This window comes from Polyodon spathula, chromosome 11, assembly GCF_017654505.1.
Source record: "Polyodon spathula isolate WHYD16114869_AA chromosome 11, ASM1765450v1, whole genome shotgun sequence".
Taxonomy (NCBI): domain Eukaryota; kingdom Metazoa; phylum Chordata; class Actinopteri; order Acipenseriformes; family Polyodontidae; genus Polyodon; species Polyodon spathula.
In genome coordinates, this window is record NC_054544.1 from 10,210,613 (window position 1) to 10,282,701 (window position 72,089).

General features: G+C 35.3%; 3 protein-coding genes across 3 annotated transcripts in view; 2 read left to right on the plus strand and 1 right to left on the minus strand.

Annotated features, from left to right (window-relative positions):
- Window positions 1–618: 618 nt before the first annotated feature.
- On the minus strand, window positions 619–1,962 carry LOC121323587 (protein reprimo A-like). Its single transcript, XM_041264728.1, has one exon. It carries the CDS (start codon window positions 1,714–1,716, stop codon window positions 1,390–1,392), a length of 327 nt encoding a protein of 108 aa, XP_041120662.1. The 5' UTR covers window positions 1,717–1,962; the 3' UTR covers window positions 619–1,389.
- A 4,776-nt stretch (window positions 1,963–6,738) lies between these two features.
- LOC121322793 (polypeptide N-acetylgalactosaminyltransferase 13) lies at window positions 6,739–41,202 on the plus strand. The gene is made up of 12 exons (XM_041263093.1): window positions 6,739–6,908; window positions 10,833–11,105; window positions 17,536–17,704; window positions 20,870–21,036; window positions 21,558–21,765; window positions 22,178–22,348; window positions 23,143–23,260; window positions 24,515–24,695; window positions 27,512–27,651; window positions 30,227–30,325; window positions 32,043–32,177; window positions 40,574–41,202. Exons 2-12 carry the CDS (start codon window positions 10,964–10,966, stop codon window positions 40,712–40,714), a joined length of 1,671 nt encoding a protein of 556 aa, XP_041119027.1. The 5' UTR covers window positions 6,739–6,908; window positions 10,833–10,963; the 3' UTR covers window positions 40,715–41,202.
- An 18,920-nt stretch (window positions 41,203–60,122) lies between these two features.
- The window catches only part of LOC121322749 (G protein-activated inward rectifier potassium channel 1-like), a 38,861-nt gene continuing 26,894 nt past the window's right edge, over window positions 60,123–72,089 (plus strand). The window contains exons 1-2 of the mRNA XM_041263011.1: window positions 60,123–61,613; window positions 63,185–63,401. Of these exons, the coding sequence (XP_041118945.1) occupies window positions 60,942–61,613; window positions 63,185–63,401 (889 nt within the window). The 5' untranslated portion in view covers window positions 60,123–60,941. The remainder of the gene's footprint in view (window positions 61,614–63,184; window positions 63,402–72,089) is intronic.

A 72,089-nucleotide genomic window follows, 5' to 3' on the forward strand; every position in this document is an offset into this window, starting at 1 on the left:
GTGGAAACCAATACATACCATGTTAGATATTATCAAAACAACTACTAAATAGCAGAATAAACCATTAGTGTAAACTTTAGAATTAAGTTGCTTACATTGCAATAGCCTGACTTCAGCCTATAGTGACGCAACAGTGTTAAAACATTAATGCAACGGTCATTTCATAAGTTGTTATGTTTAATTTTAAACAGGTTAAACATCTGTTTTTGTTTCTCTAAACTAATAAATTTGTCCTGTATTGTAGCAAATACCATCCAATTGATAGTTTTTTTAAAAACAAAGCATGTTTATTTCTATTCATTATTATTATTATTATATTATTATTATTATTATTATTATTATTATTATTATTATTATTATTATTATAGTTGCTTTCTAGTAAATGTGTTTTATTTAATTTGTAAGGTGTACTTGAATCTTAAAGCCTATACATAGGTTTAAAATATGTTTCTAAATGTATTACTACTTGCATGATGTTTTCTATTTTATTAAAGCAAATGTTAACATGATGATTTTAAATTTCAAATACTAATTATTTTCAAATTATTTTGTTTACTACTGTTTTATATACTAGAGTGCTGTAGAACAATTACTGTACTAAAAACCAGCAACCAAAAAGACATTTCTGAATATAGTCTAGGGACATTTGATTAAAATAGACCAGTAACATAAACTTTTTTTTTTTTTTTTTTTTTGTTACATATTAATACAATAGTTAGTGCAAGAATAAACAAAGTGACATAAGCTCAGAATAATACATAATACATGGCGATCTGCCACCACAAAATAGTGAAATATTAAAATTGAACATTTTATACAATGGTAACCATAACAATGCAATGGAAACATTCACTTATTTTATGAAAAAGGAGAAAGCAAACATTTGTAGTCAAATTACACAATCCATTGCAGCTCTTCGTTTAATGTAATAAATAAAACATATGATTAAGATTAATTTAATTAGAAAGATAAATAAATAAATAAATAAATAAATAAATGCGTTCTTCCTTGCAATCTTCTACTCAAGTGTGTGTCCTTTGCGGTTTTTGTTGTTGTTGTTGTTGTTGTTGTTTTCTTTTTTTTTTCTTAAATCTACATTATTTATAATGTGCTTTGGCCACAGGAAAACATAATTGCCATAGCCTGTCCCGGCATCAAATTGATTTCTAACATCAAAGTTCTGAACAGCACTTCAGAATTTGCTTTATGACGTGACTCTCAGCTGATATTTAAAATAAAGATGTGGCTATTTGTCCAAGTGTGTTGCTTTTCTACAATCACCAGTATGATCTTCCGGATTAAGTCACGGGAAATTTGCAGCAAATGCATTTTTAACAGCCTCAAAAACTGACATCTGCTTTCGTCCAGAATTCTCCTCAAATCAGTTTGCTAGTAAGGATCAACGTCGCCTGCTTCCACTTCCTTAGAAGATCTTCTGTCCTTCACTAAAAAGTTGATCATCCCTTCCGACTTAATTAGTAGGTTGCAGCCCAGAAAGAAGATGCCAAAGACGACAGTAAGTGAGAGAACACACATGACCGCAATCTGGACAACTCTCATGATGTACAGGCTCCTCTCGTCTGGCGTTGTATTAACCACAAAACCATCATCTGTCACGACTGACGTGAAGTTACAACATTTGAGAATACCTTCCAGGGTGTCAGTGGTGTTCGAATAAAGCCCGGGATCTGTCTGGTTCACAAACGTAGAATTCATCTCCACTAACTTTCAGTGTTGCGCTGATGGAAGAACAAGCAGTCATGAGCTTGGTGCAGAAGGTTCAGAAAATCAACTTTCTTCAACCGCCAATGTTGGAGTGTCTGGGTAAGCAATGTAAAAGTGGCATATATCAAAGTTGAAGATAGGATAAAGCTGTGGATCTCATCGGGTTTGCTGTGTCCTCTTTTACTTGTAACATCCTACTCCTAACAATCGAGCGACAGTAATATTGCAGGGTATGCGTGGAAGCCTGTGGTTATTATACCTGTCTGGATTAAACCATTTCCACAAAGAGGAGACGAAATTCGTTTTTGAAACCGTGTTCATGGAAAGAGCGCCCCTGCGTACATAGACGTGAATGTTAAATGCAAAACTCGCCTTTCGAAGCAAACTGAGGTCATTCATTCATTTGAGCACATGGCCATTCTTAGAAAAGAGGGTTCTATGGGCTTTCTTTAACCATATCGTAGAACACTCAGTTGTTCATTATATCAGACTAATAACTTATGGAAATGTATCATATAACGAATGAACTTTTTTAGCAATAAAAGTGTTCATAAAAATAAATACATAAATAAATCCCCAAAAGAATATAACACACTGCAAAAAAAAAAAAAAAAAAAAAAAAAAAGAAAGAAAGAAAAAAGATGCTGACTACTATCCCTGTTATGTGTAAACACAATTTGTGTTACACACATTGTATTCTTCTAAATACAAACATATATATATAGAAAGAGCATCGTTTACACATTGTTGCCAGGACCCTAAACAAGATGCTACACTGACACCAAGTGGACAATGTTTACTATGCAAATTTGTGGTTTGCATTACAGCTTTTTTGTTTAGCCCTCTCTGTAGTTATTACTTATCTAGTAAACAGGTAATTACAGTATAGTATGTTGTAAGAGCCTATACAAGAAGATATTTATCACTTTATTAAATATGTCATTTTTTTAACTCATTCAATCATTACATTACATAAGTAATCAACTGAACAAAAAAAAACAGTAAATAGTAAATAATATAAATAATTATTTTATTTTTGTTTCCATTAAATGAAGGCATATAAATGATACCGTGGTGAAAGGTACAGATACAAATACAATTAATCACTATATAAATACAAAGTGTTCATACTGCTTGCTTTCAGAATATGGTAACAGATTAGATTATTCAGAACACGTCTTTGTGGTGTCAATTTACAACACAGATGTTCCACAGATTGCACATTCACAAACGTGTTAATGCAATTTAAAAAAAAAAAAAATCTGTCACTTTTTTGTTTCTGTCCCCATTGACATAAAATCACAGAAATAATTCAGTGTCTCTAGGATCTGATTCCATGTGAAAATGTTCTGATGCTAGTTCTATTCCTCACCTTTCAATATCAATTTTAAAATGCAATAAATATATTTTAAAAACATGTTTTTGTGATCTTCTTGTAGCTATCTTTAGCAAGCTACTCGAGCCACTATCTGGCAGATCTTCTGCAAGCTCCCTGAAAATGTTCTGTTTCAGTCTGAACATGCCTGTCGTATTTCAAGGTTTGCTAGACTTGCATCTACATTTTTGTAATGCTCTTAATAATAAAAAAGGCAACTTTGCAGAAATCCGTAATGTTCAATATTTACAGTATGCAGAAGACCAGCGGTCTTTTTTACGTTCTATTAAAATACAGAACTACTGCAGCGTCGCACGCTACAAAATTGTTTTATGCTAAATGTTGTCAAAACAGCGTGTTCATTTTAACATACCAAATACAGTGCTTACCTTTAATTCCGATTTCCTCACTTGTATTTTCCAATAATTTATTTGTAAATCAACTTTTTTTTATGTTATTGTTTGTTTTCCTTCAGGATATTGTCTGTGACACTGTTTTTGCAGCTTGCTTGTCACACGTGAGGGAAACCCGTTACAACAGGAGCACTGACAGGAGATTTGGGGGTGGTGTTGGAAGGGGACTTATGTTTGCAAATGCTGGACTATAAAACAGAGTGGTTTTAGCAGCTCCTGACGACACGCAACGGGATCCTACCACTCTGTGAAGTAGTAGAGCAGGGCTTCTCAAACTCGGTCCTGGGGACCCCCTGTGGCTGCTGGTTTTCATTCCAACCGAGCTCTCAATTACTTAACTAGACCCTTAACTGAACTGATAATTTGCTTAATTAGACCTTTTTACTTGAACAGTTGTGTATTTCAAGTTAGCTATAACATTTGATCAGTAACTTGAAGTGCAACTGTTTAAGAGCTGAAAACATGTAAAAAGTTCTAATTTAGCAAATGATTAGTGCAATTAAGGGTGTAATTAAGTAATTGAGAGCTCGGTTGGAATGAAAACCAGCAGCCACAGGGGATCCCCAGGACCGAGTGGGAAGCCCTGCAATAGAGAATAGTGCCTGAGATTTGTTTGTTTGACTGTTTTACACAAGCGTTTTCTGTTTACCCTTTTATTTTGTGCCTGAGTCCGACTCTGTTAACTATTTAACGTGGGTCCCGTCTCCAGTCTTGCAATGGCTGCTTTGATACACTATTATTCAGTAACTGTTTTGCAAAAAACAAACAAAAAAAAAAAGTACCGTTTTCAATCAGTATACAAAGGAACCGCCACTCACAACTGACCAATGACATGCTTGCTGTCTGCCAAAGCGCGCATTTCAAATTTCTGTTTGTGATTGGGCTATTTACTGTCATTCGTGAAAGGTACAACCTTGAACTCTTCTGATTGGACAATGCACACAGCTTTTACACTTTGGGCCCCACCAGTTTATAAGCCACGAGTCGCCACTGGTTGATGTCTCCTGCAGCTATTCAAAACAAGCGCGAAGATCTCAAGTTCAGCACCGCAAAGCCAAACCCACAGTTTTTACAATAACAGTCAAAATGACAGCAGCAGTAGTTCTAGGTATAACGTATTATAGCTCCAAAAGTTTCACCAACAATGGGTTGGTCTACTGATATATATATATATATATATATATATATATATATATATATATATATATAGATATAGAGAGAGAGAGAGAGAGAGAGAGAGAGAGAGAGAGAGAGAGAGAGAGAGAGAGAGAGAGAGAGAGAGAGAGAGAGTTTAAAAAGCACAGGGGTCTAGCTGCCAAATCAGTGGAGAAAAATGCATTTTAAAAAAAAAAAAAACGTGATGAGCCAAAAAGATCGCTCTGGTAGTTCTACTGTTAACAAGTATACTGTTAGTGCAAACAAATACATTACAAAGCCACTGCATGTATTTCCATATTAATATGAAGTTACAGCAAGGCATTGTTTCTTCTCTTCAGTAGTTGATGCTAATGCAACTCAATATATTTTCAACTCTATTGAACTTGTATTTAAGCTTCACAAACTATTATACTTTCAAGCGATTACACAAAGTTTAATTCTGTCAAGAAATATAAAAGTAAAAACACAAATCTATGAAAAATAAAAAAATAAAAAATAAATATTTGTACCTGCATATTAGTGCAATCTACTGGAGCATTCATTTATAAAACGCAATACCATTTCGTTTTATTATGAATATAATTCCAGTATTCTATAATTATATTCTAAGGTTTATAGTTAGTTGCTCTCCATCCTACCTGTGATACATTAAAATTAACATGACCTTCTATCTCTGTCTCTACGTTCAAGCTTGGCTGGCTACATTAAAAGAGCAGGGTGAATGGTGTATTGTCTGTTTACCCGATTCCCCATTATTACGGGTGGAAGTTCTTAATTCTATAGCATTGGGGGGTTATGATCCATAATTGTAGATACTGTTATACTTAACAGTTTCATACTTCAAGTTGCAATTCACAAGGAAACCTTGGTATGTTATTCTTGCTTTGATAGTGAAGACTGTTATAACACGGGCTGTATCTCTAGAATATAAGGTGCAGTTGGAATATCTCCAAACCAAATCATTTTTAATATGGTTCATATTCAATTGAAATGATTTCAGAAATAAATAATTTGCCACAATCGTTTTTGTTGTTATTGTTGTAAACTACTTTGTAAAATAATGGTATTTCATTTTGTTTAACTGTACCTTCACTAACATTGTTCATGGTAAATATTTCTGAATGAAGTCAAGCTAGCACTGCATAGCAGCATCTAACCAGTAAACCATTGCTACTGTTTAATTTATCCAGGAAGATGATTTAATTATGTGACCTACAATTAATTTTATGTTGAAAGATCCTCTCTCCATGTGGTTCATTATGGTATATTTCTTTTCTTGGGGACAGTATATATGCTGCTTTCATTAAGGTGTATGCTAATAACAGTTATAAAAAAAAAGAGTACAATTGCACAATTCATTTTTTGGTGTCAAATAGCATTTAATAGCTTTAGTTTTGTGTACTTAGGTCACTATCAATTACATTATTACTTATACGGGGTATTAAAATACATCCATAAATCTTTCTTTTTTCTTCTTTTTTTGTGAGCTCCATTTAATAGCATGCATCAAGAATTTACTTCTGCACCTGTACTGGGGTACACTACACCAAATAATTAAATTCAGTGATTTTAAACGGATTAGTGATTTTACTAAGTAAAACAAACAAACAAAAAGTCCCATGTGGATATGTATGTGCAAATAAAAAAAAACAACAACAAATAAAAATAACTGGTCATATTTGTATCCCATAAACTTCAATTACCAGAGTGCTTTGCAATTCAACAAGGCGGGTTCTTAATGATTGACATTTACTGCAGCCAATTATAGGCAGTCTTTTCTTTCAGCCTTGCATTTTCAGGGTTGTCCGTGCCAGAGCGTAGCTTTGCGTTTTCCTGTTATCTTTTGGCTTTGGTCAAGTGAAGTCTCTGGAAGTGGTCTTGATTACAGTGTATGTGTTTCCCATGTGCATTAAATTATTTAAATAAATAATTTGCATGTTTTGATTATTGTGCTGTCAGTGGTAGCTACAAAGGCATGGCGGAAAAGACGCAGAGTTTAAAGGCTGCGTCTTGCAAGAAGTGTCAAGCTCTCCTGGAGGAACGTCATTTTTGCTTCCTAACGAGACCATGACTGTCTGTCCGCTGTGTTAGCATCTGAATACAATTTTAAAAAAAATATTTGCATTTAATACTTTTTTTTGTATTGTACCGTGATTTTGCTGGTGAATAATGTGTAAAGATATGCAACACGTTGTTTGCTGCCAAGACTATGTACTGCATCATTATTTTTTTTTCCAGTAAGTATTACATACTCTATATTATTATATAAAGTAAGGCTATGATACAGCTCATTTATCTTTGCCATTAAGAGCAGGAACTCTGTACCTTTAAACAGGTTACCCTAGTATTTCTGTGAGTGCAACTGTGTTGCATTTGATGAAGGTAAGATGTTTGATTTTACAGAGTGTGATGTTACATATTTTGTTACAATAGTAATCTTAAATTAATATGGCAAAGATAACGTGGTTGTTGGTTTAGTAAACTTATCGGGTGCAATGCATATGATCATGACAAAGGAAACTATTAAGTTACAGCAAAATTTGACACAATTATGATTTTAGCGAATCCAAAAATGTCATTTTCGCTGGCTTGCTGCATTTGCACTTTGGCTGAGTGTCTTTTGAATACAATATGCTTTCGCTCATTTTTTTATTACATTTTATCATTGATGTTTTCTTTAACTGTCATTGGTCTGGCATTAAAATAACAAGTAGATATGGCGTCACATAAAATGTAGCAGTATAATTATTCGTGTGTCGTCTAGTCTCGATTGCAGATTCTCATTGCTGGCCAGACAGACACTCTGAACTGCTGTGCTTACGGAGACAGGTTATGGAACCATTTCCAAAGTAATCGATGAAATATAAAAAGCAAAACCATTTCAATATAAATAAAAATCTACAGTCTTAGATCAGTACAATTTTTCAGTGTGGTGGTGGTGGTGGTGGTGGTGGGGGGGGGGGGGGGGGTATGTAGCAGAACGTAGCCCGTACATCGGGCATGTGGTCCTGGTGTCCCGATACACCGTATTTAATACGATATGTTACTTAATGTGAACATGTATTTATATTATATAGTTTTCCCAATGAAGAGAGTCATTATATTTTATGGATTCATTATAATCTCTACGTTATGTTGCCTTAAATTGCTGTTTGGAAATTATGTTTTCTGTATTTGTGTTAAACCTCCTGTTAATAAAGCTACTTATTGAAACATTGTCAGATAGTACCGCGATTGTTATTTTTTTATGTATTATATTGTGGTATTATGTGGGGGGGGGGGGGGGGGGGGGGGTACAGTTGAAATTGAACAAAAATGCCCTTTGGGTACACTAAATATGAAACTTTAAACCTTTTTTTTTTTTATCCAGACTTTCAGTTTTGATACCATTTAGGGTAGGGGTCTCCAATCCTGGTTCTGGAGGGCCGGTGTCCCTCCTGGTTTTTGTTCCAACTTAATTGGTCCAATTAAGTAATTTAGGGTAAAGTTGGAAAAAAAAAACACGACCTTCTAGGTCCTGGATTGGAGACCTCTGATTTTAGGGAAATTCTGAAGCAGATCAATGAGTTGTCAGTAACAAGGGGTGCAAATACACCCGAGCATGTTTAAATTGAACGTATCTTATAACTCTTTGAAGATTGCAGGATAGCATTACATATATATGATTAAATGTTAATTGATTACCAGTATTTTGGTAGCAAAATATGGCCTTGTCCGACTCAGAGAAATGATCAATCCTTGTTTAAAGTGTGCAAGGCATATTCTTTCTGCCTCTCGAGGGTTGCAGAAATTATACATTTTTCACATACCATAATCAAGTCAATATTTGTCACATTGACATAAGTGGTTTTATTTACAAGGATTAATCATAGGACAGAAATAGGGTCAGCTGCACCTATTGCATAAGATCACCAAAGTAGCATTGAACAATTCTGCCCAATTCTTTGTAAGTTTTTTACTGCCATACAACCATTTATCTGAAATCCCAATTGCACTGCTTAACAGACAAGAAACCAAAACTATCCAACTAATAAATCTGTCTTTTAAAGGTAGACTGTTTGTTTGCATTGCCTGCAGCTAGGTTTGTAGCACTGAAACCTTTTTGCAAATTTGTTGCAGAGCATGAAACAGATGGAATAAAAAGGCATAGGAATTTGATTTGAGAATTAGAATGGAATTTACAGCTGCAGTCTCTAATCATTTACTGTCTTACAGTAATGTATCTTTTACATCATTTCAGTGTGTTCTGTTGGTGATTATTTACTTCATTCACAATCCTGTTCTCGATACCTGACAATCATGTTTTATTTAGGTGCAGTGCTCTGTCACAGGTTACAAAGCTAATGCAAGTGTGTAATGTGGCCAGGTGGTGATTGAATAATGAATTGTCAATCAGCCCTGGCCACAAGGTATAACAGGAGACAGGGTGGTTGGTTGGAGAGTGTGGTACATTTATGTTGAACCAGTTATAGTTTATATTTTACAGCCCTCAAGCCAGTCTTTTGTTTTGTAGATTTTTTGAAAAAATCTTTAGTTCCTGAAAACCAAACTATGTACATGTTTTTATGTACGAAACCCCTGAAAACTGCACTAGGCAGGGAGAACAAGCTTAAATAATGTATGATCAACCAACGTTGACAACATGTGACTCTCGTTCACTTTATGGTGATTGGGCTTTATTTTAGGTAGCGTGAAAAGAGTATTTGTTTGGTATTGTAAGAACATAAGTAGCAAGTTAAGAATGGTTGTCTCCTCGAGATAGAAATCAAATTAATAAAAAGAACGACTGAGTTATATTACCAGTGCTCAAGATCAATGCCAGTAGTACTGTCATAATGTACACGTGTATATATTTAATACAACAGTGAAACAAAGGATTACAGACATTAATGCAGAAATATACAGGAATCCATCATTAGTTACATAGCAAACAGCAGAAATGCTTTAAAAGTGTGACAAACGGATACCATTCCAACAAAGAATACTGTTCAAGAGAATGATTTGCATTAACCAATACAAACTAACAACTAATGGTTTGAATACAAATAGTCATGTTCCAAGTGTTAAGGTATTATTGTCCTTGTGTATGTGCTTTCTGGAGCTTGAAGGGCACCGTTCATAGCAATCCAGAGCCTTCGAGCTATCTGTTTTGTGGCAGGGGGTTCTTATGGAATCACAGGGCAACTTTAAGCAATCTGATCCTGCTTTGATTCCCATTAGCACCTTGAAATGTGATAAGGGGTAACCTAGATCAAGCGTGACATCTTCTCTGATAGGGTTCTACCTCTGGAGGGGTCTTGTGGTTGTACGGTAACCAGGCAGTGCACTGCAGGGGCAGATAAGGAAGCAAGGATGTCAGAAAAACCCTGAGGTTGTTAGGAAAAGTGTTGTAGTATTGGAGACAACACACATTGTATTGTACCTGGTGGTTATATTTTAAAGGGCTCAGTTCTTACAGTAGGGGGCAACTATGTGCCTGCCAAGTTTCCCAGGTTTTAAAAGCATGGGAATACTATTACTGTTAAGCGGTGAAAAAAGTGGTTGTCATAATTCTGTGTATAATATAAGGAATAAGGAATGTACACCCAACAGCATATAACAAGGCTGTGATTCCATCAAGCATTTCTTATAACATATAAACCACAAGAACATTTGCAAAATTTGAGAGATTTTAATAATAATAATTTATTACGTATATAAAAAAAAAAGAAACTTATTTTCTGATGCTGTTCATGGAGTTACTGTAGCACTGTACCTGGTTTCTTCTCAATTCTGAAATTTCAAGTAACAAATGCATTTTTTTAAATGAACAGATTCATGAAAGAACAATTCCAGATTGTACTTTAAAAAATATAATTATTATTATTTAGATCACGGTGTGCTATAAAGCTGCATCACAGCACAACTGACCAGAAATGTTAAAATATGATTTCTCTATAGTGTGCAACTGACAGTGTCAGCTGTTATCACTGTAGAGTATGTACCACATGTTCTCTTGTTTTACAACTAAAACACTTGTTCTGCAATGCATGATACATTTTATAATTGAGAAGTATTGGACTGTAGTAGTTCACATTTTGTTGTTAATTATGGTGGAGAGGGGGTTGATTATTAGTTGAATTATGAGTCTTTTGTTTCTACAATTGTCCTTTTGTTTTCAGACTGATGAAGCTTGTCCAACATCCATGCTCCTGTGTTGCCTTCTCTCATCACGGTATGGTTTCTCCATCCTAAAAAAGGAGGTTGCTGATGTGGATTGATTCCATAGCAAGTGTATACATCAACTAAAGACATGAGAAAATTTGTCTACTGCAAAGTGGTCCTGGCCACATCTTTGGTTTGGGTGCTTGTAGATGTTTTTTTACTCCTGTACTTCAGTGAGTGTAACAAGTGTGACGACAAGAAAGACCAATCACTGCTGCCTGCTTTGAGAGGTAAGTAGTTCCCACTTCAGTTTCAGACCCTTATTCAGTTACTTGTCTCACAGCTGTGCACTTTACAGCTCATCGATGTGATGAAACGTATAAGGAGTCCACAGTCCATGAAATAGGCATACCATCCCTTTAAGCTAATTCATCTTCTAGGGCAAACATTGCCTTTTATGTTGCTTTAAGGGGTTTCAGTGCAAGATGGATTTGGATTTTAAAAGGATGCATATTGTAGTACAGCAAGTGACTGTTACTTGCAAAGTGCAATTATTTAAAATATAACCTTGCGCATCACCTTTCCCACAAAGCCATAGATTTAAAATATAACCTTGCGCATCACCTTTCCCACAAAGCCATAGATTTAAAATATAACCTTGCGCATCACCTTTCCCACAAAGCCATAGATTTAAAATATAACCTTGCACATCACCTTTCCCACAAAACCATAGATTTAAAATATAACCTTGCGCATCACCTTTCCCACAAAGCCATAGATTTAAAATATAACCTTGCGCATCACCTTTCCCACAAAGCCATAGATTTAAAATATAACCTTGCGCATCACCTTTCCCACAAAGCCATAGATTTTGCAGGTGTCTGATGTTTAAATGGATGAACACCTTACTCTGGATTGCTTTTCCCTAGTTTGTGTTCACTGACAAGGTTATGAGATACCGCTTAAATAAAAGCACCCCTGCATATTTAACAAATATCTTAAATGTGATTACTCAAAGTCTGTTTAAATCTAAAATCCTGCAAATTCGGCCACTTTTGTTGTTGTTTTTGTAAGTATTGTAACATCTTAGCTGTTAATTTATCATTTAAAGCCTGTTTTTTTTTTTTCTTAGCATTACTTGTCATCTTTATTGAGTCCAGTGCCATGTGGCAGTTAAGCGAGTTTGCAAGGTTATGAAAGGATAGAAATCTCGAGTGAAAAAATTGGAGGTGTTGTTTTGCAAATGCTGTTCTTTGTAGTCCTACATTATTTTATTATGTGAATGTCCTGTCATTTCAATTGAACTAAGGGCTATACTGTGTGCTTGGTTACTGCTATAGCACTATATTCAGAATCTAAATGTGTTTGTGTAAGCTTTTGGGAATTAGTTTCTGTCAAATGAGGTCTAAGTACTAATTCTCGCCTCAGAAGCATGGGATTAGGGATTTGGCAGTCTGTCATTTATTCCTTAAGTCTTTCACTCTGTGACCGAAGGATACTGGAATTAAAAGATATATATATATATATATATATATATATATATATATATATATATATATATATATATATATATATATATATATATTGCAAAACTCTAAAAATGCTAATTCAGAAGTATTCATACCCTGACAAGGAAAATGAAATTAATAGCTAGTTGAAGCACCTTTAGCAATAATAACCTCTTTTAAACAATTAGGATATTTGTCAATGAGCTTTTGGTATGATTCTTAGTGATTTTTTTTTACTATTCTTCAATGCAAAATTGTTCCAGTTCATTCAAACTCCGAGGATTTATTTTCTGCACAGCCTTCTTCAACTCACACCAAAGATTCTCAATCGGATTTAGGCTTTGACTAAGCCATTTCAGAACCTTGATTTTATTCTACTTTAACCATTCTGAAGTAGATTTTGATGTGTGCTTTGGATCGTTGCCAAGTTGGAACATCCAGTTGCACTTTTTAAAGAAAATTTTGTAGTGGAGTGTTTAAGACATCTGTTTCTTGTAATTTTTATTATTATTATTATCCACAAAAGCAAAACTTTTGCTACAAAAGATTTTTCCTAAAATTATTTGTTTGAGAAATTTCTAGAAATTATAAATTTCCATTTGGCTACGTAAACTTTTGACTACAACTATGTGTGTGTGTGTGTGTGTGTGTGTGTGTGTGTGTGTGTGTGTGTGTGTGTGTGTGTGTAAATACACTGCTGTACAAAAGTCTTAGACTTGCATTATGAACATCAACAATTTACTCAAAGCCTCCACTAATGTTTTCTACTATTATAACAACCTTGACTTGCATAAAGAGGAAAAACATGGAGTGAAGTAGATTGCATCCCTCGATTTTCATGGTATGGTATCTGAAGCATAATCAACAAATACAGAGAAACATCATCTGTAATTGACAAACCCAGGTCTGCCCAATTATTTCTGTGCTCATTACAATATTTTCATTTACTTTCGTGGCAACAAAACAATATTTGAGAAATTATAAAGATATTAGTTTACACTTGTTAAGTGTCCATAATTTATATACAGAGAGTACAATTGTGTACTCATATGAGTTAAATTGTCACTACAGCACTGTTATTTCCAAACACTTAGGTTGTTCATTGTATAATAAAGGGGTGCTAGTTATTCACTAAAAGAGATGTACATTTTACCCCCATAGTGTTAAATGTTTTACACTATGAAAGTGTTTTTTTTAACTTTAACACTGTGGAGTGTGGAGCCATATGTACACTGGAAAAGTGTTAGATTGTGACAGAGTTGAGTTAACACTGGCCAATTTGCTGTGTTGACATCACATTTGATTTATGTTTTGCTTTTTTTCATTCCTTGCCATTGCTGTTTCTTCACAGTAAACAGTGGCCATAGTAATAGCATGAGGTTTACTTAAGCCCTTTTTGTAGGTGAACAAACAAACGAAAATGGAAATTTAAATTTAAACACTTCAAATTAAAAAAAAAAAAATAAATGTGGAAAAGGTGAAGTGGAAAAAAAAAAAAATCTCAGTTCTCTTTTATTACATTCCACATAACAGAAAGTTGCATACAAAAAAAATATATAATATATATATATATATATATATATATATATATATATATATATATATATACGGAGGCATTTCAGAATGACATGCTTGCCTTTTTTCTGTACCATGAGATTCTGACTCTCTTAAAGCAGCACAACGCTTTTTTTGACCCAAATGACATTCCATTGAGATCACTATGCATGCCAGCGCATAATCTGGTTTGTTTACTTTTTTATTTCTAAAACTTTTAAATAGTTGCTCAAGAGCTACTGTGTGTGTCTTTTTTATATATTAATCTCACATACCACATGGAGCTCTTTTTCGTTTTCCATTTTTAAAATTGTCGCGCAACCTCTGGTGAGGCAGTAAATAAGTCACTTTTTGTCACTTTTAGTGAATATGAACATCTGATTTTTGTATCTTTTTTATATTTTTGTATTGAATAAATGTCAAAAAATATTTGTTCAAAAATTCAGATATTTGTCCATATATATATATATATATATATATATATATATATATATATATATATATATATATATATATATATATATATACACACACACACATAAAAAGTAACATTGCTTCCTGAAGGATTTTTAGCTGTGCCCATTTTTGTGTTTGCTGAAGTCAAAAACAACTTTTGTTTTAAACAAATTATCGAGAAAAAAAAAAGACGTGACTTCTTCAATAATTAATCCTCCTTTTAATATTTCATCATTCTGTTCTGTCAGTGCAGGGTAGATGGGATTTTTCCACAGGCTGCACGCCAGGTTTTTCATCAAACATTAATATCAGACAAAAATTGACAGAATATAAAGCAAGACTAAACTGTAAAAGGAGCTATGTAGACTGTGCTAAGCTTTATGCCCACTAAATTATGAAATGGATTATGTGTGCTGTGCTATTTTAGTTTTTCTATATGTAAGTCTGGGTGACCTACTTTTTCATGTTATAAATTGCATACCACTGTCATGGCAAGAAATACCAGTATTTTCACATGTTCTCATGTATAGTAGGCTGTGGAGTAGCTTTGTGCTAGTCGCAAACAGATGAGAGCTTTGTATTGCCCTCAGGTAGTGATGACACTGTAATTTTATAGTTTTCACACTCTCCTGGGATGTCATGGTGATTAATGATGTATGCTTGTATGTAGGGAATTGTACTAAAACTAAATAGCCCAGTAATTGGTTTTGTCAGATTGCAACTTTACCAGCGGTCTCTAGAGAAATACATACTTTTTCAGTCGATTCATTTTCAGTGGACGCGGGACATTTGCTAGGAAATCGTGATTGTCTTGACCATATAGGCACTATTGGCATGTATGGGCAGAGGTAGCCGGATATGCTTATTGTCACATCAGGTATTCCTGTCAATATTCCTGTGTCAGAACCTGCAGAAATGTGTACCCTGCAGATAATAAAATATAATCATACATTGACAGTAGTGTGGCGGAGTGTCCCGCCCCTTTATGTTTATTAAGTGTTTTATGTTGTATGTAGTGTGTTAATGTTGGTGTTTATGTATAAAATACACAGGATATAAATATGAGTTACGAGCACAAGTGTTTAAAATGTATATTTGTATTCAGGCACGAGGATTGCACAACACTTCACGTGCAGGTAAAATGTATGTGAGCACAGGGAATTACACTTAATTAATTCACGTGCAGTTGTACCGAGATGTTTTCACTCACTCAGGGTTGTGTGTTCGGAGGTGGAGAACAGTTGAGAGAGAGGAGAGTAGATTTAATAATAACAATTGCTACAGCATCCACGGCCATTGTGTGTCTGTCTGTTTGGTTGACCAACGCGCCCATTGTTTAGTGTGTCCTTTGTTTGTTCACATCTTTTGTTTGTATTATTATTTAATAAATAAACTGAGCCGTGACGCTCAGTTTTCACTGCCAGCAAACGTGTTTTGGTTTCTGTTCCTGGTTCTGACGTCACCCCTGCAAAGCCATCCTTTCACAGTAGTCACAATGATGTCAAGACATAAAAATATAAGACAGTCTACAGATACAGAAAGCGACAATAACTTTTTTTTTTGGAGCATTTGAGCTGTCCTTATTGTCCTATTGGTGGCATTTCAGCTCTCATAAAAACCCTCAAATATTGACATTGACAAACTTTTCAAGCCACAATACAGTAACCTGACAGAGTGGTCAGTAACATCTAACAGCCTCAAGGAAAGGCAGTTGGTTGCTGTGCGAATCCTCAGTTTCCATGTGTTACTCGAGGGGGTGTAAAACAGCTACAGGCACTTACAGATACTTGTTCAGATAAGATTAGTATCATTTTAAGATATTGTATATCTGTATTCAAATGTTTCCAAATGGAAGATATATGTATTGGCGGTTGTATCTGAGCTGCTGTGACCAATTTAAAGAATGTTTTGAAATACTGTAGGTCCAATCAGATCAGGATCTAGCAAAAAAGTGGACCACAGTATCTTCAGACACCTTGAATAAAAAAACTAAAATACAAACAAACAAACACTCTTTAAAAATAAACAAATCAATATGTAATAGGCTAATCATCACAATTATTACGCTGGTTCATGCCAGTACATAATAACAAATGAAATACATTGACAACATTAAAATACATCTATATGTTTTGACCAGCAGAATTAGCAAGTATTGAAAAATACAGTGGCTCCTCAGTGTGATTGGTTTGTTTTCCTTGGCGACAGGCACCAAAACAGTATACTTAAAAAAGGAGGAAGTCTGGTTTTCTCAGAGGCTGAAACAGCACCACATAATGATGCCATTGTTTTAACCAGACAAGGCAATCAGCCAGCAGAGAGGAATTACTTTTGTGCCTTAGCTCGTTAATCAAAAGGGGGAAAAGTCAATCACGTGGACTAACTAATGCTTGTTGGATGATCTACAGAGGCTGGACAAAACATTAGAAATACCTGTAACACACATGTGATCAAATGGAACCATTTATCTCACACTTTTCTGTATTGAGTGGTGAAATACACAGTTTTTTCTGGCTTGGAGGATAGTGCTGAACGTTCATGAAGAGACAATTGCAAAGAAAAAGGCAAACCAGTAGTAACAGTAGTAAATGCAGTAGTAACTTACAGACCAGGACCAGCAGCATGTTTTACTTCACCCACTTCACAAATAATAAACAAGGGAATGAAGACTGTAACACATTATTCATTTTCAAAAGATATATCATCAAGCCTCATTGAATTTGTGGAGTTCGAATAGGCCAGCCTATAGGTACATATATTTAACATTGCCTGGAGTCTTCAGTTTCCCCAGTGCACCAACATCAGGCCATTTAACAATATTAAATTGGTTCATTACACATATGACATTACCGGAACTTAATTTTTATTTTCTTTTTACTGATTTAAGTATCATGAAAGAATCAACAGCATTGCTGATATGGTCTGTTATCTGTGCATCGTTTTTACAGTGGGGTCAACAGTTGTGTCATTTATCTTTCAAAAGGTTTCTATATAGTATTGGATTGTGTTTTTAATACTACTGTTCAACTTGTATGTGTAGACAAAATAAACAAACTTCCATCATGAAAAATATGACTCTTTTAGAAAGCGACAATAACATTATTATCACAGTTTTTGATCATTTGAGCTATCCTTATTGTCCCAATCATGGCATTTTAGCTCAAGTGTACTGATGTACTCAAGTGTTGAATCTGTTTTTCAGCTGTCATATCAAGAACACATGAGGGTCCCGGAGAGATGGGAAAAGCTGTCATTATATCAAAAGATGACCAGGAAAAAATGAAGGAGCTGTTTAAAATCAACCAGTTCAACCTCATGGCCAGTGATATGATTGCCCTGAACAGAAGTTTGCCAGATGTGAGACTGGAAGGGTAAGCGTAGAGGGATACTCTGCAAATAATTACACAGGTTTTATTAGTAAATTAGAACATAGCATTTACATATTGGTGTTGTCATTAATAATTAATATTAACTACAATTATTGCTGTAATAACTCTATAGTACTAGAGAGGTAGAGGCACACCATGTCCTACGCTTTACAATTCATTTATCTGAATTTCTAATTGATGGGTCCCGTGAGGACAATGGCCTGTCATTCTTTATCCCTTGCTTGTCAGGATTGAGAGAAAGACTTCTAGTAAGTCCCTAGCATTCATTTTAAAATAATACATTTGATTCTTGGCAATACATTTCAGCACTACGTAAATCTAAAAATAAATATTCTGCATTGAATGTGGTTGTGCATGAGAAGCAGTATCTTTCTTTCACTCAGAAGTAAATCTAGGCAAGGCTGGTTTAAATTTCAGCTGGAGATTTGTTGACAGGATTAGAGGCCTTCATCAGCATGTTGTTGTAACTAGATAAAGTGGATGTCTTTTAAAGGGGAAAATTATACTAATTAAGAATTTGTAGGCAAAGCACTTTTTTTCTTGCTGAGCATATTTTTGATGCTAACGGTATATATCCAAGGACTCCTGTAAAGGTGACACAGTTTTCCTCATTCACTCAAAGTCAGTGCAGTAATCCGTCGCGTATCCACCTGTCGCATATCCACCCAAACCATTAATCCGCCAACCTCTTCAGCAACAGAGAAGATTATTTCAGAGAGCCTAAGTTTTCGTACACTGTGTTGTATGTGCTCCGTGCGCTGCCACTGCTGATGGTGTCACATGAGCTATTTCAGTGTGTTGACTTGATCAACTTCAACCTCCATCTCGACCTCCTGCCTGTCACTCAACAGCCAATGCACACATCCACACGACAGACAGGTGCTGTGTCACAAGCATTAATACCTTATATGTTTCTAAACAAGGGATTTAGGGGAGCTCCCTAATACAAGCTGAATCTTAAATCAATAATTGTGTGAATATAGTAATTGTTACAGCTTTGTATAATGGTATTTAAAACAGGATTCATTCATCCAACTTTTTACATATCTGTCCATACTCTGGTCCCACCACAGTCAGATTACTGTACTTGCATACTAAAGCAAGAAAATTAGGGATACATCTTCAGTAACCGACTGCTGTTTGAACTTTCCATTGGATTTTATTTTTCCAAAGGAAACTGCAAGAAAAAGAAAAGTATTGACAGGTTCTTGCTAGTGTAATGTACTTTTAATAAATTATGGTTGTTTATACCTCGGGTAATTTTTTTGGTGTATGCAGTTTTATTGAAGTTGAATTTCGCTTTTGCTTTTCCATTTATCCATGTTTCTCTCATTTCCATAAAATAGCTGTTGCTATACAGTCTGTCATATGTGTGGAAAACTGCCGTTATTAAGAATGGGAAGTGAATGATTACAGGTTTATAGGGCAGAAGTATTTATTTCTCATCCCAGCACCATCTCCATCATTGTTTTTGTCAGTAGCAGTAATGATTTCTGCTTTTGATATCTGATCAGAAAGATGAGTCTGTGCCCATTCCCCTCCATCCATTTCTAATAAATTCACTGCTTATTCCTTACTTGCCCACCAGAGAATTGTGAGAAGTGTTCATTCGCGCATGAATGAACGCCTTATACCTGTGAGCAACATCATTTATTACAAACAAACATGAATGAACATGGGTAATTAAATCCACATGAATTAACAGGGCAGAATTCAAAATGAATTAATTCAGAACCCAGAGAAAGTGCAGAAGATATTCAGGTGTCATTCCCGTGGAATTTATTATGAATATGCGGCCATTATTTTAAAGTATTACAGAAACATTTTACCTATGAAAAATGGCATGCTATATTACTTTGATATCCCAGTTTACAGTATGTTGTTACTAGCAATGACAGCTGAAGGTGGAGAAGGGTATTTGTTCTTGCAAACTGAAAACCTATTTATTCTGCATAATGAAAAACCAGAGAGATCTTTGCTTGATATATTGCCACATCTATCTTACCCAAGTTGTACAGAATGATTTGTTTAAAGATCTTATTTGTCCCTTGAAGGCAGTACACTTTATTTGAAGGTGTTATCCTTAACAATAAATAATTCACTGATAATATGCTAAGTTTACCATATGCAAAAGGTGAAAAGTGTATATAAAGAAAGCTAAGTCACATTCCTAAAAAGTTTCTCAGTCATTAACTATTTTTTCTGCACAGATAATCTAACAGTACGATGCAGAAGGGCTGGACACATTTGGGCCATTCTTTAATACAAATAGTTGCTGGAATGTGGTGGTATATGAGCCACCTGTTTTTATTTTAAATGTATATTGTTCTACAGTGGATATAGGTCATGGTGATTTACTTTTTCATGTTGCTGTAATTTTGTATTTACAGCCGTGACCCTAATGTCACTGGCATGCTTGTACTATTGGCAAGCCATTGTCAGACATATGCCGAATATATTCTAATCACAGTAAAGTTTTACATATAACCCATGTAGGCTTGGCTTTGGAGACTGTCTCAGTTAGATTTTTTTTTTTTGCAGTGTCCTCATTCTGTCATTCTTTTGATTTTGAGATCAAAAGGTAATTCAAGATGACTGAATAACCCCAGTGTTTGAAGCAGTTCACTAGTGCTACACTGTATTGAAACTGATAGGCTGGCTCTACCGTAAATATTACCTTACTACTGAAAATGTCTGTCATTAATTTATGGCTTATTTACCAACATGGACTTCTAATGGGACACATCAGCAGAGAAAGTGACTTTGTCACTTATGTGAAGCACTGAATAGAATGCCCCTTTTCAGTATGAACACTGTGTTGTATGTACAGTTTACATAACTTAATCCAATTTCATAGCACATTTAACAGCAACAATATTGGTTATATAGCCAAATAAATCCTTATAAAACTAATTACAAATCCTTTTAACAATATTGCTAAACTGACATATTTTGAAATCATACTTTTTAGATACTACAGCAATAGTAGTTTGTTTAATTTGAGATATTACTCCTTTTGTAGTCGTTACCTCCCCTTTGTTTGTGTTATTTCCCATTCCCCTTTGCAGCACAATGCAGTTCAAAGGCTGTATGAATCCAAGTCACTCTGAATCCAAGGATGTAATAGTTTTTTACTTTCTCACACAGGTGCAAGACAAAAGTTTACCCTGGTACCCTCCCTAATACAAGCATTGTCATAGTCTTTCACAACGAAGCATGGAGTACTCTACTACGAACAGTCCACAGTGTGATAAACAGGTCCCCAAGACATTTACTTCTAGAGATACTGCTAGTGGACGATGCAAGTGAAAGAGGTATGTATCTGGTGTGTGTGTGTTTTTTGTAGGAGAGAAATCCCATTCATATAAAAATTTCCCATAGTAAAAGCAGAGCAGTGTAGTAAAGCATATTGAAAGCATGGTAAAGCATAGGTAAGCATTGAAAAGATTCGCTAGGTATGGTAAAGCATATTAATAAACATGGCAAGCCAGGTTAAACTTGCATAGTATAGCCATGGGAAAGCATGATAAAACTGCTAAAGTACTGTGTAAAAATGCCATGGTATACTTTTGTAAGGGTGGTTACCTCCTATTTTGTAGGTCAGATATTGTGAATAGATTTTTCAGAAATTGCCTGTACATTTGAGCTAGCTTTTATAGTAAATTAACTATTACAACTCATATACAGCATTTAAAAACATTGTCACCATTTTAAAAGTTCATACTGTTGGGAGGTCTTATTTTACAAAATACAAGTCAAATGTATTTATTTTATTTGGTATCCAATCTTACTATTTTCTGTTCTGAAATGTTAACATGGATCTGTTTTCTTACAGATTTTCTAATGAAAAAATTAGAGAAATATGTTCGGAATTTGGAAGTTCCGGTGAGAATCCTCAGGATGGAACAAAGATCTGGACTGATCCGCGCTAGGCTTCGAGGGGCGGCTGCTACTAAAGGCGAAGTCATAACTTTCTTAGATGCGCACTGTGAATGCACTAGTGGGTGGCTAGAACCACTAATGGCAAGAATTAAAGAAGACAGGTACCATAGTAAATTATATACTTAACTCTACAGCCTCACCTGTGTAATGTATGTAAGTATTTTGAAGTTATTGCAAATATGTATATTATATATACAGAGAGGGAGGGAATATTATAATTGTGTTATATGATGAATGGGATCTCATTAGGAAATAAAGAGGTCAAAGCAAAGTTTTATTATGAACTCACACTGGATCCCTAAATTGAATTACTACATTAAACAATGAACAGCACAGAGAAGTAAATGACTCCACTCTGACTTTGGACAGCTCTTGGTATGGATGCGAAGGACAAACCTGCAGAACATACCTCTAGACTGGTCTCTCCCATACAAACACTGAAACTATAATACATACTTGTAAATTACATTGTGTTAAGAATGGATATTCATAAATGCTTGTTTTGCTCCACAGAAGGATAGTTGTTTGCCCTATTATTGATGTAATCAGCGATGACACATTTGAATACATGGCTGGATCTGACATGACTTATGGTGGCTTCAACTGGAAGCTGAATTTTCGCTGGTATCCCGTTCCACAGCGAGAGATGGACAGAAGAAAAGGGGATCGAACATTACCTGTCAGGCACGTAACAACTAAACGATTTTTCATAACTATATTCACATATTATACATATACAGTATTATTCAATTTTTATTTAACTGAAATAAAAATACAATCATATCACACTGTATTACCAGCCCTGTTGAAGTCATGTCTGTAATCGTTTTATTTTAGAATCAGAGTTCACGGAACACTTCTGATTTATCTAATGTATGCAAAAACATTAAAAAATAATCAAAAATCTAATTTCAAAGGGACAGCTTTATGTTGAAAAGTGTTTTACTATTCTTTCTCTCTGACACATTCTGTGATGATTTGTTGAACAGAAAAGTGCCAGCAATCAGGTTCATGGACATGGTTGTTCAACTACAGTAAATTACATATCCTGTGCATTCCTAACGGAAATGAAAATGATGGAAAGTTAGGTACAGTATAAAGTTGGTGTCAGGGGTATGACAGGTCTGTTATTTGGGGATTAAGGCTGGTCTCTCTAGGTATTTTGTGGAAACAGTAAATGTAAAAAGAAAGGTCATGGTTCACAGTGTCCTGAGCTTGGATAGGAGAATAGCATCTTCATCCACATTCCTTTTAACATTTACATTGATTAAATGTTTTTAATGTTTTCCACAGGCTTGGTAACCAATAATAACTACACAGTACCAATATAGTGATAGTTGCTAAAGGCTTAATTTTCTTTCTATCTCACATGAGCCCCAGTGTCTTGGCAGTTTTTACAACATTTTAGTTCTACAAAAGTGACTGGTAGTTCTATTTGTCTTTTTATTTTATTGTCTGATTTTCTACATTTTCCGTAGGACCCCTACAATGGCTGGTGGTTTGTTCTCAATTCACAGAAATTACTTTGAAGAAATTGGAACTTATGATTCAGGAATGGACATTTGGGGGGGAGAAAACTTAGAAATGTCTTTTAGGGTAATTATGTCATATTTTCTTTCTAACTATGTTTGTGTGAAATAAGGCCTTCTCCAGTAGCTCATTAATAACACAGCTACAGTGTGCTAAAGAGGCACATATAGTATCTTTCTTACCCACAGGTGTTCAGTTGTGGGATCTCCATTTTAACCATTGTCAACAAGCAATGTTGAAGTTTGTGTTAAAAAGCAGCTTTAGATGCACCTTCTAAACATCCAGAAATATAGCTGACAAGAAAAGAAAAATATTTTGATTAGCCAAGAAAGCTCTGCACTCCGATTCAAGCTGGTAACACCCTGATCTACAAAGGAAAAACTAAATCATCATTGGCTTTTATTGAATGTGTGTAGTAGGAATCCTGGTTAGACTAATACATCTCGCTTAGTCGGCATACTGAATCTCCTCCAGTAACCTGAAGTTAGTGGTCAGATCTATGTGATTGTTAGCTAAACTGAGCTTGTTTCAGCTATGCTGTGTATGTTTGACATTAACAGCTTGTTTCACAGATCCGGATAAGCGTTAATGTTCAACCAGTTTAAGGTAAGGCTAAATAATCCATGATCAGTGCTAATCAAGATTCTTCAAATTTTACAATTGTTGCATGCAAAAACGAAATCCCACAAAGAATAGTAGTGGGACATACCCCAGCAAATATAATATAGAATGAAAAGGGGAATCTAGATTCTGTGTCATGAGGATAATGTCAGGCTACAAGGTTGTAGAGAAGGATTATAGTACATTGTTTGACATTGCACCCTTGACCTTATAGATAACAGGACTTAGCTGACAATTTTGTTATGTTTTTGTTATGTCCATTCCTGTAGGAGTTAGTGGATTAGCCTGAATATAGCCAAGAGGAAACAACAGAAAACACTTAGGATAATGAATTGTTACAAAATTAAAATATAGGTAGGGAGCCATGAACTTTTTATTTTCTTAGTTGTCATTGGTTTGTGCTAGAACAATATCCTCACTCCCCAACACTTAACGAAGCTTTTAAAACTATTGATGTGTGTTTAAGAATGCTTGACATATATCACGTCCTGCACAAAAACAACAGGATTCCAATTCTCTTGTCTGTCTGGTACAACGATTTCAACCACTATTATTCATAAGGAGGACACTTCAAATCATGATTAACCGTCTAGGCCTGGATTCAATCAAAATAATGTTGGTGCCTTAGCCATTATAAAGTATATGGCAGTGCCATAAATGTTTAACTGAACTGTTACATTTGGCTTGTTATTTCTTTAGATCTGGCAGTGTGGCGGGTCATTGGAAATTGTTACATGTTCCCACGTTGGTCATGTCTTTCGCAAAGCCACTCCTTACAGTTTTCCTGGAGGAACAGGTCATGTTATCAACAAGAACAACAGAAGGCTAGCTGAAGTTTGGATGGATGAATTTAAAGATTTCTTCTATATCATATCACCAGGTATTTGAATGCTGCTTTCCTATTGTATGTTTGTGACAGGATAATGTCTCGGCTCAATATGTTACCAGCAGGAATTAGAGACTCTGAGACAGAAGCTGCAGTTTAAAGTGCAAAGCACACATTTATTAAACAAAAAGACACAAGAGCCAAAACAAAAGGTTAACAAAAACAATACAATATAGAATGGGCCTTACCTTCATCAAACAATCCCACTCGCCTAACTCATTCCAACAAACAAAGGCTTTCTGGCTCCTTTATACATGTGGCCACTGCCCAGTTAGCACCATTACATAATTTGGGAATGGCCACACCTGTGATTGCTGGCAGGGATAGATTTAACCCCATCCCTGCCAGCCTTACATTCCCCCACACACAATATTTACAGTAGCAGGGCTTCTGCCCTGCCACAATGTTATATATTCAAAACTAGTTTGCTGAAATTTTGTAAATTCGGCAGTTTCTGAGACACCAAGGTCAGATGGTCCCAAAGAGTGAGACTGGAGGGCTGGAGGGTGTATGTAAATACAACACGTGCTCAGTCGTTAAGATGACAAAACCAGGAGGAAATAGTTTCAAACTTTTAGTGTCATTAAAACAAAATACATTTACTGTATCTGTAGCACAGAACATCATATTTTTGTGTATTTGCATGTGCTAACATAGTAAATGCCACAAAGGAAACAACTATGTTTTGCTGATATTTTGCTGCTGTAAATTAAACATGCAATATAAAAGCAGAAAAAAAAAGAACTTGACAATAGTGCAATATTAAGGACATTATAGCTATCTGTATCAAGAAACTGAAATATAAGTTTGAAATACAGACAGACCAACATACAGACAGGTCTCCCCTTATATCCCCAGAATCTGATACTCAACGGTCTAGAAACTCTAGAAACTAATATGCAATAATACTGCTTGGCTTGAAGTTCTCATCTTATCCTATGTTTTAGCAAATTTGGCGTGCCTATTTCTATATTTGTATCTGAAAATGTTCCCAAATCTCTGAATGTGTATTCCATGGCGGTCCTGCAACAGGGCACATGATCCTGCAGTCCTGTGTATGTTTAATCAAAGTTCCACTGAGCTATCTGCATATACATAGAGCAGTCTCTCTTGGAAAATTCAGTAGTTCTCATTCCTAAACCTCTCCATGAGACTGAGATGTTATCTCACTGCCCCCAGGTGCAGGGATGTCAGCACAGTAGACCACAATTGACAAGATGTTGATGTTCTTCAAAGAAATCAGCCTTCAGTTGAAATAAACTAGGGCACAAGCTGGCAGCAGTGAAAGCTAGGATCACTCCCACAGAAGAATCAGCCCCAGTTGATGAGCCACAGATCCTCCTGTAGAGACTTGGCTGTCTGAAAAAATGAAGTGTTTAAATTCAGCAGCGGAGCAATAGTAGATGAAGTAGAAATAGACATGCAGTAAAATGAGGAGTTCTATTACAGACATATATATGTCTTTATAGCATTTTATTCTTATTTTTTTAGTGTTGAATTAGCTGGGAGTTTGGAATAATAGCTACCATTCTTTCACTTGATATTCTTTTTTCCCCTCGTAGGCAGCAGTTTGCTTTCTTATCCACTCCACTGAGCTGTGCAGGAATTTACATTTTCCAAGCTTTGGTTTTCATTAAATGACTTGAAAGCTTGCCAGTTTGCTCTGGTGTTGAGATAAAATATTTAGGAAACAAGGAGGCAGAAAATTGAAAATGGCATCCTATTATTATTATTACTATTATTATTATATTATTATTATTATTATTATTATTATTATTATTATTATTATTATTATTATTGTGATTTTCACCATAATTCCTAGAATAAAAAATGCATTATCTAAACAACACCCTTATGCAACATTTTAAAGCTATTTCCTGTTATTAGAATGGTGGTGTTGTGATAAAATTGTTTTAGTATCGCTTTTCATTCAAAAACTTTTTTACATTATCCACAGCATTATTTTTTTTTTCATGATCAAAAGCATCCGTCTGGTGGTTAATGTTTGTAATGCAGCTAGGTCATAAATTATTCTGCAGAACTACATTGCAAACCATGACTGCAGCATCTATGCTGTGCTTGCTCTCCTGGGTATTTTGTTATCCGGTGCACTGCAATAACAGTGTTGTTGTCTTTATCTATTACACAAAGAAGCAGTGTATGATGATGATGCCCCTGTGCATTGCCACATACAGTGTCTAACAGTTTGTCACATACAGAGTCTAAAATATGCTGATCTCCATCTTTTTATGACAGCCTGCTCAGGCTCTGTCCAGTGACCTTCACTAACATTTTATCTACGCAAGACAGCTATGGAATATTATTTTAACGTCATGGTTTGGTATGTAATAATTGTGAAAACATAAATATAAACAGCATGCTAGAAAAAATGTCAGACCAGTCACTATATGGAGCATCTAATGCACCATACCACAGTTGTTTGTGATTTGCAAATTATCGATGGTAGCAGGTATAACAGGTTGAGCCTTGTCTGATACAGGCAAGTTCTAGCCATGGTTTGAAGCAGAGAACTGTCTCAAGTGATATGTGATAGTCAGGCCATATTTGTGGGAAAAAAAAGGGAGGCCAGTGAGCTAACCAAAAGAGAAGAACTGTGTGGAATTTAATACCACAGCCTTGGATGGGCAGGGATAAAACATTTGTTACTGGCAGACCGAGGAGAGCGAATACTGAACTGTCCACACTAAAGGTGGCCCCTACGAATTCTGATTATGTATGGTTGGGTAGAGGTTTAACACTTTCCAGGATGGAGTAAAATTAAGGGAATGCTTGATGTATTTCTGTTACAGGTGTAGTCAAGGTGGATTATGGAGATGTGTCACAGCGGAAAGCCCTGAGAGAAAGACTCCAGTGTAAACCTTTTTCATGGTATCTGGAAACTGTTTATCCTGACTCTCAGATCCCAAGACGATATTTCTCACTTGGTGAAGTATGTCTTATTTTTTGTATGTATTCATTTTTTAATCATTGTACTGGTTTGTTCTGATTATCAGACTGAATGACGTTGTATAGTTCAGTAATGTAGTCATGCCAATGCTAATGCTATTCAGCAGAGTAAGGGCAGGTCAGTAGCCAGAAATGCTAATACATATGTGTAGAAAAAATTAAATACATAAAAGCATGTTAAAAAACCTATTAATAACGCAGCAGAATATTGTTTCTTTAAATCTTGGTATGGGATAGGTTTACGAAAAACAATTTAAAGTAGTGCTACCCTGTTATAATGCGGTTGTCGGGGTCCATAATTAGGAGACTGTGTTATTTGTTTTTCACCTTATATTTTTGTTTCTCACCTTAACACTGTCTTTTTTGTTCCCGAAATGATTTACAATGCCCACAAGCCAAACTTATATTGTAGCATACAGTGAGAAATAAAAGAAGGAGACACACACAATTTGCAGGTACTTGAATCCACGGTTTATTGGAACAGTTATTCCTGGCCCGTGTTAGCCTGGGCCACCCCAAAAACAACAACAGTCTTGCCCTCTCACAGCAGCTTGTCTCACTCTTTAGTGCAGCGCATTTTTTTCCTAGAGCAGCCCTCTTTGGAGTCAATCTTATCAAGAAAACCTCTTAGTTTTTCTTTGTCTTTTAGCCACCCATGCAATGTAGATTCTGCAACATTTATATCTTTTCTTACTCTGTCCACAGCATCAAGTTTAACTTTAACAGAGAAAAAATCGTTTTCTGCCATGCTTCGTACTGTATATCTGGAAAGTTCACCCAGTGTTTGTGAGTCAAATTGCATTATGGGGGAAATGGGAGCCCCAATATTACTGTGTTATAACCGATTCTGCATTATAAAGGGTCGCGTTATAACAGGGTAGCACTAATATCTTCCTAAAAGTGCTTGATATGTACACCAATAACACACCTCTTATACCGTATGCAAATAGTTTATTGTTATCTACTGCTAATTAGCATATTCTTCAGCTTGTCTTCCATTGATCTTTGTATTAATGAGAAGACTTAACATTTTAATTACAGTTGCTCACCCAAATTTCGCACTAGCCCCCTTCCTGTGAACACTTCCAGTTAAAAGCAGGGCTTGTTCTTCATGCATGAGTAACTTGTGAGTAAAATGACAACTACAACCATTAGTTTTTATATTATTCAATTATGTGTAGCATGATAGTAGCATTATGTGCTGGGGAAAAAAACAGACTGCAATGGTTGAAAAGGCATGTTATAATCATTGGTTTCTAAAAACATTCTAGACTTTTTCCATCAAGCTCAAGTTTCTAATTTACATAATTTGCAGAGCAAAATGTTGTTTCTAATTAAATGAGTTACATTACAGAGTCCATGTTGAAATTCATATAGTAAATTGGGGGGGGTAGAAATGGCGTTTCTCAGTTTCCTTTATGTAATGTGTCCGTCACAATCATTAAAAACAGACATGCTTGCTACACAGCCCCACACAAAAGTCAAAGGTACCCTTGAACACAAATGCTATTTAATTAAAGGGATTAAATGCACATGTAATATAATTTAGAGCACATTTTTTATTTATAACGCATAATATATTTATGATGTGAAATTATAATGACTGCTCACATACAGCGAAACAGTAAATGATCAGGAACTAGATAATGTTAATTACTCATTTTTTGTAACAGATTCTTGGAATGTCTATTTGTGCATCCTTTATTCTGAAATAAAGAAAATAAATAATTAGGGCAGATGTATTTAACACAAACATGTATAAACAGTGAAGTAGTTCAGAAGATCAAGAATGAAATGTTGCAGTTCATACAGGTTTTCTTGGTATCAAAGTGCTTCCTTCTGGCTTAACACAGAATGTCATGTATTTCATGGTGGGCTGCATATGTTGCCAGTGGGGTTTCTGGTACATTTTGTTCCTGGTAACCATGGCTTCTTCCTTAAAGGGTGGGACTGTTACACTCCTGACAGTGAAATCTATGTTCATGGACAACTGTAATGTATTCACTGAATACATTGAATGGAACAGTGACTAGCTGCTAGACAGTGTCAATGGCATACTTACACCTTCCAATGAACTGTATTAGTGAATTATACTGGAGGTGAGGCTTTTAAACCAGGAGCATTTAAAAATGTTACACTGAATGCCATTATAATCTCTAACAGGGATATGTGGAGTCACTCGTCCGTTCTTATATATGTCACATTTACACTTTGTATCTCTATCCTAACTCAGTTGTGGTGATACTTCCTGTGGATATTCCTTAGTAAAATGGGCTGATTGGTTGGCATTATGAAGTTTTGTATTTTTTTGGCTTCTCTATCTCTTGTTATCGAATGCTTTTCTACATGCTCTTGATAGAGGTCCTGGGGGCCTGTTTTTCATGTTATTGCTTGGCCACGCTGTGGAAGTCTATATAGTAAATTTGGATTTGCTTGTCCTATGTCCTGTTTTTTTCTATTCCAGATCATGTATGGTTTTGCTGTTGTAATGTGATATGTACATCCTTGCCAAGGTGTGCTTATTTGTTTGTTTGTTTGTTTATGCCCTCTCTGTATAGATCAGAAATGTTGAAACCAACCAGTGCTTGGACAACATGGGAAGAAAAGAAAATGAAAAAGTAGGAATATTTAACTGCCACGGAATGGGCGGAAATCAGGTAAGAAAATGTGTTTTTTATGAAATCAAAATGTGAATACTGCTACTGTTCTTATTGATAGGAGATAGATTCTGAGCTGCTTATCTGATTTCACTGGCATATTGGTAAACATTAACATTGTAATGTCTAATAACCAGCAACAGGTTCTTCTGCAGGTACCCCACCTTGTGCCCAGCTGACACTTCTGGAGCTGTACATTAAATCAGCATGAGGGAACAAGAGGCTCTTGTGCATTTACTCTGTAATATAGAGAGAGCTGCTTAGCTAATGCATGACATATTTTACATACACGTGCAGCTATCCATTTTTTGTACATTTAAAATGGCAAGCTTCCCCCTCAGTTATTTTATAAAAGTGCCTACATTATGTGTACCCAAGATTATTTCATTTCTAGGAGATAGGCAAGGCATGAGTGCAAAACTGGCATAGATGATCAGTCATGGCAGTTAAAAAACTATTAAGGTCAGATGCATTTAAGCAAGCTTTGCCAGTTTCATAGACAAGGAATAAATATGGCACCCTTTTTCCTTTTGCACTACCTTCTATAAACAATACTCAGCAATGCATTTTATGTGACCAGCAAAGACACAAAAGGAACAAAAAAACAACTCATTTGCTACCGTATATTAAGCTCATTAATCAAAGTATTTGCAGCAAAATGCAATTTGAACCATTATTGTATACTATAAAACTATTGTTGTTAAAAACAAAGCAACAAACAACTCTGAACTTTGATTTAAGGACTTGGAGGGTGAACTCAATGTAAGTGTTAATTGTTAATAGTTAATAGTTATTTATTAATAGTTATGTACCGGTAACATCAACAGTTTATTTTGTTCTTCCACAGATAATGGTACAAATTGCAGCTTCAAACCATTAATGCACAATGACTACATTAGTATGCTTTTACTCCATTAGCATGTGAGTTAAAATAACTTTTTATATTTATCATATACAATGTAACCATAACACATTAAAACATGGAAAATGGAAGGACAATGAAAATGGTCTGGCAAGTTTATTCTATTCAATTATTCATTTAGTTCTGATTTGCACAGCTTTTTACCTCTGAAAAACAATTTTAGTAATATATTAAAGTTAATGTTTTAGACTCTCAACACATGTATGCCTTTGTAATAGATTATTATGGCAGTTTCACATGAAGTGCTATTTGGTTTTGATTAAACAAAGGTCATTCGACATTGACAAATATAACTGTGGTGGCTTCATGATGGATGAGTTCATGCTCTGTGTGAAATTTAAGAAAATAATACATTTATTAAAAAATATTGCTTTCATAAGGATTTATTCCGATAACAGCCAGCAAATATTAATGATAGAATGCCATTCCTGATTCATAAAAAAAAAGATTTACAATTAAGACTCAAACTTTGCTGAATTAGTATTTAGAAAATTTTCCACAGTTATTTCCGAATATGGTTTATACATTATGCCATAGGTCTTTTTTTTTTTAAAACCTGTGGAAAATGTGTTTGAAGTTTCTGACAGGCTCTTATTCTAATAATTGTGTTCATAATCTGACTAGGTCCCATAAATGAAAATGTTATTCTATGCCTAACAGTCTTGTTGCTAAGTGTATTTCAATGTCAACTGTGTACTTAAAGTTTAGCGCTCAGTCTATATACCATATATTATATGTAAAGATATTACACGGAAATGAGAAGTTCTGAAGAACAAAAGATTTTTGCTTTTCTAGGTATTTTCCTATACAGCTGACCAGGAAATCAGAACAGATGATCTTTGCCTGGATGTTTCAAGGCTTAATGGTCCTATAGTCATGCTGAAATGCCATCACATGAGAGGAAATCAGTTGTTTGAGTATGATGCACAGGTATGTACAGGATCTATAAGTTGGTTAGCACTACAATAATGCCCTAGCATTCACTAGCTAAACATGGTATACTGTAGTTCTTTGGTGTAATTGGCTTTAGAGACCTAGTACTGGTATGAACTGATCACTAAAAAAATAAAAAGTAAAATGTTTAAAAATGTATATTTGTACTACATTCTGGCCCAAATTTATAAAATGGGAAAAACTGACTGCAAAAAGCAGGTAAAGATAAAGCAGACAATTCCGCAATCAACCATTTTAAATACCCCTCACTGCAATTAACGGTGGAGAATTACACACCTCTCACAATAAATAGCGGGTTTGGGTCAACCCTGCGTGTGTAGGCTGCACATTCCAAAAGAAAATGGTGATCAGAATGCTCAGAAGTGAAATTTAACAATATGGAATTGGAGATTTTGGTACAAGCAGTACTTGTAACATATGAATAAAATATGGAATGTGCGGTGGCTTCTTAATAAACATTAATGTATTGCTTATACATTACAACGCATCATCCAGTTACTGTGCTTCGCATATTAGTTCAACTTCTTATTTCGTATAGAATAATTCCAGGCATATACTCTTCAAACTTCAGAAACAATACATTTTATTTACTTACATCCATGGCAGTCAAACGGGTGGATAATCCTTCCATTGTTGTACAGCAATATATTCAGCAACAGTACAGCTGCATACGAACAGTCTTCAGTTTAACTACGACTTATATCTTCTTAAAGTCTTACGCAGTTACAACTCTCCTACTTCTTATGTTTGTTTGTACTTGCTCTAGCTACAAACTAACTGCATCATCTGTCCCTCTGTCCTTTGTTTTTTACTGTTTTTTTTTTTTTTAATCGAATTTAACAATACTGCCTGAACCAGTATTGTTAAACACCAGAATGCCATATTACAAAAAAAAAACATTTTTTAGGCATTACTAAAGTAACGATGGAAGCTGAGCCCTCATTGTAAATGACACTTTTTCTTTTGTGAGCCTCGGAATCTTTTCTTAATCTCCTCCACCGTTCTTTTGCCTTCACTCTAAGAAGTAAAAGCTCTTGTTAGAACCTTGCTTTGCAACTGTGGGGAGACCTTTTTACAAGCTTCTAAGAACCTTTTTTACATGGATTCTATATTCTCTATTTACAGACTTTCTGTTTTGTCATGTGGCTGTGTAACATATACTGAAAATTGGAGTTTGCAAAACAAAATGGTACCTTTATTATAAACTGTAATTTACAAACTGACTTGATCAGAAGGGTTAAAAATGAGCTCTTTGCAAAATGTTATTAAATGTTTCTTTGTCCTTGAAAAGGATGTCTCCTTCTTGCTGCAGACAAGTCTCCCACATCACCTTACTTTGTATATAGCCTACTGTCTGACTGCTGCAAATTAATGCCTGCTTTTCAGAGTTCTTAAAATAATCAAGCAAAAACGAGGCCCGCAATTACCAGCAGCTTTAATAAATTAGACGAAATATTTCATAGATCTCATTTGCAAAATCCCCTCCCAATTTTAGCGGTTTTGTTCAGAAACGCCCCAGAATTACAAATGCATATACAGAATGACATATGCATATACAGAATGACATATGCATATACAGAATTAGATACATATGCTTCAAGGGCTAAAGCTCACAGACACATTGCCATTGCAAATCACGTCTTAATTGCGTGTTTATACCATTGCATGTGTTTTATAAATCCCATCCAAGAATTCAGAACCCTTAGCACCCATTTTACAGTCATAAAACATGGGCAATCCTTTTATAAATCTGAACCTCTCTGTATATGTAGCAGAATGGAAATGTAAAGGAATATTTGAATTAACCTTGTTTTTGCTGTGTTTATACTGCTATTTTAAATAGGATCTCTTGATATCCCTGCTTATTGTAGCTCTTAGTGGATGCATTAAAGAATAACCCAGTCTAAAGCATCTTTTTCCTTATTTTATTATACCTAATTCTTGGTTAAATTATGAGATATGTGGATATAACCTGAGGTTTATCAGTAATACTTTTTTCAGTCGTCATTGCTTATTTGTCTTATGTTTATTAAAAAGCAATAGGAATGAAACATGCAACTGTAAAATAAAGAAAATAATAATAACAATTAAAAAGTAATACATTAATTTGTTCCACCAGGTGGAGCTAAAATACAATTGTAGAAATTCAAAGAGCAAAACTACTCACGAGTCCTGTGTTTTGGGTGGTATACTTCATCTTAATTATGCTGACATAATGTGGATAAAATAAGTGGAAAATAATAACATTATCTTAGATAAACCAGCCCTAGAATTAAGGATGCAGGTGCAGTGGTTAAGAAGGTGTTATAAATACAATACTACCGTGAATGTTTCCTTAGTTTTTGGAACACACAAACAGACAAAAAAATACCATGACATGATAATTTCTGCAGTTTGTGGCAAACTCAGGCCCTACACATACCAGCTCAGATGTGTTGTTATTCAATAACTCTAGCAAACTGTGCATGTTCTCGGATAATAAAGTAGGCCCTGGCTAACACTTGGAATGGAGATCAGCAGAAGATCAATCTACTTTGTGTTCATACAAATCCTGCTGTCTCATAACGAAGAAACAGGGTGTTTGTTTGTTGTCCTGTCCAAATTCCAATATGGATCAAATTGTTATCAACCGGTAATTAAATTCAACACATTCTTACTAGACTTTTCAACACCCCTACCTGTAAATGTTATGTTTCACAGTGACGCAGCAGAGTATTCAAACAGCCCAGCTGGTTAGCTGTGATTCAGGTGGAACACTTGTTGAATGTTTTACTCTACCTAGACTGCTTTCTCACTTAATATATTGCAGTCCCTGAATATGTGTTAAAATACATGCAAACAAGCAAGACTGCACCCCAAATTCAGAATGACTTGGTGGGAGATTTATTCCTTTATTTTAGTTGAACATGGGTTTGACAGTCACCATCACAGGGGCTCTTTTTTGGTATGCAGTATGGTTCTGTAGATGAATATACATGAAACACGTGCATTAACCCTACATTTTCACATATTGAATCCCTCATGCAATGTTTGTATACAACATGTGGGGGAAAAAAAAGCTAAAAGATATCTAGAAAAATACATGAGAGTGGTTTTTTCACATTGGTGACAAATAGCAACATGTTATCACATACTGTCAAACAAACTTATGACATTTGTACATTAAGGGTTTGGTTAATTTTGTAAAAACTGAAGTATTATATATTTTCTTTTCAAACAGTATGTAGGCAAATGGGAATGTGATTTTAAGGTAAGTTTTCTTGTCATTGTCATTCATTCTCCCTGTGGTGTGTTTTACAGTACTAGAAACCTCCCAAATACGTTCAAATATTATATTAGTAGAATTTTGACCAAGGAATGTTTTTATGCTTCAGTTATTCATATAACGAACGCTGAATATTTTATGCTTAAATTAGTATTTAAAGTACAGTGTTTGACAAGCCTAGTGCAGCCCAATTCTTTGCCTGTCAATCATATATAAATTTTGTATGTAGGGGAAATAAGTGGCACTGTTGCTGAGCAGACATTATTCTTTACGAAATTCTTTATCTAGTAATACCAATGACCTTAGGTTTTCTAAAATTGTATGGGACATAAGTTGACGACCTCTCCGATTGTTTCATTTTAAACTGAGAACTGTTGACAAATTGTCATATATATATATATATATATATATATATATATATTATATATATATATATATATATATATATATATATATATATATATATTTCACAGTGCATTACCAATGGTGCTCTGTAGCTATCCTTTTCAACTTAATTGATTTTATTTACAATATTGGTGATCAGTCATCACATGAAATGGAATGTCATCCCTAATTAAATATATACGAACACAATATAAAAGAACACTAACAAACAGCACTCTTCACTTGTTAACAATAACAAGAAACATCAATGGAAAGTATTAACAATCCCTCAGAATGTAACATTTGTCTTTTATAATTGTGTTTATTAACTTTGGCCTTGTTAACACTATGCTTTTATACCATATTAGTAGCCTTTAAACCGGCTTAAAAGTGCTAAATAGGGTTAGCATCTACACTACGCTGTGTTTAATACCGTACTTGAGACCACCTCAAGGGGTAGTCTTGAGTCCGGTTCTAAATTAGATTGCAACACAGGTAGTGCAGTTTGCAGAAGTGTGGACACTGTAATACTGAACTACATTTTCTGTGGACGCTGTAATACTGAGCTACATTTTCTTTGTATCCTCCAATATCCCAAAATACTTTCTGATATGTTTTGGCACTTGGACATTAAAAATACAGTACTCAGAACAGACGCCTGAAGGAGTTGAGAATGACTATCAATACTGCTGTACTGTAATCAATTTCTGAGGCTTATTGTAAAATGGTGAGTCATGGAGCAACGTGATCAGATGCCAGAATCAAGGCACATTAATATCAGGAGCAGTGAAATTAGTCAAGGAGAACTTAAGAGTTCAAAACGAAATGCACACTTTATGATAAAATGTATGTTTGCTTTTTAAGAAACAAAGCCATAACGTGTATGCTAAGAAGCGTTATGTCTTCCATTGGCACAGGCTCCATATTTGCCGGGTTGTAAACATAAAATGCAGTGCATGGTGGGATGATGTCATATCAAGACCCACAGTCCATTGCACTGCTAGGAACTGTAACCAGACTATTTCAATAGTGTTTGTACGCATTAAGCTTCTAATTAATCATGAAACGGTACTTTAGTGTGGACGCTTTGAGCTGGATTAATTAAAAAGATTTTAGAGTACGGTTCTTGAGGTAGGTTATATAGTGTGGACAGGGCTTGTTTAGGTCAAACAGGTCATATATAACAACACATGGCAACATAACATAAAAACATATTACAAATCAACAAATACATTTATTCTGGAATACATTGACAAAATGTTGGGATGAACAAGTTTCTAAAGCTACAGTATTGCCACTAAATAAAATACAACCCCCTAATTATGGAGTTTTAAAGTGATATTATTATTGATCTTTTGCACTTTACTTGATTGCAAAGCTTTTTCTTCAGCGTGATTTTAGTAATTTTTTGCCACGCAGTTCCTCTTACTCTCCAAATTTACTTAAAAATGCAGATTTTAGATGGGTTAGCAAATTCTTGTTAATAAACCCTAATTGAAAACCAGTGATATCAAAAAACAATCTCTTTAGTTTTACTATCCATATACAATTGTCAGTGTTTTTCATATCCGTTGTTTGTATTTTGTATTGTGTATGTCTTTTGTTTTCTTTGAGTGAATTTATGCAAGTAGTTTAGATGTCACAACAGTGCTATTGAGTCTATACACATTTCAAACAGCTTAATTTTAGTTCCATCATTCTTCAATTGTTCTGTTTTCTCTTTTACTGTCATCCAGACCCACACTTTTCTTCATATCATCACCCAGTCATGTCTAACAATTAGCAGACTGTCGGATGGGAGTTATAGTCCTACTGTGGAGGACTGTTATGGCAGCCCTATACAAATGGATTCTAAGAAACTACACAAGATTTGAAGTGTTTAGGAACATCTTTCTCGGTCCTACTGATTATTTCCTTTAACAGTTCTATATCGGTCCAGGTCAGTACTCTAGTCATAGGCAGTGTGTTGTGGTACTGATTTAGCCAATTAGTATTGTGTTTCTTTAAGCCTCCTCCATAAAACTGTCTTGTTTATTGTGAATGTGTAATATTTGATGAAGATTTCATGTCCCGTGGATTTTTTCAGTGTTTTATAAAGAGGCAGTTTGTCTACTCACAAGGTTCCTTGTTGCACAAAACATAAATTAATTATATTTTGGAATATTTTAACCAGTTCACAGTTCAGTTCAGTTGATTTATGTACAAATGGGTACAGCTGTAGATATATGTAAAAATGCTAGGAATTACATCACTCGCTAACCCCTTAGTTATTTTAAATAGTGCTGTAATTACGAGTTTGGGTTCACTGGATAAGGCAAGAACAAAAACATATTGAGCAAATGATGCTTGAAGTAATAAGCTCAGAAGCTGCAGATGAATCCCCATTAAAAGCTGTGCTTTCTACAATGCACGGAAAGACAGCAAATGGACCCTGGGATTCATTACACAGCAAGGCAGATAGAAATTTTAGTTTCATATTCAGTAGTTGGATGCTGTCGAGTAATAGTTATGCAGCCACACGCTAATATGTGCTTTAGAAATTAAATAAATGAAGATAGAAATCCTTTTGTTGGCTTTGTGACGTCCAAAAATAATCAAAGCAGATATGGAGGAGAAAAAAAAACAAAGTCATGGCTCAACAGCCCTGGTATCTAACATTTCACAAGGGTTGTTGCTAGGCACTGCGTAATTTTTTCCATCACCGCTGCTTTTTGCATTTTTGTGCTTAGTGTTTCTTAAGGTGGGGTATTGACAGGCTGGCACCTCAATCCTTCCATCTGTCAGAGCAGGTGGAGCACAGGGATGCACTCTGCCAGCCTTCCCCAACACCCTCATCATGCTGCAGCCCAGAGCAGGTGGGGCTTCTAATTACAGGGGTGGTAGGTTAATGAAGTACTTCTTTTGGATTTTGGCTTCCAGCTGTGCATTACCACTATCACTTCAGGGCATGGTGCAAGATAAACCGAAACAGTTTCTCCTTACGGCACAGCATAGTAATATGATTGTAAACTGAACTTTTCATGAAGTCCAGAAAAGTAAACGTGATGCGTTTGCTGTGATGAAAGCTAAAGGCAATACTCTATGTTGTGAGATGGCAGCTGTGCACACACATATGCTAGGTTTTTAATAATTACTTTATTACCATTGGAAAGAAATACAATAAAAAAGTGCCCCTTTTGTGTGTAATATGGAGAAATGCACCACAAGTCTGCATACAATTCGATAGGGCAGTGTATTGCTTGTACATGTAATTCAGGAAAAATAAAACCATTTTAAGGAATAGCTAGTCATTGATCTGAAAAGATCGTGATGTGATTATTTTAAAGCACACTCTGACAGAATAGTAAGGTTGATTGATCTTCAATGGGACATACGAATACACCTGACAAGTCTCTAAACAGCTCCTGCAGTTTTTCATTTATTTTTGTTTTGGTTTTTGTACCTATTGAGGTGTTAGCTTTAGTTTTTATATTGTATAATTTTGTTTTTCTCATACAGCAAAAAAAGAGTGCACTAGCATTTCCTAAACAAAAATATACAAAGGTGTTAAAATGATATCACTGGATTTGTCATTTTATTAATTAGAACTGTCTCTTTAAATCCTTATAGAAACTATGCATTGAGATGGCTGAGGCTGCTTACTGCTTTAATACAAGATGCTGCCCAGCTCTGGCAGTGGCTCTAGTTAATTCCTAGAGCAGCCAGGGACACCAGTAACTAGTCATGCCATTCTTTTCTAATGCCAGTGATAAACAATTAGCTCTTGAAAGATTTTAAAGCTGTTACTTTGAATATTAGACACTTATTCAGTTTATGATTCTGTACTTTTGTAAAGGACAAAATGCTTTTTATACAGTTTTTGAAAGAGGTGTGGGCCTGGTTTACTGCTCTTAAGATCAGATGCTGCAGCTTACCAGACTGGCACATATATCTAACACTTTGGTTCTTGTTCGTAAATTGTGAGACATTCAAAGGCTGACACTGTAGAAAAATTATTTGATATGACTATCACAGCAAACACATCATTAAAAATATATATATATATATATATAGTGAAGAAAATACATTTCCTCATCTCTCACTTTTTTTTTTTACAAAGACACACCAATTGCTGTTACCTAGCAGCACCCAATCACTGGAAAAGGAAAGGTTATACAAATAACACAGCTATTCACTTTTACCAGAGATCACAAAATAAAATGCCAAATATGAATAGTACAACCTTTGAACATTCTCGCTGATGTGCTTGAAGTCACACATTTTTAGACTGGATATGTTATCTAAATAAGTGTCACAAGTAAGTGACCCTTTCTGAATAAAATGTTTCATTTCCTTCCTGGCTCTGACAACCTCTTAGGATATGGTAGGGAAAGACACCAGCTAATTGAAATGCTAATGTCTACTGACTTGCAGTAGCCACTGTTTTAGTAAGTAAGGGGCAGCTGATTGCCTGGTGCATAACAATGTAGAATCTGGAGGATGCAATGCCTGTTTCACCGGTAAGTATTTCTATTACAAGACAATTAGATATTTTAGAGTATTCATCAAGGGAATAGTTCTCTTCTGGCAGAGGAGAATGAGGGACAGGGTGGGGTGTAACCAAGTTTGTGGAACTATGTACTGTTAATTAAGAACATACATAATGTGACAGAAAAAGTAGTGTCGTTGGAGCATGATGTATTGTTGAGGTATATCTTAAGGTTAGTTACTTTAAATTTCACAGAGGCTGACACTTCGACATGTCAACAGTAACCAGTGTCTGGATGAGCCGTCTGAGGAGGACAAAATGGTGCCCACCTTGAGGGACTGCCATGGCAGCCGATCTCAAGAGTGGCTGCTGCAGAACATGACCTTGAGTGCCTGAAGCCTGAAAAGACGTCTTTCATTCTGACAGTATCTACAGAGTTCCATACTACTACAATGTGTGGGTTTTCTTTTTTCTGATGAAGCGCTGTCAATCACCTTGACCTTCTTGGAAACAAAGAAAGCATTTGAGCGATATTTTCTTTTTTTTTTTTTTTTTTTTTCTCAAGACATGCTTGTTCACGCTGGCTCTCAATTTGCATTTGTTCACAGGAAAAAAAAAACACAATAGGTGCTGAGAAATGTGGTACTGTGCACTGTAACAAAAAGCCGTTCTCTTCGACTTTATTTTCCAGTAGCTTAGGAAACGACATTCATTTCAGCTTGGGAGGAATACAATACAAAATGTAATGCCTTAAATAAAATAACTTATTAATAATAAACGCAAGAAATAGCTTTGACACAGACCTCAAAGAGAATGTTCTTGCGAAACTAGTATAAAACACTAGTACAAAACACTGCAGATAGATTATGATTTCAATTGCTCTAAAAACGTATTTATCTTCTGGTAAAAAAAATAAATAAATAAATAAAAAATCTATATATTATCTTAGGACGCATAAAACGTATGACACACAAAAATGTTTTACACCTGATGGAGAAATTACCTCTTTAACAAGTAAAACCCCTCCCCCCCCCCCAATCCAACTAAAATTTACATGGGCCGTCCGCAATGAAAGGAATATGTACAAAGATCTTCAATATATATATATACATATATATATATATATCTATATATATATATATATATATATTAATAATATATATATTATATATATATATATATGCACTTATATATATATATCTGTTTTAAATTAAGGGCTTATCAGATGCTACTTTTTTGCCATTTTCCTTAATACAGTAGTGTGTATATGATAGTTCTTCATTTGTTCCTGATTTTTGATTGATTACACCTACAACAAGAAAATACAGTAAATTGGGTATTGGGTTGCTCTGTATTTGATTGAGTACTACCTACATGTTTTAGTGACAGATAAATACATCTCTCAATTGCATTACTAAATTCTTACAGCTTCTGTGAGGTTTGTTAACTTCTATACCATTTTAATGTTTAATAGTATGCATATCACTAGTTTACTTTTTCAAGTTATTTTGTCTGCTTAGATTTATGTAAATTCATAAAATCAGGGACTATACTTTTTACTGTTCCTTGTTTGGTTTCAAGGGAAATTTCCAGGAATATGAGTAAGTTGCTTTACTGTCAAAAGCAAATTGTGGTTTTGCTCATGCCCTGGTTTTCCTATAAGCCCTGGCAAACAATAACATCAGTTTACTGGAAAAAAAAAAAACAAAAAAAAAAACAACTTCCGTTCTGTATGTATGCTACAATCCCCTGAACACAGAAGAAATCAGCTGAGAAGCATTGTAATGTTTATGTATTTTATTTGCTGTAATATAATATAGGAAAATACAATTGATTTGACTGAATCCCTGGTTATAGAAAGTCACTGAATGTGAAGATTATCTGAAGCAGTTTTAAAAAAAGGAATGTATTGTATTTCCACAGAACAGCATACCTGTAACCTGAAGGCTGCTGTTTATTATATTTATAAAATTAGTTTTGCTTTTTGTTAACCTTTATCATCTGCCCTATCGTAAAATGTAAAACCTGGGCTGGTTTGTGCTGCTTATGGGAGAGTCATTCTTTGTCTGTTTTACTGCTCGTTTCTTTATATCCCTGAATATTTAATGATCTGCTCTTCAAATGTATGCAAATTATTGTAATTATCAAGATGCCCCTCAAGCACAGCGGTACTCTAAATGTTATACATTTACAACCATTATAAAGAAAAGTATCTTTATATGGCACCTTTCATAGGGAACAACCATCACAAAGCACTTTACAGAGGTGTAAACTGTGCATTATATGCAGTCACTTACACTAGGATATTGATTTGACATCTCATCCACAGGATGGAGCACAAGGAGGTTAAGTGACTTGCTCAGGGTCACACTGTGAGTCAGTGGTAGAGGTGTGATTTGAACTGATGACCTTCTGGGTACAAGCTCTGGACTTTAACCACTGGACCACACTACCTCCTTTAGCCTCAAACCTTGTCTGAGAGTACTTGCCCAGTGCCCAGTAAAAGGCTCTTTAGCTCAGCCCAGTCTCTCAAAACAGCACCAGCACATGTTTGGTAGGCCAGGCCCCCATTTAAAACCAGTAAAATATTAACTGGTTTCATCCACCACAATTAATACATTTAACCAGTGTTTGCTAAGCTGACTTTAATATCAATTTTCTTAACAAAAAAATCAAAGCATTGCAAACATAATCCATTTTTCCAATTCTTCAATTAATAATATATTTTTAAAATAAATCTTATCAGAAAGCAGAATGCAAGCCCAGCAGAAAAATGTTGCGATTTAGCTGTGCGATGTTGACTTACATTGTACTTTTAAATATGAATTACACTGTTCATATGTTCATATACACTGTTTGTTTTCTTAATTTACAAAAATGTCAGAATGGTTTCTTCATTTAAAAAAAAAAACAAAAGCCATATCTACAGTATTATGAGTAATATAACAAGTCGATACAATTGACTTTAACACGATTGATTCATTTCTGCATGTATTTTATCTTCAAGGTTCTTTGTTCTGTTGGAGTTTGATACGAATGAAAAGGGTTATAATGTTGGCTTTTTTAAATGATCCTTCATGCTGCTATTGCCAGTGCATAATACAGAAAATAAAAGATAGTAGCTTGTGCAAAAAACAATAAGTCTTTATCTGGTATTAGTTATTCTTCCTGTAAAATGTAATATTTGTATATAACGTGTAGAATTAAAGTTTATCCGTTTAGTTTTGGAATTTTTCTTCATCTACCTTTAAGCTTCATGGACCCTATTCACAAAACATCAAGGACTGTTTAAAGAAATGTTTTTAGGACTGTTTTTTGATAAGTGTTTATAAAATCAGTGTTTTGAAAAATTACTGTACCAAACCCTCTGTAAAACGGTTAACAAAAGTTGTAAAAATGCAAAAGTAGACCTGATCCTAACACTGCAGCAAGAGACAGCTGCAGGAGGGCAAGCAGAGGCGATTAAAAGGAAACAGCTGCTCACATTAGTTTTAGTTAGCTGGTGGAAAATATAAGTAACCCCCTACCAAGTATAGTGCAGGGATAATAGAACATTATTCTCTCGTCCCTCGCAGAATAACGGAGTCAGCAATACACTGCTAAAAGCAGAGCTTTTCTTTGTAGTTTGATTTACAGGGTTTGCTTTCTCTTTTTTTTTCATCGTTTGGTTTTGAACTTTCCATTTGCTTTCCAGCACTTGCAGGTGCAAAAGAACTGTGTCAGTGAACAGAAAACAAAATGCCATTGTTGGTAAAAAGAAAATAAAGCAGAGCGCCTGTGTGGCGTTTCAACCAAAAGTCTGTGTCTCTGCTTCTATCAGTGATGCACCCACACACCCCCTCTCACAGGCCCTATATGTTATTTGAGTGTTCCAACTGGTTTGTATACTGGAACAAGTAATAATTTCATGGCTTCGAGTTTTTTATTAAAATTTTGTCCAATGTTCCAGGGCTTTGTGGAGTCTTTGGACACCCCTTCAAAACTGAACCACTTTAAACCTTCCTCATTTCAACATTGTACACCTGAGAAACTTTTTTAAAAAAAACAAATAAACAAAAGTAGTGGAGTGGAGAAAATAAATTGTGCTTTTTGGCCAAAGAATCAAAACAGTTTTGCTGTGCAGGCAGAACTTTATTGAACTACTTTTTTTTTTGCTTTCACTACTCAAAAAGCTGTGAGAACAAACATAAACTGAGTAATGTTAACCTGCAAACAAATATTTGGGAACACTTTTTTTTTTTTTAAGTTTCACTGAACATTGAGTCCATCAACAGGCCTTCTTCAAACTGGACAGCACCTCTTCGGCAACTTCCGTATAACCATGGTAGCTTCGAGCACCAAGTTCTTTTATATGTTTGAACCATTTCTACCATCTGTGCAATCTAATGCCCTTCAGTTATGAGGATTTCCCAGTCTGAAATTCTTATCACGAGATTTAATCTTAACACCCTCATGTGATCAGTAGAGATGAAAATCACTATGCGGTAAAGCAGTATGCGGTATAGTAATGTTGGTACATATTATCAAGGTTAATAATTTTATTATCCTTGGTACATATGCAGAACTATTTCTTTCCAGTTACCCCAAAGAAGTTGCACTACTTGGAGATAACACTGGACAGGTAATTTTCTTGGCCATGGAAAGGGCTACAGATTAGAAACAATATGTCCCCAAATCAGTGATTTGTGCAGATTCTGACAATACAGAGCAGATCTGCCTGCGAGCTTCAGGCTGGGCGATACAGATGAAAGTCTGACCACAACGTTTGGATGTCAGTTTCACTCCTTGCACAAATCATACAAAAAAAGTAGGTAAACCCAAGAATAGAATAAAACTAGAATGCTCATTAGAAAGCTAAGAACTAGTGTTTTATTGCAAAAAATAACTTTTTTTCATTTTTGTCCAATGTTCAACAATGTCCACAATATCCCCAGATTACGGGTATGAATCAGTCAAAAAAATAAGTGAGGCAAGGTTGGATAGGAAATATGACTTTATATAGTTTTAAATATAGCTGATACAGTTTAAGAAATAAATAAATAGCAAAGTTTTTTCTTTGGCGTATACAGTAGCTCTCCGTGTGGCATGCTGACTGCTGTATAATCCAGTCTATATCGTGTTTTATCTTTTGTAATTAATTTTCAGTGAAGTCACACAATCGCTATCCAGCAGTTTATTCACATCTCCCCTCCACTCCTCACAAGTCAAAATGGCATTCCTTTGAAAAAGGGTAGGACTGACAGTGATGTGAACCAAACCAATTCCATGCCTTTTTTTATTGCATCTGTGATTCAGCTATAGCCCATAAAAATAATAATGTAACCTTGGATACACATGCTTCCAAATACATTACAGTGCCTCTGTAGGGGCAACATGTTCCAATAAACCTTATATTCAAGCCCCAAGCCATCACTGAAAAAAGCAGAGGGAATACATTTTCCACAGAAAAGCCTGGTGTAACACTCACTGAAGTCTTAATCCTACATAATTATAATCCCAGGAATCGAGGATGGTAAATACATTTTTAAAAAGCCAGTTGTAAAAAACTAATTTGTTTTCTTTGTTGTCTTTAACGAAGCATAGGTCAAATCAGTCAATGCTTTGCAAATGGACTAGGGGAGGTTTTGTTTAAGCACGCAGAGAGACACATGGACGTGGGATTGAAACGCCGGCACAGACGCTCAGGATTGATTTATTAATAAACAAACAGAAAACGAAAGTAAAGGTAGTAATGTGACGTTACCAGCGATGGTAACCCACACAGGACTAATACAGTAAGCTGTACAAAAATGCAAAATAAAACACAATACAACAAGCTTTAAACCAAAAGGTACCGTGAAAACAGCAGGCTTTGCAGCAGCCCCGAGCAATCTCCCGCGGATGTTTTTAAACTGACGAACACTCGGTCAAGACCCGCCCACCTGCTGATTGAGGAACAGCACAGCCAATCACTTGCTGCCCTTCCCCTCAACCAAGTCTAGCATGCTACATTCACAGTCGAGCTCCCGTCTGTAAACAATAATTCAATCAAACAAATAAACTCCAAAACGAAACACAGTAAACCCATCCCCACATACAAATTACACCAACACTAATTTACCATTGTGCAGGGCAATCACCTTGCCGCACCATCTTTGGAGTGAAGTAGCATAAACATACTGTAGCTTTGATAAACTTTCAAAATCAAAGCATACACTGCAATGCATATTCTACATTACATTGAATCAAGAACAATGTAATACGCAATACAATTAACATACCAGTAAACATATTTAAAATGTCCTTAGCTGTAAAGGTTACACTTGTATGATCACCATATAACCATTAATGTCTGGTTTGTAGATATTTAGCTAAGTGAATGGGGAAAAAATAAATCCTATGAGAATATAGGCAGTGATATTAATGCCAAATGGAACAAGAATATGGAAGTTGCCAAAAAAGATCTGAATTCAGGTTAAAGAAAAATTCTGGAAGTAACTTACAGTGCTATATAAAACATTTCATGAAGCTTTGCAAAAAAAAAAAATGTATTGTCCATCTTAACAAAAAAAAAAAAAATGCAAAGGGCTGTTGCTGTTAGCAGTACCTTCAGTCACCTTAGAAGCATACTCACTAAGGCTTCTAAACTATTTCCATAACCTTCATGTTTTATGACCAACAAATTCATTCCCCAAAATAAGTGTCTTGTGTTACTATAAATTTAGTGTTACTATATAACAAATTACTTACAATAAAAGAGAACAAGATTAAGAACCAAAGTCATATGTTGGTTTTTTTTTTGTTTTTTTTGATTAACCAAAAAAAAAAAAAAAAAAAACAATTCTGAATAATCAATTTTGTTCTGCGTATTGTTTAGCACCATGTGAATATTGATGCATAAAAAGCATGACAAGGATCTAACAAATTAATAAAATAGCAGAAATACACTTTAGCTGCACAATCACGTTTTATTCACATTCTGGTAAGTTATAGTACATTAAATGCCAAGGCCACTCAGGAATGTATTGGAGAGCTTGAGGTGTTGGCTTTGACAGTTTATGATATATAAAAAAAGTTCATTATTTTGCATACTTTCTGTTTTCTAAAGACTCCTAAAAGCTGAATTCTGAAGTGATGACAACTGGGAGTGTTCAGCTATAATTATAGTTCCCTCTGTAACTGTAATTCTGTATACTGATTTGACATTAAGTAACTCACAGTTGCCACAGTTACAGAGGGGCAGAAATGACAGAAGGCCTGAAAGATTGATCGCTGAAAGCACAATATTGTGAGGAAAGCATCAGCATAATGTAGGTGTTATCTCAGCCTAACATCTCTCTCAGTGGTCTGAACATGTTTTCTATCAAATGGTAAATGAAGTGATGCAAAAATTGAAGCTATTTTTTGTTGTTGCTCTTCCTTAAAGTTTAAATTTAACATCTGTAGTGTATGTTTTGTTTTCGTTGTAGAATGTTTTCATTTAAAACACTCGAGCGAGAAGATTTCAAGATGATTAAACTAAGTGATACACTACAAATCTGGTTGAATGTAAGGTTCAAAATATATCACTAGATGTCACATAAAACATTAGCAGCCCTAACACTCCCTCTGGCCTCTAGAAGGTGACTTGGTGGTGCCTGCTACAGTAGTTCTTACAGTCCTGGTTGCTCCACCATGCCTACTCTAATAGTACCTTTACACTTACAACTCTGATCTGGGCTGCCTGAGAGACGATTGGATTAAAATTTTCTTAACAGTGGGGCCATCCATTTACACTAAGCCCAGTATGTGTGTGCCTAGCCAACTAACACAACAAAGTCCCAATCATATCCTGTACTAATTAGCTCACATAACAATAAAAACACCCAATAATGGAAGAATTTAGCAAGGGAACCCATCCCAAACATTATTAACGAGGCATTTACGCTGGCCGAGCTAGGAAGCTATACCTCCAGCTGGAATGCAAGCACAGTACAGTCCAACTGCTCTGTAGGTTTTACAGTAATCATCATAAGGGGTACCTTGGCACATGATAATATATAATACAGCCATAATTGTTTATTTTTTAAAAAATTTGAGAAAAATAAAATGCACACTGCATAATATAAGTCTACTTCTACTTTCCTCTAAGCACCTTTTACTAGCAGGTTTCTTGTAAACCCAATTATCACTGCATGACTAGATTTATCCCATTATAATTATTACAATATTCATTCTTGACAACTTGCTTTAATTGTAAGATGTGATGTAAATACATGCATGCCATCACGCATAACTAGAAGTGCCTATATATTGCAAGTAAAACAAAGAGACAAAGCTAGGCATAAATGTGTAATAAGTTACTGCTGTCCTGGGACCATGTAGCCTACATAGCAAAATGTTTAGTAAATTCTAGAAAACCTAGCATTATATAATAGTTGGCAGAACAATTGTAAAATATCCCTATGGAATCAGCTAAATGTTATAAAGAGAACTGTACAGTGTGTGGGTGTGAGTGAGTGTGTGTGTACGTGCAGTTCTGTAAAACCCCTCAGCTAAGGCCTTAAAGGCAGTGCATATTAACAATTGAAAATGAATTAGCTATGGAGAATCCACACTTTCTATGGTAACGATGCAGTTTTTAAGTTGCCGTGTTTGGTATGCACATGTATTTCACCACATATTGTTTCCACTGAACATTTAAAAGCATGTGACTTTTAAATTGACATCGATATGAAACACATATATAGCAGCAGTACAATTACATTTTACCTTATACCATTTGTAAATCAATAAGATATGCTCTAACAGTACATTTTTATGATGTTGCTATAGTCAAGATATATATATATATATATATATATATATATATATATATATATATATATATATATATATACACATACAGTACCTTGCAAAAGTATTCAGACCCCTGACCAATTCTCTCATATTAAAGAATTACAAATGGTACATTGAAATTTCGTTCTGTTCAATATTTTATTTTTAAAACACTGAAACTCAGAATCAATTATTGTAAGGTGACATTGGTTTTATGTTGGGAAATATTTTTAAGAAAAATAAAAAACTGAAATATCTTGCTTGCATAAGAATTCAACCCCCACACATTAATATTTGGTAAAGCCACAGCTTTAAGTCTTTTGAGGTAAGTATGTACCAGCTTTGCACACAGTGTCAGAGTGATTTTGGCCCATTGGCAGATTTGCTCCAGGTTGTTCAGGTTGGTTGGACGACGCTTGTGGACCGCAATTTTCAGATAGTGCCACAGATTCTCTATGGGATTGAGATCAGGACTTTGACTGGGCCACTGTAGGACATTCACCTTTTTATTCTTGAGACACTCCAATATTGCTTTGGCCTTGTGCTTGGGATCAGTGTCCTGCTGAAAGGTGAATTTCCTCCCAAGCTTCAGTTTTTTAGCAGACTGAAGCAGATTCTCTTGCAGTATCTTCCTGTATTTTGCTCCATCCATTCTTCCTTCAATTGTAACAAGATGCCCAGTCCCTCCTGATGAGAAGCATCCCCACAGCATGATGCTGCCACCACCATACTTCACTGTAGGGATGGTGTGTCTTGAGGCATGGGCAGTGTTTAGGCCAAAAAGCTCTATCTTGGTCTCATCTGACCACAAAACCTTTTCCCACATCACAGCTGGGTCACTTTCCTGCTTTCTGGCAAACTCCAGACGTGCTTTCAGATGATACTTTTTGAGTAATGGCTTCTTTCTTGCCATCCTCCCATACAGTTCAATGTTATGATCTTGATATGGTTGACTGGTGCACCATTACTCCACTCCCAGCCATTGAACTCTGTAGCTCCTTCAAAGTGATTGTTGGCCTCTCTGTGGCTTCTCTCACAAGTCTCCTTCTTGTTTGAGTGCTGAGTTTTGAGGGACGGACTTTTTTTGGCAGTGCCTGGGTGGTGTGATGCAGCTTCCACTTCTTGATTATTGATCCAACTGTGCTCACTGGGATATCCAAACACTTGGATATTATTTTGTACCCTTGCCCTAATCTATGCATTTGTATTACTTTATCTCTAACCTCTGTAGAATGCTATTGGTCTTCATTTTCCTTCAGATTCACAGCCTTACCAATGATCCTTCAACAGTGGGGTTTTTATCCAGAAAATGTGAGACCAACTTTCATGGTTCACAGGTGGAGGCCAATGGTAAGGTAATTGTGTCCTCGTTAGGGCAATTTCTTTCATCAGTGCAAACTGGGAGCTTCCACAGCACAAGGGTTGAATAGTTTCTTAAAAATATTTCAGTGTTTTAAAATAAAATATCAAACAGAACAAAATTTCAATGTACCATTTGTAATTCGGTAATATGAGAGAATTGGTCAGGGGTATGAATACTTTTGCAAGGCACTGTGTGTGTATATATATATATATATATATATATATATATATATATATATATATATATATATATATATATATATATATATATATATCCTTCTTAACCTGGCTTTGAGCTTTCTGTGAGTTTCTGGAGAATCTCAAAACACTTCATCACTACCCAAGTCATGTTACAAATGTTACAGATCAACTCTTCCCCCACTCACTTTCTTTATATGGCAAGTAAGTGAGGCCATCAGATTTGAAATGTTACATGTAATTTGAATGGAATGAATGCAATCCCATGCCAACAGTCAGGTGAAGATATACAGATATAGATGGGAAAATATTCCAAACTGAATATTGGATCAACAGAAGTATCAAACATCTCAAAACGGCAACGGAACCGTGATAGAATAAATCAAACTGAGTAGGCTAACAGTTGTTTTGACTTCAGCAACAGTCACTTACACACTATAAATATGACATATTTAATCAGAGTCTAGGCTGTAAGAAGAAACGAGATGCCAAAAATTGCTTGCTGGATGTCATGTGTTAAAAGAAAAATCACCCAAATACCTTTTTTATGATTACTAAATTAATGTATGGTCATACAGTCTGGTTTCAGTTAGAATGTGTTTTATGCTGTACTGTAGTAAAAACACATTCTAATACATGTTCTCTTTATGTGGATGATTCCAATGTTGTCTATTTCTCCAAGAGGGTTTTTTTTCAGGTAACAGAAAAATAACACACCATTAAACATTGGCACAAGGGTTTTGAATCCCAAGCATTTGCCGATAACCATAATTCACTTTCTATATTAACTGTATAACCTTTCTTTCTTGGCAATGACCACGGTATTCCTTTCCTGGTCTATTGACCCAGTGACACTGGAAAGGGGGTGAGACAAAGAATGAATCTTGGTTATAAATCTCCCTCTCTACCTATGAGGGCGCTGTGTAAAGTGAACAGAGTGTTCTGGACTGGTTGGCCTGACAATTAATTCACAGGGCTAGGTGAAAATCGGCCATCTAGAAAGGGGGTGGAGCTACAGTACACCAAGCCATCAACCCAGAAGGGAAGTGATGTGGCAACTGCGGATTGGAGGAGAAATGGTTGCACTCACTAACCAAGGGAGTGTGGCTGACGGCACATAAGGGGACGTAGCAAGGTGATCTGTTCCTTTGTTTATGGTTAATTTGAACCAGAAGGAGTACTGTGAATTACTGTGTGTTTTGATTAATTATTTGTAGTGACTGAAAATCTACTTGTTTGTTATTATTAGACGGCTAACACAATCCAGAGTTGTTGCTACAGGCCAGCACAAAACCTGGACAACACTACACCATTGCACACGAATAAATTGTATTACACCACGAGCACTATAACAATCACTCCGGTCTTGTGAACGTGTGTGTCTTTGTGTGTGCTCTACTGTGTTTATTCATTTCAAACTGTGTCTTATTATTTTGGGACTGCAACCTGTTGTTTTGGAACAGTGCAATACACATTGCTTTGTATTGCCTGGGATTATTATTTGTGGTTGCCAAACCAGGATTTACAAAATAAAACCTATTTGGATCGTGAACTTTGTTCTCTGTCTTTTGTTTTCTAATCACATCACCACTACACCTGCGCACTGCAAACCACTTTGCCACAGTTTTTTTAAGCTCTGGCAAGCTTTTCCTATTCAGCTCAGCTCAGCTCAGTACAGCATTTGGCATTCCCAGGAGCAAAGTGAAATGGACTAGTTATCTTACACAGTGAGAAGGAAATGTACATGAGTGTGTAATGTGGAAATATCAAATATAATTGCTGTTATTAGCTTGACCGTATATACAACAGGCTATGTGATAAAAGGAGCTATGGAGGAAGCAGAAGCTGTTGGATGATGATCAATGATCTGAATGAATTTAATCCCAAAGTTACTGTGTGTAATTAAGCACTCTTCAGGGTGGGATTTAAGAAAGACTGATATAACCAAAGAAATGCTAATATGATTTTTTCTTACCACAAACATAGGTGTTTATGTTATTTTAATGTTCAAAGTCTATGTTGCACTGCTATTCATTAGTTTTCTTCACCAAACAGAATCTGACATATCCTGGCTGGGAGGTCACTAGTGACTAACTGTCAGACTTGTGCTCGAACTCTAATTGAAAGACAGAGACAATGGAACAAGAGGTCATGTATTCAACCCACAATTTTACATACACTGGCTGTACCTTCTTGAGAAGTGCAACAATAATATAAGAGTACCCCTAGCATTTGCTTTCATATTACCTAAGAGTGGATACTTGTTTTCAGATACTGTATGAATTCTAGTATTTGCCTACCCTCATTGATCCTCTCCATAATGATCAGAAAATGATAATACAAATATCTATATAGTGAAAGATGGTAGCTGTTGTGTGGTTCCTTGACAATGACATTTTTGAAAGACATATTTTTTTTTTGAATGGGTCTGATATTATTCTCTCATATAATATTTGTTGTTCTATGAAATTAATGGTGATGCATTAGGGTTAAAATCTCAAACTGCCTGGAGTAGCAGAAACTATTGAAATTAATATTTGGTTAGTAAATCAATATTAGTTTTTCAGTAGCCTGATGGTACTGTAGGCTTTCGAGTCTGAAATCCACAAGACACACTGTATTTTTAAATGACATAGGTATTCTCAAAATAAATATTTTCCTGTAAGAACAGCATATTTAATAATAAAAATAATCATCCACAGAATGATTAATATTCACTGTTAAAGGCACCAGTTGGGTCAAAGTCAGAATCATGAAAATCTTGATTTGGTCATAATTAGATGCACTTGTATAAAACCAATCAACCAAATACCTAGTGGGTAGTGGAGGTGCTTTTGATTTGTGATGTTTCAGGATGAAACCCTTACCAAGGCTGTCATCACAGATGTTAAGTGAGATTACCATTGGGAATATCTGACCTCTGCCCTAGAAAATAAATGAAGTTGACTCAGAGAAGACATCTTTTTTTTAAAGGACATTATGAAAAAAAAAAAAAACATCACATTGTTTGACTGACAGTGGATGAGTTAATGCAATGTGACATTTTGCTTAACTGCATTTGAATGCAACTCACCCTAACTTTATAGTGATACATGATACAATTCCGGTATAGCCTTTACACGTCAATTCCCAAAGTGTCTCTTATAAAAACAAATAGGAATATCCATGACCCTTTTTATGACCTTAAAACAGAACCTTAACATCAGACAATAAAATGCATCCATATTCCTCATTAACGAAGACAGATTTGAGGACCTGGATGACCCTATATTCATTATAAAACTATTGATTACTCAACAGGTCATACAAATTAGCTTTTCTGTCTTTTGCATTTGCTTTGCAGCCTTCTGATTATAATGTTCTGTGTTTATAAACACAATTAAGGGCATTTTTAATAGCTGATGAGTTGTTTTCTTCACTCTTCAAAAGGATAGACCTCCATGCAAACACCAGCATACATAGTGGCTACTTAAAGTAGATTGCAGATGTTATGTATAATCCTTCAGCCTTCAATTTTGCTTTTTATCTGATAGAATGGAAATTAATGATCTCAGACTGAAACTTGGAATAATAAACCATTTTTATTTTTTCTCAGTGGTGGTAGATCCTTTTAAGACAGTCTGTATAGCATACTGTTTAGTAAACATAGAAGTTTGTTGCAAAATGACTTTTGTCTTATTGGTATTGGCACTGGTGACAACATTGTCAAGCCACCTTTCTAACCACTTCACTATCCTTTGATAAATTGATTCTCAGGAGCCTCTGTGTTATGATAATGTCAAAGGCCCCAGTTGGGAAATGTTCATGTATTACTTTCAGATGTGCATAACATTCATATTCCCACCTCAGCCTATATAGCAAAACTGGACATAATGGCATAATAATAATTTTCTCCATATACCTTTATACCTGCCGCCCTCTCCCCCCAACATGTATTGCCAGAATTGAAGTATATACCAGGTATAAAGGAAAAAATACCTTTACGCATACCAGTATGTGATTTATGAACAATATTAACTGCACAATTCATAGAAGAAAATAAAATCCAATGTACATTATCTACTATTTCTTCTATGAATTTGTTGCACCTGCTTTCTAAAAAGAAGAGCAAGTAAATAACACTTATTTCTCCAAAATGCATAGAAAGTGATTGAAAAATTGCTTTTAAATGAATTAAATGAATCATAACTGATCAAATCTTCTTATGTAACCACTTTGCAAACTCTGCCTTTTCAAGAAAAGGTAAAGGCTTTAGTGCAATGTAGTAATCAATCACAGGCAACAAAATCTGAGCCTGTGTAGTGGCACCACATTTCTGACATTAAGTCAATACTGGGGTATTTATCTATTGTTGATTTGGTGTGAATAGGCTATGGCAAAGGTTGGTAAACAGAAACCTTACATCTTTACTGATCAACCTCACTGTCTTTTAAGCTTTTAGTATTCTGCTGAAATTGCTGAAATTTTGAATTCATGCTGCATCTCAGTTCACAAAATAAGGTCAGTTTTAATAATGTTTGGTTATGGGAGAGATAAAAAGATTAACAAAGACACTTGATTATAATGACAACAGTTGTGAAACAAATTGATACGGGGTTAATTATAGCAGTTGTTCAAACTCATTCAAATTGAATGTGTAGCGACCGAATTGCCATTTTTCAAAGAGACAGTCAACAACATTTCACCTCATGAAAAAAACATTTACTTTGAGCATCACTAAGGTTATGTTTACATGGCCCACCAGTGCCATATATTTTAAATAGGCATTACTATTACAATTGAATAATGAGAAAAGGCACACGATATTTAGCTATTTCATATGCTTACTGATGTTTAACAACCATGACACGTACTAAAATGTGTTGATTAAAAGTGACAGAGAACTTACCCCATTTTATATTACCTCTCTGAATACATTAAAAAAGAACTCTGCAAATAAACAACACCATATAATATAGTTTTAAAATAGGTGATAAGCAAAAAATCCTAGTCAATTAAGTGCATCACTGTCTATACATTTATTTATTTGAGTGATCTAGTTTCTAAAGGCATTTATAACCTATAACTTGTGAATGATGCCTGCTTTACCTGTCCAACAGCTTGCTTCATCTGAGGCCCTGAGGGAACACGCTCCCTTTTAGATGTTACGTTCACAGTTACTGTAGGTAAATATAAATTAGAAAACAATTCAGTACCATCAGCTAATCAGCTGACAGCTCTAGCGGCCTTCTATCAGACAGTAGACGCCCGCTGCTGCGTCACAGCATCAACTGTGAATCACATTTTAAATCAATCTGCACAAGAACTGGCTTTTTCATTTTGACTTGCCGTAATGAAAGCTCAATTCACATCTATTGGACAGCAAATACTAAACAAAGACACAATTGGTTGCCTTTGGGCTTGGGGCGTATAACTCCAGACAGTGGAGCAGGGCTTCCCAATCCTGTTCCTGGGAACCCCACGTGTCTTCTGGTTTTCATTCCAACTGAAGCCCAAATTGATAATGATCAATGTAAATTAATTAATTAATTGATTACTTGAAATAAATTATTTTCTTAATCATTTCAACCTTTTGTGCACTTCCAAAAAATCTTTTCTTTGTGTTTTCATTTTTATGCACCGCAGTTATACCTCCTTTCAAACATACAGTATATCTGCAGATATATTCCTGGTCACTGCACAAACCAGGCTCTACTGTATGATGCAGGTTTAAGGTTTAATTTATTTCATGTCCAAGCAATGACAGAGGATATAAACAAGCATAAATATGATCCTTTCCTGGTATAAAGTAACCTTTTAATGTAGTCACTCATCAATACAGTATGGAGAAGGTTCTGACCGTTTGCTTGGTTATTTTCTAATCAGATTTGTATTGTTATTGTTTATTTCACAAAATCTGCCTGTGGAATAAAACATGATCCAAGAAACACTGGGCTGCCTTTTTTCCACTGCACAGACTCAAGCTATTGAAGCATAAAAGACTGTTGTACACGCCACTCCATTTCAGCTACCTGTCAATTATCATTTGTTAGTTTCAAACAACCAAACAACCTAACTCTAATAGAAAATCCCAGAGGAAAGGTTTTGTAACCAGGTTAAAAAAAATGGCTTGTAACCAGGAGGTGCTCGATTCAAATCCAAGCTCACTCACTGACTCGCCATGTGACCCTGAGCAAGTAACTTAACCTCCTTGTGCTCCATCTTTCAGGTGAGACATTGTTCTAAGTGACTCTGCAGCTGATGCATAGTTCACACATATCCTAGTCTCTGTAAGTCACCTTGGATAAAGGCATCTGCTAAATAAACAAATAATAATAATAATGCCTAACGATAAGAAAGACAGTAAAATGTAATAAATGCAGAACACAGATTTCAAAGCCTTTAAATGACAAACCCACTAAAGTAACTGAATCCAGAAATTAGGTCAAATTAACAAGCAGTTGATGTGCTAAATGATATATAATTGGCAGAGTTTTGTTCCTAAATATGTGGACAAGCCACTAATTAGTTTCCCCAGGAAATTTGATATATTATTACAATAATTGGATGCAGCTGGAGGTTGATTATGTCAAATAAGTAATAGGATTAGGTGTGGTAAACAGTGAAACATTTCTATTAAGACAAGATGAATCTAATACAAGAGGCATTACACAGGTGAAAGGTATTTGCTTGTTGTACAACCAAGACCACCACACTTTGGGTATCCTGATGGGTATTCAGCTAGGCCTCATTATCATTAGTACACCTGATAGAAAAAACGCAGACTAGCATTCTCCGCAGTTTGGATTGTGTGATATGCAAGGAACTGTGACTGAAAAATAATAGACAAATGTAATGTACCTAAATATTACATTGCATCACAGTATATATTCAGTTATGTCTTAGCTTTTTTTAAGACCAGGGATAATACTGATTGTGTTGTCATAGCAACCCTATAGCCACTTTTTCAATATGTCAACAAACAATATAATTGGAGGTGAAGCTGGACCGAAATGATAACAGAAATGTACAGCTTCAGCTACAGTTTATGTCGGACATGGCTGTCAGCAACAAAATAACAAAGTCTGGCATACAAATTGGAGACTGAATTATAATCACCTCATACAAGTATAATGGATCATTTAAATCAGCTTTACTATACACTTGGCTCATTCAATCTGTTTCAACACATAGTTTTCTTCCAGCCTGGTCTTTTTATTTATTTATTTGAACCTACTGATTCAATTAAACAATTAAAAACCTGGCTTTTGAGTAGACTGGCCTGGAAGTGCAAACCCTTCTAAAATCTCCCTGTTGGCTTCCCGTGTAATTCGATATTCATTGTTTTAAAGGTGCTGTCTTTCTTGTCATTTTCTGTACGATTCTACATTAAAGAACTGCTGACTTCAATGAACAACAAAAACAAACAGAGCACCAATTTCTATAGGTTGTTAAAGGAAGGATGCAGGCAAGATACGCAGGGCAACAAATAATAAAAAGAATACTTACAGGGGATGTTCAAGAATTTGAGCAGCAAGTGTCAAAGGGAAATTGATTCAAGAGTATCTAAAGCAGGAGTGTCCAATCCTGGTCCTGGAGGGCAGATGTACTCCTGGCTTTTGTTCCAACTGTCCCCTAAATTACTTAATTGGACCAATCAAGCACTTATTAGAAGCATAATTGGTCCAGTTAAGCAATTTAGGGGACAGTTGGAACAAAAATTCCAGGAGGGACACCGGCCCTCCAGGACCAGAATTGGGCACCCCTGATAAAGGGAAAGCCGCCAGCACCACCGGGAATCCCAAGAGTGCCATCCCAGGAATCACAGTGTGCTGTCATAGTCAGAGGCGGTAGGGTTTCCTAGTAAGATGTCGTTCATTGAAGATTTTAAAGGATCACTGCTCCTCCAGCTCAGTAAAACACACATTTGTGAAGATTTGAAACTGCTTCCATTGGGAACAGACCAGGTATTACAAGGTATGTGGAAGTTGATTTGATCAATTAATTTCTGGTCTTAATAAGTAGTATGTGCAACAAATGGATTGAAGTCAATCGAAGTTGGGTGCTGTGTTTAATAGTTAAATCAATCCATTTACTTTACGTCTGTTTTAAGCCATGATGACAGTTGACATATGGTAATTTTATTTACTCATATGCAGCACCTTTGTATTTGTTTTGTGTTTATAAACAACTGTAGCATGTAGATATACCTGCCAATATCAATGTAATGAACCTCAAAATTAAGGTGTACATTTGCTGTAGTAAACTTCTATAAGGGAATTGCAGGTAAGATGAGGTTAAAAGCTATTTAACTGCTTGTTATGAGTATGTGATTGCTGTTTACAACCAGCCTCCATTGTAGATATTGTTATGTAATACGGACTACAGAAATTTAAGTTTTATGAAAAATGCATAAAATAACTATTTAAATAACGACACAAAGGAACAACAGGTGTGTTTATCTGCCTTCAGTTAATGTGGTAGTTGTCTAATTCCCCAACAATGTAGTGGATTAGTTTTGGGGGATTTCAGGCTTTTTCTGTTGCTTAAATGATGTGCAATAATTAATCTACAGTAACAATATTCCATACAAATCATAGGTAACAGCTGACTGCACATACTAGTAGGTTAGTAGGTACACATTGGGGCATATGAATAGGATTATAATTCTTGATAAAGTCCCCTCAACTGTCTGATAAGAACTTTTTGAGTGAGTTTAAAATAAGAAAAGTAAGCCTACTGTATAAAAAATTAAAAATCCATATAAAATATTTACTACTTCCACTGATTGCTTAATATAAAAAGCAAGCACAAGCTTAATAAAGGTGTATTTGTTTTTTGTGCTGCTCTGCACACATATTTCTAGGGCTTGGTGTTTGTAGAGTTTTTATTCATTTATAAAGGCTCTGAGTACTGCCTTTCTTTCATACTGTGAATGTCCTATTACACACCACCCAGTAAAAAAGAAACCTATATTGAAGGTTTTTACAGTCATCTGTTCAATTGCCACATTGCCACTGTGAGGGTCACTCTCCAGGCTTTTTTTTTTTTTTTAATTTGACTTTTACTTGACTGCATTATGAATCCAAAATCAGCAGATTATGAGCTATATGTCATCTGCTACAGATATGTATAATGATTGCAAACCGTCTTCTGAAATACACCAGATGAGAATTCCTTACAAATACTTTTATGCTTCATAAAAACAAAAACAAAAAAATAATAATTTAAAATTAAAAAATCAAGGGACTTTATATATAGCTGAAGGCAATATTATTATTCCGTGTTCCTTTTTTAATGTACAAGCTTGTAGGTTGATTGGTATCCTGGTGGGGAATTGATCACAATGTATTTCACAATGTATGATGTCTATGCCCCATATAGGAGCTAGCACAGCAGAACTGTGTCGAGGCGCCACAAGGATAAGCACAGCAGTGCAACTCAACAGGAGGAGCATGCATTGCGCAGGAGCTGCGCAGGGGGAGAGCGAGCGGAGGAAAAAAAAAAAAGAAAAAAAAAACCTGAGCTATAGCTTTTTTTCATGTCACTCACCTGAAAAGCTACGAGTCGATTTCAGACCATGACAGCATAGAACTCGGCAACTCACACCAAGATCGGCGCTCAGGTTTCTTACACAACTGCATGCTGCATAGCGAATGCATGTGTATCTCTGAAGTAGTACAGGGGTCTGGAGACCGGCACACGCATCACCAGCGCATACAATTTGAGCTAGTATTAGCAGAAGTATGAAAACATCTATTTTGACGTTAAAGTCACTTCTTTAATGAACCACTCTTTATATTTAGAACTTGTAAGATCAGAAGTGAACTTTCTCAAGACGTAGGTCATATATAACTCCAAACCAATCTGCACCACAATCGGGAAGGCTTGATGGACAGTAATCACCAGCTGGAAGCTGCGGTATTGGTTTATACTAGGCGCTGCATATTCTGTGAGCTATGCTTTTGTAGCTCATTCTTGCAAAGAGGTGAGGAACATATATACAGCTGGGTTTCTTTTCTTTTTTTCTTTTTTATTTTTTATTGAATGCATCCATCATTGTGAAAGGGGAACTATCTGAACATTTTAATACATGAGTTATTTTAGCTACTTTACGTTAATAGATCATTTACAAAAGGATTTTTTTTTTTTTTTTTAAATCTTGCTGATTGTTTTAACACGTTGGTAACGCCGAACAGCAACTGAATCAGGTATTTAATTAATGCACGGGAAACAACACGTCTAATTTTATTCAAAGGCTCGTTTTTCTGGCTGCTCTCATCATATTATGTCTGCACTTCGAAAGAAATTTGGGGACGATTACCAAGTAGTGACCACTTCATCCAGTGGCTCTGGATTCAATCAGCCAGCACCCAAGAGGAAAAGGCAACGGTTTGTGGACAAGAACGGGAGATGCAATGTTCAGCACGGTAACCTGGGGAGTGAAACAAGCAGATATCTTTCGGATTTATTTACCACCCTGGTAGATCTGAAATGGCGCTGGAATTTATTTATTTTTGTCCTGACTTACACTGTAGCGTGGCTTTTCATGGCATCAATGTGGTGGGTCATAGCCTACATTCGAGGCGATCTCTATAAAGCCCACGATGATAAGTATACACCCTGTGTTGCTAATGTCTATAACTTTCCTTCAGCTTTCTTATTCTTTATTGAGACAGAAGCCACAATAGGCTACGGCTTCAGGTACATCACAGACAAATGTCCAGAGGGGATCATTTTATTTCTCTTTCAGTCTATCCTTGGATCGATAGTAGATGCTTTTTTGATCGGCTGTATGTTTATAAAGATGTCTCAACCCAAGAAGCGAGCAGAGACCTTGATGTTTAGCGAACATGCGGTTATTTCTATGAGAGATGGCAAACTGACTCTCATGTTCAGGGTGGGAAACCTCCGCAACAGCCACATGGTCTCAGCTCAAATCCGCTGCAAATTGCTTAAAGTAAGTTTGCTTTTATTTCACATCAACTCCCCATATAGTAAATCAAATGTTTAACAATGTTTTTTTGTTTTGTTTTGTTTTCCTAAGCGTATTTTGTGCGTCTAAAGTATATTCTCAAACACTTACTGTAAAAACAAACACACCATTGCTTAACTACAGCATAACATTTATGTTTTATTCTGATTTTACAGAGCATGTTTTATTTTTTTATTTTTTTTTAAAGATGTCAGCACACACCTGCCGGCCTGTCCGTTGTTTAAGCATTTTTCTTTCTTAAGTTCTGAGATATCCGATACATGCGCTATTTGTATTGATAGTGTTTTAATGTAAGTTTCAATTTTTATATGAATCAATAGTTGACATAATTAATCAACCTTGTTTTGAGTACAACATACTGTCTAGGTAGTATAATCTGGTATTTTTATTACTGGCCTATTTAAAACTCAGATCATCAGATTCATTCTTTCTTTCTTCTTTTTAAATGTATGCACCACGTGTTTTATTTAAAGTCCTTGGACAAGACTTCATCTCCTCCTTCCCTGTGTTTAGACAATATTTTGGTACCCCTGTATTGATAATTGCCCACTCTTCAAATACATGAAAAATATCTAAAGCAGAGTGATACAGTAACCCTCAAATGCTATCAGTTTGTGTTTAGGAATGTAGAATAACACTCCCTGCACACTAAATATCGTGGTATTCCTGAATAAAAAATCATTCCATCTTCATTTAAATGAGCAATTCGTCCACAAGTATTGTGGTAGCCCAAATAACCATTCACTTCTATACAAAAGGACTACGAAGGACATTTGCTCTTCATTTTACCCCCCAAAATAAGCATTGATTGTCAAGAGTGTCTGGTATTCATTTGCCCCAATACCTGTTTGTGGAACATTTTTTAGCCTGACTGACATTATTCTTAGCCTAAACATAACCCAGGATAGAGTAATTACATTTGGGTTACACTATACAATTGTAATATTAAGCAAACCAATGTTGGTTGTTTTTTGTGTTGTCTGAATTGCCACCATTCTTAGACTTTTCACTTTTGAAGTATGTACCAAATTCTGACACGTATGTATAATGTCAGAGCAAACTATACTACACTGTTTACAATCTTGATGGCTGTTTAGTTTTCAACCTTATACGAGAGATGAACAGATCATTACTGTATCGCATTTTAAGGAGAACTGCTAGTAATCCTCATTAAAATAATCAGGATTAAACAGTCATGTTAACAGCAAGTGAGAAAAGTGTCACTGTTTTATCTAGGGCACGAAGAGTCAATGTTTTACAGTAATTTATGACAATGGTTTGCACTTTCTAACTAAACATATTTTCCAATACCTCCCAAGTGTCATTTACAAATGTTGGCACTTTTTCAGGTAACAAAATAAGCTATAACTACACAATGGAATGGCCTGTTGAAGTTATTCACATAGATTTGAAAAGTATGTATTTTATATACCCTGTAATAGTTCAATGTTATGATTCGTTAAGTTTATTTTTCTGTCGTGGTGTCTTGAAGAATTGCTGTGGCTATGCTGACCTTTCTCTGCATGCTTGCTTAGTCCCGGCAGACGCCTGAGGGTGAGTTTCTCCCCCTCGATCAGTTGGAGTTGGATGTGGGCTTTAGCACCGGGGCTGATCAGCTATTCCTCGTATCCCCCCTTACAATATGTCATGTGATCGACACCAAGAGCCCCTTCTATGAACTCTCCCAGAGATCCATGCAGACCGAGCAGTTTGAAATTGTTGTAATCTTGGAGGGCATTGTGGAAACCACTGGTAAGTAATCCTATTCTCCATATTAAATATACTGACTATATATATATATATATATATATATATATATATATATATATATATATTATATACCGTGGTTGGTTGGTGGTGTCCCTGTGTGTAATAGATTTATATGCCCTCCCCCAAATATCTATATCTATGTGTGTGTGTGTCATGTTTACAGTACACACACACATATTATATATATATATATATTATATATATATATATATATATTATATAGACGTGTATATACCGATGCCTGATACAAGTTTCAAGACTGTCCAACAACTTCCAAGCAAGTGTTTACTTTTTGACGATTGTTTAAGAAGGTTTGAAGGTTCGTTCACTAGCCAGAAACTGTTTGACAATATATGAATACTATAAATCACACATTAAATGTCACTCACATGCAAAATTTGATCTTTTGATTGTACAATGCATGTTACATAAACAGTTGTATTAAAATCCGCTATCAATCATTCTATGTAGCAACTCTACATGGTGCCGCTGCCGTGTATGCATGGAGCAGGGTATAGTATCCGACGCACTGGGGCGGTACCTATAGCGGTTGTAGAGCTTCAGTAAAATATGTACTGACTATCTAGTGTACAAGACAGTGTAAGATAAGTGATATGGTAGAATATGTTTGAAACATACAAAATATATCTTAACATTAATAATTTTAATTTTGAAAACTGAGCACCGTCCCTCCCTCCCCCCTCCAGCTCATGTTGTTCAGAAGCAAACCTTTAATTTCTTTATTCTCCATCTTGACAGGAAAGCATTATATTGCCAAAGCTGTATTGAAAGAAAAGGCTCGAAGTCTGCTGTTTGCTGTTTGGAATTTTTTTGTTAAATGCTCAGACAACCAAAAAAAAAAACTGAATGTAAACTGTGTAAGCGACTCGTATCGTGGAAGTATAACCAATCGCTGGGGTCATATTATTATTATTATTATTATTAATATTTTTAGTAGTAGTAAAATGTGACTGATAACACGACTGACTGCAAAGTCCGCGGCAGTTGTGTAATGCAAGCTTACTGTATGTATCGCAAATGTTTAAATAAACAATGTGTATTTTTTTATTTATTTAAATTATAAAAACATGATTACTGTTCTATATAACGTATTTTCAAAACACATGTGAATGTTTTATTCCATTTATATAGATTATCCATAAAAAGGGTTTTCAATCAAATATAAACAAGTAGCTATGGTGATGTCACCAGTAAATTATGCAAATGAGTACCATCGAAGGTTCGAACCTTCCTTCGCTAATGTGTTCCAAACCTTCGAAGGTCAAAATGCACACTTCGTTGCAGCTCTAGTAGTGGACAAACACGGCTCTTTCGCAGTTCAAGTACGGCTCCTGGTGAAATGTTGGGTGATGCACGCTTTGTGGCTCGAATGAACTGAAAAAAGAATATTAAACAAAAATGAAATGAGGGAAAGTAAAAATAAACACAAAGTTTATTATTTTTGTTCTCTATATTCATTCTTGTTAATTATTCTTTATTCTCTCTCGTTCTCTCGCCTGTTTCTTTGAGCCTGCATGTTCACTCAAGGATATTTTGTCGCTGACTCATGCAGATTTCAAAGCCGGATTTGCAGTTGAAAGTAAATTTCATAATTTTCAATTAAGTGCTTGTTTGCTTTGTGGAGATGGTGGATTGAGCAAATGATGTTGAACTAGCTTGGTTGCTTTGTAATGTAGCTGTTCACACTTAAAAAATTTCAGTGCTGTCAGTTGATTTAAACATACATGCAGGTGCAACTCTACTGCCTGATTTTTGTCAACCTGCAGCTGAATTTTTCAAGGCCTGTTGGGTCTTTGACCCAAATCAAGCGAAGTATCTCAGTATAGCTGAGAAAGCAGTGTTTTTGAGGTCAGTCTACTGTTTGAAGACAACTGTGTAGCACAGCGTGAATATCGTGCTTACTAGAAAATTGTCAGTGAAATGAAATGTGACGTTTACCAGGTGTGGAAAAACATGGAAAGGAGATTCCCAGCTCTTGCTGTAATAATTTTCTGCATCCAAAAATGTACTTTGGGATGACTGACTCTCCAGAAAGGGATCAAATGTGCAATATGTTGTATCAGAGTAATATGTAAACAAACCAAAATGTAAAATAACTGCAGAAACAACAAATGCACGCAGAGACATTAGTTTTGAACTTCATACGTTATTTTTTAAAGATATGCAAAACCTGCAACATTTTGCTGTCCACTAAATGTTATGTAAAATTAACATGTGTGTTTATAGTTATATATGCTGTGAAGCTTACCTTACATGATTAAATCTTGAACCTGATATTGTTAAAACCATAATAAATACATATTTAGATACATTTTCCCCTTTTCCTACTTCTGTAGACAGACCAATTTTATATTGCTGTAGACACTGTATATTGTATTTAAAAAGAATAATAACATAGTTGAATTTTCATCCCCGTGACTTCACATACCATTTCCCCCATCCTACATTATTTTGAACACATTTACAGGGACTGCTCTGTGGCTTTTAGTACAAATTTCTGTGACAAAATCCGAGCTTTACTTATCAGTTATTAAAATAGGAATCACAATCAAACAACAAATGTCACTCTCCTCCATCTAAAATATTAAAGTTGGTTTGTCAGAAATATCGAGAGGAATTTACTACAGAATGGTCATTCATTAACCTTATAATTGCCATGTGGGTCACTTTGACCCATACATTTTAAACTGCTTCATTATGAAAAGGAAAGACATACTCTCAGATACAATTGAAAAGTTGTATTCGTGAACATCATATCTAACATTTGCATCGCAGAAAAAAATAAATAAATGGAAAATTAAACATAAACATTATTTTTATAATGAGCATATATACAGCATGACTACAAACAGTGAAAAAATATAATAAAATACACATTTCAAAAGAAACAGGGATAATAAGATACACATTTCAAAAGAAACGGGTATGTGCATATACCCATGTACAGGTATAAACACAAAACTATAAAACCAAAATCATTGTTTCTAATACTACATAAAAAGAAAATATAACACTACTTCCGGTATGATGGCTGCATTGTACTCTATGGAGGAGTGTACGCATCTGCCAGCTGACTGTGCCTGCATCCAGGAGCTGTGTTGTAAACACAGACACAGTTCCATGGAACACTATTATGTAAACACGTGTAAACTGGTACATACAAACCTGTAAAACCGAAATGTTTTTTTTTTTCTAAAAGTAATATAAAAAAAGAATATAGGCCTATAATATACATTTCATATTGGGCACATAAGTTGTTAACTACCTATTATTTCAGGTTGCTGTATGCATCTGAGTACAGCTTGCCATATTCCAATCAAAATGACTATTTTCAAATTTAAATATTTCCTTCTGATATATTCCCAGTTGCATTTGTGGAACAAAATGAAGGCTTGTTGTCTCCCAGGTACATGGAAAAATAAGCAACTAAGCTTTCACTGAGTTGGCATCTTGACAAATCCACAATCATAGCTATCTCTGTCTCCTAGTCAGTCTACAAAGAAAGGGTTGAAATAAAAAAAAAAAAAAAAAAAACACCTGTGCTAGGAGGAGGGGGCATGTCTTGTTTGCTGCAGTTACAAAAAAATAGAATATCTTACGTTATATTAAAGACATGTATTGTAATGCCTGGGTCACATTGACCCACGTGGTGGTTCTAGGTAGAACTGTTATAACTTTGTTATTTTTGAAATTCTTGCTATCAAACACTGTCAGCATATTTAGTTAATATATTTAGGAAAAATCAAAAACAGACATAAACATACAATTTACAATGGAAGAGTAATTAACATTTTAAATGCAAAATGGGTCAAATTGAGCTGCATGCCAGTTCTAGCGTTAAAAGAAGTCAAGTGTCTTAAGTGAATCTCTTACTGTGAATACTGCCGGACAGACTTTTCTGTGAAAACATGGTGGGTGTCATGATTGTATCATTCACATAGGTACGAAGAAACACCAGCAATAAGTAAAATCTGACACTCCCCATTACTGTGTTTGTGCAAATGGGTTTTGATAGTTGCAGAGTAGTAAAAATGTAAACAAAAAAACTGTTAAATCTTTCTTGAGGTCTTGCTGTTTTTATAGTTATTTTTAGAAAGATTTGAGGTTGAATATTTCAGTCCAGGTTTGATAGTACTTACTTTTCATTTCTAATATATATATATATATATATATATATATATATATATATATATATATATATATATATATATTATATATATATATATATATTATTTTTTAAAAAAAAATCAATCATTAACTTCATAAAAAATAAATTTTGTTAATTTCTAAATGCCTTGTTTACATTTACCAAAATTATGGATAGAGCAGTGAAAATTAGGTAATTGGCTTGCCAACCCTAAGAACCTTTTAATTTCTAGGGCTAGCAGCCCTGGCCTTAAAAAAAAATGTCAGCTACTATATGATACTTTTCCGCTACTATGCTATTATTTTCTACTTTCATAAGTTGGCATCTCTGAATCAATGGCTAATTAGGATTGTACAGGCTATTACTAAAATAAAATGATATCAGTGTTTTTATATGTTATATAAAACGTTGATTTATTTTATCAACAGAAATCATACAGAAACTGCACATCATAAGAAACTGCATTTAAAAGAATTAATGATAATAGCTTATTACCTTATTTACTCACTATTAATTAATTAATGTGATTCTGAAAGGTAGGCCTTTAAATATTTCAATGGTTGTCTGTTTGTACTGCAGCATGTTATATAATGACTTTGAATAATTTACACACAGAAGTATTCACATGAATGTGTTTTTTTTTTTTTTGCTTATGATTCTCAAGCTCTTAGGACTCAATATGCTTCATTTACATGAATGCAAATGCATACTCTACTTTTCATTACAAGCCAGTGTTTCATATAACAGTGCTACATTATTTTCCCTCCTGTAACTGTACGATAAGGACATAATCATATACAGATTTAATTTAATTTTTAATTTAAAATTGATCCTTTTTATTAAATAATCAGTTGTGCTCTGATTTATTTCTGAAGTTTCTGGTTGTCAGATTTACTTGTGGTAATTTTACAATAACAAGCTAATCTCTTACACTATGTATGAAAGCCCTCTGCAATATTGACTTGCTTGTCCTATCTATAGCCAAGGATGGTGTGCATATGATACTGAATTATTAAACAAACAAACAAACAAAACGATATGATAAAATCCCCTTATAAGTAAATTCATTATTGTAATCATACTGTGATGGTAACCATGGTTATATGACCTTGCATTGGAATAAACTAGGGAGATTACAGGATTAAAAAATACTATTGTTTAATTGATAAATGCTACACAAACATTCTGTAATTGTGCAGTTTCATACAGAAATATAGGTTATGTTCTGTATCTTCATTGCGTCCTGAGAATTACCGCACGGCTTGTGGTATAATGGTGATACAACAGTGAAGCACATTTGAGTCCTGCTCATGTGATTCTACAGTCTGAAAATTGCATCAGTAATACCAACTGCAAGATTGTTTGGGTTCTAAAGTAGAAATATCTTTGCAGCTATGAAAGGGTGTATAGATTTAAGCGCCTTGTATTATCTGCAAGTTACTGATAAGGTGAAGAAATGTATTATGTACAGCAGAGAATGGCTAATCAGAATCGGAACCTTCTTCAGTTCAGAGCTCAATTACAGTGAATTGTACCGGGAACTCGCTCTAAAGCTAATTAAATGTTACTTTTTATCTTTTTATCAGTCGTCGGGAGGAAACATCCTTAGGAATTGGTTTCAAGTGAAGAAAAGGCAGAATATTATATTTGAACTCAAATGAAATCACTTTGCAAATTGAGGGTTTAAGGGCAATATTAATATGTACTGTTAACAAGCTGAGATAGCATTGTTTGGCACAACATTCCCTTTTCAATTATTTTATGGTAAATGTTTTTTTTGTATTCTATATTTTTTCAGTAATTGCTGGCACTTAAGGTCCAATTCAATTAACTATTTTAACTGGGAATAACACTTTTGGGAAAATATTAACAGAATAAATATGGATCAATAGGTTGTATGCTGTGTGAGTAAAACATTTCACATATATAAATGTATACAAGTAACCTCAGTTACGAACATCAAACTTACTAACTGACTGGTCAAGGCAACGTCCCACTTTCAGCTGAAAGTATGCAGTCACTCAACCATGCGTGGAGTGGGACCGGATAGACACTCTTATAAGCGGTGTGCTGGTCATGAAGGCACAGTTTTTCAAAGCAAGTGCAGACAATACTTTGTTTAAAACAATATTTTAGTTTTAAACAAATCGCCCTTTTTTCTTCAAGCCAGAGGAGGTTAAATGACTGAGCAAGCTGCATGAATGCATTTTGTTTAAAATAAAATAAAAACAAGCTCCGTGCTAATCCAAGAAACGTTTTTCCTGGAAGTTTAAATCTGTGTTTCTGCTACAGTTATGATTTAAATGGTAACTTCAATGTAGCCTTTTTCAATTCATAGACTTTAGAACCAAACCGAGCATTGCATTAATGTGCTATATTGTTGTATTATTCACCAGATTGATAGTAGGTGTACACATTGATTAAAACTAATGTTCAGAGTTACAGACATATCAGACTTGCTTTTGCTTCAAATGTACTGTAAATTGAAACAATATGAACCTGAGCAGGACTAACTAATTAAAAATATTCAAGATGTAGTGTTGGCAGCTAAAAACCCAAAGAGACCATGGCATCCTGGGACCTGTTTGTTTTTTTACAGAGCTCAGGACATGCCATCTTAACACGTACAGTACACAATAAAAAGTTATTGTAAAGTGCAGCACCGTGGACTGCAAAATATAGGTCACAAGATACAGTGTTAGTACTTTAATCATTTGTAAATTGCTTTTACTTGAAATGTATACAATCAAATCATTTAAACCAAATATATGTTTGTAAAGGGTTTTATAAACACCTTGGAAATTAAAAGGTGCACTGCTTAATATGGTAAACCTAAACTGAAAAATAATAATAATAATTTACACTGTGTCTGTTTGCACGACAATACAAGTGTCTAAGCCAAGATTTGAACTAAAGAGAGCTACACCATCAGCATTGTAATCGCACTCAAATACTGTATTTTTAGTACTGCATTTGTAGTAATGCTAAGAGGCAGCAAAACAAGACTGAAATCACAAAAAAAGCTAATTGAATTGGAGGAATATTGATGGAGTTTAATGTAAAAAAAAGATCTTGACATAACAAAATGTTGTTACTGTAGTAACTGCCAGGCTTGATCCTAAGTGACCTTCACTGTATATGCTTGCATAAGTGTTAGTTAGTTTACATACAGCTGACAGCCATAACTGACACTCATGGTCACTCAACATCAAAGGAGGAAACTTTAAAAAGAACCAGCTATTGAGAGAGATTGATTTCCACAGTTGAATTACCCTTTACCTTCCACTTAAAGAAATGCTACCAAACCAGGGCTTGATAACACCGTGTAACAATTTTTATTTATTTTTTGGTTCCTGGGTAGTAAGTGTTATTTCCTAATTGCTTATGCCTCAAAAGTATAGAAAATGGCTATTATTCCCCACAAACTTTGCTTTTGTGACCAGGACAGTGATATTTTGAAATTTACCTATTTTCCATAACATTCCATATAGATTCAGTGCTGAGTAAACTTGGAGTAACTTCTAGAACTTTCTAGAACGTTCCAGTAATATATAGTACTATAAATACAGGGGCCTTAAGCCCACCAGTTCAGTTTAGTTCCAGCTGCCTAAGTGGATACATATCTGTATTTTTCTGAGATGGCATCAAGAGGCTGCAATGGTGGGATTCCTGATGGGTCTCCAAGGCGGTTTTACCAAGTTTCCCTGCTATCTTTGCCTTTGGAACAGCAGGGACACCAAGGCGCACTACCACAGACGGGACTGGCCACAGTGGACCGAGTTCTCTGTGGGGAGGAACAACGTCAAGTGGGAGCCACTGGTGGATCCCCGGAAGGTGCTGATGCCACCACTGCACATCAAATTGGGCCTTATGAAACAATTTGTCAGAGCTCTAGATAAGGAGTTGGCAGCCTTCAAGTACCTTCAAGACTTCTTCCCTAAGTCCGACCACAGATAAAGAAGATCCTGGATTGCAATGAATTCCCCAAGAAGCTCACTAGTAAGGAGAAAGCGACTTTGAACAGCTTTGTCACAGTGGTTCGGGGCTTCCTGGGCAATCACAAGGCCGAAAACTATGTGGAGCTGGTTGAGACTCTGGTGAACAACTACGGCACAATGGGCTGTAGGATGTCCCTCAAAGTCCATATCCTTGATGCTCATCTTGATAAATTTAAGGAGAACATGGGAGTGTACTCGGAGGAGCAAGGCAAGCGCTTCCACCAGGATATATTGGACTTTGAACGCTGCTACCAAGGACAGTATAACAAGAACATGATGGGAGTCTACATTTGGGGGCTGATTCGTGAAAGTGATTTACAGTATAATCGTAAATCCCGAAAAACTACTCACTTCTAAATCTATTGTAGTCATTTTTGTATTACTTTAGTATAAATACATGTTAATTTGGATTCATATGTTGTTTTTTTCTGACTTTATGTGAACGAAAAGACCATTTTCTCATTGGAAATAGGTACATTTCAAAATATCACTGTCCTGGTCACA

Excerpts from the sequence above, each read along its gene's own strand:
- LOC121323587 (XM_041264728.1), bottom strand. The coding sequence starts at position 1,716 with ATGAATTCTACGTTTGTGAACCAGACAGATCCCGGGCTTTATTCGAAC.
- LOC121322793 (XM_041263093.1), top strand. The coding sequence starts at position 10,964 with ATGAGAAAATTTGTCTACTGCAAAGTGGTCCTGGCCACATCTTTGGTT. Across the intron at positions 21,766-22,177 it reads GCAAGAATTAAAGAAGACAG|AAGGATAGTTGTTTGCCCTA; the intron begins GTACCATAGTAA and ends TTTGCTCCACAG. Across the intron at positions 27,652-30,226 it reads GATATTTCTCACTTGGTGAA|ATCAGAAATGTTGAAACCAA; the intron begins GTATGTCTTATT and ends CTCTCTGTATAG.